This window comes from Leiobunum rupestre, chromosome 8, assembly GCF_980474605.1.
Source record: "Leiobunum rupestre chromosome 8, qqLeiRupe1.1.hap1, whole genome shotgun sequence".
In the NCBI taxonomy this organism is placed as follows: domain Eukaryota; kingdom Metazoa; phylum Arthropoda; class Arachnida; order Opiliones; family Sclerosomatidae; genus Leiobunum; species Leiobunum rupestre.
This window is the reverse complement of record NC_143391.1, coordinates 16986351-17045204: the sequence shown is the minus strand read 5'-3', so window position 1 is coordinate 17045204 and position 58854 is coordinate 16986351. Positions and strand designations below refer to the sequence as shown.

At 38.6% G+C, this 58854-nt stretch overlaps 4 protein-coding genes across 6 annotated transcripts; 3 read left to right on the top strand and 1 right to left on the bottom strand.

Annotated features, from left to right (window-relative positions):
* Positions 1-30297: 30297 nt before the first annotated feature.
* Positions 30298-38136, bottom strand: LOC149932536 (uncharacterized). 2 transcript variants are annotated; one of them, XM_090155807.1, is made up of 8 exons: positions 38010-38136; positions 32384-32520; positions 32269-32316; positions 32053-32133; positions 31858-31929; positions 31742-31780; positions 31546-31648; positions 30298-31478 (listed from the first exon to the last, which is right to left on the bottom strand). In XM_090155807.1, exons 1-8 carry the CDS (start codon positions 38053-38055, stop codon positions 30541-30543), a joined length of 1464 nt encoding a protein of 487 aa, XP_090011933.1. In that variant the 5' UTR covers positions 38056-38136; the 3' UTR covers positions 30298-30540. The 2 variants fall into 2 exon arrangements, with proteins under 2 accessions (XP_090011933.1, XP_090011935.1); XM_090155809.1 differs by lacking the exon at positions 32053-32133.
* Positions 38137-38839: 703 nt separating this feature from the next.
* On the top strand, positions 38840-40491 carry LOC149932535 (succinate dehydrogenase cytochrome b560 subunit, mitochondrial-like). Its single transcript, XM_090155753.1, has 6 exons — positions 38840-38974; positions 39103-39159; positions 39243-39365; positions 39450-39511; positions 39581-39744; positions 40288-40491. Exons 1-6 carry the CDS (start codon positions 38958-38960, stop codon positions 40390-40392), a joined length of 528 nt encoding a protein of 175 aa, XP_090011879.1. The 5' UTR covers positions 38840-38957; the 3' UTR covers positions 40393-40491.
* Positions 40492-41917: 1426 nt separating this feature from the next.
* On the top strand, positions 41918-51918 carry cic (Putative transcription factor capicua). Of its 2 annotated transcripts, none has more exons than XM_090156928.1 (18): positions 41918-42074; positions 42542-42612; positions 42683-45435; positions 45507-45668; positions 45740-45885; positions 45953-46138; positions 46204-46449; positions 46507-46711; positions 46776-47418; positions 47484-47999; positions 48073-48234; positions 48301-48356; positions 48413-48565; positions 48628-48890; positions 48960-49294; positions 49374-49744; positions 49807-49965; positions 50029-51918. In XM_090156928.1, exons 3-18 carry the CDS (start codon positions 42768-42770, stop codon positions 50406-50408), a joined length of 6651 nt encoding a protein of 2216 aa, XP_090013054.1. In that variant the 5' UTR covers positions 41918-42074; positions 42542-42612; positions 42683-42767; the 3' UTR covers positions 50409-51918. The 2 variants fall into 2 exon arrangements, 1 of the variants encoding a protein (XP_090013054.1); XR_016473110.1 differs by lacking the exon at positions 41918-42074 and having other exon boundaries at positions 42474-42612; positions 50029-51155; positions 51229-51918.
* Positions 51919-52440: 522 nt separating this feature from the next.
* sgg (glycogen synthase kinase 3 beta homolog shaggy) lies at positions 52441-57668 on the top strand. The gene is made up of 8 exons (XM_090155134.1): positions 52441-52944; positions 53461-53651; positions 53836-53919; positions 53992-54102; positions 54174-54411; positions 54482-54675; positions 54737-54923; positions 54988-57668. Exons 1-8 carry the CDS (start codon positions 52851-52853, stop codon positions 55296-55298), a joined length of 1410 nt encoding a protein of 469 aa, XP_090011260.1. The 5' UTR covers positions 52441-52850; the 3' UTR covers positions 55299-57668.
* The last annotated feature ends 1186 nt before the right edge of the window (positions 57669-58854 follow it).

The window sequence follows — 58854 nt, the reverse complement described above, 5'->3', positions numbered from 1 at the left end:
CTGTTGGATAGATGTTCTACTTATGCTGATTCTAAGGCGTTAAGGTTTAGCCCAGAGAAATCAAAAGTTTTGATGTTTGGTACGTCAAAGGAAGCTAGCCCGGTCCCCTTTACGTTGAAAACGCCTCTTTGGAAGTGGTGGAAGAGTAAAGCTATCTTGGTGTCCTGTTCTGTTCCAATCCTAACTATATGGAAAATCATGAGCGCAACCTTGTAGCTAAAGCTACTGGTCTACGGTGGGCGGTCAAGAATATGGCGGATGGATCATAGAACAAATACAGTGTATTTAGGACTTTGTGGAAAGCTGTGGCGGTACCCACCATCACGTATGCAAACGATGTTCTACCGTATCCCCGGGTCTCAATCACAGCCTTTGAATATGCTCAGAGAGAAGTTGGCCGTGCTGTACTTTCGGCGGGCCCTTTCGCAGCTAAGGCTGCAATTAAAGGTGAAATGGGTTGGAGCAGCATGGAGGAACGTGAAGCTACGAATAAGCTGAAATACCTAGGGCGGCTGTTACTTATGCCGGCGTCCATGCTTCCTGGCATAGTTTTTAGATCGCTGAGGCTTCAAGGAGTTGAGACCAGGCTACTTAAGCGTATGACACAGCTTGTTCGTGTCTATGGCAAGCAAGAATAGTCTGAAGCTCTACCAAGTGAAACAGAAGCCACAAACCGAATCGTGTTATGATGGTTCTTGGTGTAGTGGCCTCCTGTTCAACGCTAGAACGGGCTGCCTTCTGATGGGAGAGAGGCAACATCGGTTGTTTGGTTTTGAACCGGCCTGCAAGCTGTGTGGGAATGCCTATGAAGACATCGCCCATGTACTCTTTCATTGTCCGGTTGGTGAAACCGGAAATCTCCTTAGAGGAAGCAATTGGATTGTCAGGAAATTTTCATCACTTGTATATAGTTAAACACATTCTGGTTACCTGGAGGGCTAATAAAGATAAGTGGCGTCGTGAAAATATTTAGGAATTTAAATGTTTATTCGTTATATATATAATTTTATTGTTGCATTCTGTAACTTATATTTGATACTTTCCAGTACTATATATTATATATTTGGTTTAATGTTGTGTATTGTTTTTAAACCGTGCTCCCTTTAATTTGGTGACGCCGCCCCGATTTCAAGGGGTTGTACTTTGTATGGGTTTACCAATAAATCTTAAATCTTATATCTATAAATGTACGTCCAACTTCAATTTTTAACGTGATCGAAGCTGGCCGTACCTAGGTAACGATTTGAAATTGTTATGGTATTTTCTGCGGGCAAAATTTATCATAAATTAACACACCCTTTATTCCAAAAAATGGTATACGAAATAGAAGCAAAGCGCGCCCTGGCAAAATGGAAAAACCTAGGCCTTTGAAAAAAGCACCGGGGCGACGCCCTGCCCCGCCCTGGCCCGACTACACCACGGCGATTTTGTTCAAACTTGGGGGTTAAGTAGGCCTTTATGAATTATGAAAATTCCCGAAAGGAAAAGTTTAAACGGGCATTAGTTTCGCCATGGCAACCGAAAATGTTTTTGACAACACAAATTGGAAAATTCCTTACCGAAAATAACATTGGATTTAAACAAATTTAAAATGCAAAAAACTAGAACAAATTGATCAAAATTGACTAAAAAAAAATAAAATTGATCAAAATTTACGAAAAAAAATAAAATTGATCAAAATTTAATAAAATTTTTTCAATTTGATGAAAATGGGTAAAATGCAAATTATTTGATAGAAAATTAATAAAAATGGATTTTATTGATAAAAAAATCTTAAATGTGATAAAAATCAATTGGGTTTATCAAGTTGATAGAATGAGATAAATTTGACCAAAGTTTGAAATAGTGATTAATTTTGATAAAAATTAATAAAAATATTGATTAACTTTGATAAAATTTAATAAAATTAATAAAAATTGATATATTTAATATAATATGGTATACATTTTGATAAAATCGATATATTAGAACACTATTTGATCAATTTTTGTCAATTTGATCAAAATGGATAAAAATAGATATAATAATAAATAGAATTCAATTGCAAAAATATTGTGCAAATAACATTAGATAGTTGAGTGTAATGGTATATTTATTCACTTTGTTCTATAAATCTATTAATGTTTCGTAAGTTCCGCGCCACACTTAACCAATATCGGTTGTTTCGGTACCGAAGTCACTGAGGAGACGCTGAATAACGTGCATCCTGATTTACGTGGAAAATGACAGCGACTTGAATAACGTGAAAACTGAATAACGTGGAAACTGAATAGCGTGGAAACTGAATAATGTGGAAACTGAATAACGTGAAAACTGAATAACGTGGAAACTGAATAGCGTGGAAACTGAATAACGTGCATCCTGATTTACGTGGAAAATGACAGCGACTTGAATAACGTGAAAACTGAATAACGTGGAAACTGAATAGCGTGGAAACTGAATAACGTGGAAACTGAATAACGTGGAAACTGAATATCGTGGAAACTGAGGAGACGCTGAATAACGTGGAAACTGAATAACGTGCATCCTGATTTACGTGGAAAATGACAGCGACTTGAATAACGTGAAAACTGAATAACGTGGAAACTGAATAGCGTGGAAACTGAATAACGTGGAAACTGAATAACGTGGAAACTGAATATCGTGGAAACTGAGGAGACGCTGAATAACGTGGAAACTGAATAACGTGCATCCTGATTTACGTGGAAAATGACAGCGACTTGAATAACGTGGAAACTGAATAACGTGGAAACTGAATAAAGTTTAAACTGAATAGCGTGGAAACTGAATAGCGTGGAAACTGAATAGCGTGGAAACTGAATCACGTGGAAACTGAATCACGTGGAAACTGAATAACCTGGAAACTGAATAGCGTGGAAACTGAATAACGTGGAAACTGAATAACGTGCATCCTGATTTACGTGGAAAATGACAGCGACTTGAATAACGTGAAAACTGAATAACGTGGAAACTGAATAGCGTGGAAACTGAATAATGTGGAAACTGAATAACGGGAAAACTGAATAACGTGGAAACTGAATAGCGTGGAAACTGAATAACGTGGAAACTGAATAACGTGCATCCTGATTTACGTGGAAAATGACAGCGACTTGAATAACGTGAAAACTGAATAACGTGGAAACTGAATAGCGTGGAAACTGAATAATGTGGAAACTGAATAACGGGAAAACTGAATAACGTGGAAACTGAATAGCGTGGAAACTGAATAACGTGGAAACTGAATAACGTGCATCCTGATTTACGTGGAAAATATCAGCGACTTGAATAACGTGAAAACTGAATAACGTGCAAACTGAATAGCGTGGAAACTGAATAATGTGGAAACTGAATAACGGGAAAACTGAATAACGTGGAAACTGAATAGCGTGGAAACTGAATAACGTGGAAACTGAATAACGTGCATCCTGATTTACGTGGAAAATATCAGCGACTTGAATAACGTGAAAACTGAATAACGTGCAAACTGAATAGCGTGGAAACTGAATAATGTGGAAACTGAATAACGGGAAAACTGAATAACGTGGAAACTGAATAGCGTGGAAACTGAATAACGTGGAAAATGAATATCGTGGAAACTGAGGAGACGCTGAATAACGTGGAAACTGAATAACGTGCATCCTGATTTACGTGGAAAATGACAGGTTTAACAATTCACTATACGAGGTAAAATTTATGTAGTCGCAGATTTCTTTAATGAAGTTTAAAGAATTATAGTAAAGTTCGACTTGGAAAATCCATGACTTGAGCTATGGTCTGCAAGTGAGCAGGAGTGGTCAGCGAATGAGCGAAGAGATCTGCATGTGTTTGGAAAATCATTTTGCATCTTACCAAAACTCAATCGCAAGATAACCTCACTGTTTCACCAAATAACTATGGTCTTTCTCCATATACTAAATCACAATCATAAAAATAGTATTTTATTTTATAAATCTGATCAGGAATTTGAGAAAAGTTCGAGGTCGGAAGTTATAGCGTCGTGGCTGGACGGGAACGGTTGGCGGCGGTGGTGGCTGGACGGAAATAGCTGGCGGTCCCTGGACGGGAACGGTTGGCGGCGGTTTCGGTGGACGGAAATGGCTGGCGGTGGCTGGACGGGAACGGTTGGCGGCGGTGGCGGCTGGACGGAAATATCTGTCGGTGGCTGGACGGGAACGGTTGGCGGCGGTGGTGGCTGGACGGAAATAGCTGGCGGTGGCTGGACGGGAACGGTTGGCGGCGGTTTCGGTGGACGGAAATGGCTGGCGGTGGCTGGACGGGAACGGTTGGCGGCGGTGGCGGCTGGACGGAAATATCTGTCGGTGGCTGGACGGGAACGGTTGGCGGCGGCGGTGGCTGGACGGAAATAGCTGGCGGTGGCTGGACGGGAACGGTTGGCGGTGGTTTCGATGGACGGAAATGGCTGGTGGCGGCTGCGCTGCGGCTGCGCTGCGGCTGCGCTGCGGCTGTACGGGAGCGGCTGGCGGTGTCAGAACTCGTTGTAGAAGCGGCTTCTTAGACTCGGAGTCGGAGTCGGACTCGTTCTCCCTCCCAGATAATATTTTATTGTATAAATCTGATCAGGATTTTGAGAAAAGTTCGATCGGAAGTTATAGCGTCATGACTGGACGGGAACGGTTGGCGGAGGAGGCTGCAGGACGGAAATAGCTGGTGGTGGCTGGACGGGAACGGTTGGCGGTGGTGGCGGCTGGACGGAAATAGCTGGCGGTGGCTGGACGGGAACGGTTGGCGGCGCTTTCGATGGACGGAAATGGCTGGCGGCGGTGCAGACTGGATGGGAACAGTTGGCGGTGGTGGCGGCTGTACGGCAACGGCTGGCGGCAACTGTGACTGGACGGAACCGCTGGCGTTGGTTGCGGCTGGACGGGACCGGCGGGCGTCGTAAAGACAGGGACGTACGACGGTGACAGAACTCGTTGTAATTATTTTTTGATTTCTTGTATACTTTCGGTAATAGTGTTTATATCATAGATAAAAACTAGCCCACGTAGTTTAAAAGTATTTAAAATTAAAATTAACTTTTATATAAATAAATTTCGATTGATACATAAGAATTAAATATAATTTATACAGATCATAGAATCAGTGCTTTCCCTAGCTTTTTAAGTCCAAGTAAAATTATTTTGAAAGTTTTAATTGTCACTTAGTGTAATTTATTTATAATGAACTAATAGTCATCCAGGGAAGTTCCCGATGGGAAGGTGTGCAGTGTCGAAGAGGCATTACCTCGTTGAACCACGACGGCGAAGCGCTGGATTAAGTAGTGACGGATCGAATCCTACGACCTATAGCGTTGGTCAGTTCCAAACCGAAGGAGCCAAGAGTTTCGATGGCCACTGCTTTAAGGCTGGTTTACACTAAGGCAAAACCGCCGTGACGGCGGGCGCTAACTTTTGAAATCCTCGTTAGGCCTAATAGAAAATTTTTGCGTTCACGCCCGCCGTCACGACGGTTTTGCGCTAGTGAAAACCAACCCTTAAACATATAGTGTTACTCATGCGCCGAGTATTTGGATCTCTTCTTCGTTTCAGCCTGGGTAGCGGCCCGGAAAGGGGCTGTTGAAAAATTAAGATTCCCACAGACTTAGATGAAGTCAGTTATCTAATTATCTTAGTATTCATTAATTCTTTTAGAATATGTATTGGTAATTTATATTCCCTTTTATAACATATCCAAAAAAAGATTTTAATTTAATAAAACTACGGCACGTAAAGTCAAGAAACTCTACAACATCTAAAAAGTGCTGAATGTATGAAGTATTTTGAAGAAGCAAAACTTCAAATAGAAACGTTTGCCCGAGAAAAGGAAGTGTTAAAAAAATAAGGCCGGAGAAACCGAGAGAAAACTGTTAAATCTGAGGGGCAGGTCACTTCCTTGATTAAGGACGCACCCCTCGAAAGATTAAATCCGATTTAATCGTGATTATTTTGATTAAATTCAATGTAATCACGATTCTGTTGATTAAATCACGTTTAATCATGATTAGAATGTTTAAATCTTATTTAATCATGTTTAGAATGTTTAAATCTTATTTAATCATGTTTAGAATGTTTAAATCTTATTTAATCATGTTTAGAATGTTTAAATCTTATTTAATCATGTTTAGAATGTTTAAATCTGATTTAATCATGATTAAACGAAAAAATCTGATTTAATCACGATTAAATGAAAAATCTGATTAAATCATGAATAAATGAAAAATCTGATTTAATCATGATTAAATGGAAAAATCTGATTTAATCATGATTAAATGAAAAAATCTGATTAAAATAATTAAATCCCGATTGAAACGATTTAATAATGATTAGTATGATTAAATCGCGATTAGAAATTTGAAGGAGAATCAGAATGATTAAATTGGTGAATGGAATTATTACAATTGTGCGTGATTAGAACGAGCGGATAAGAATAATGTTACATGAAAAAAAGTCATATTACAATGTTACCTTAATTACTAAGCGGTGATAACTCGTGTAACTAAGCTGTGACAACTTGTTACAAAGCTGTGATGTTTTCGGATGTTTTAAATAAAATGCGATAAGTTATTTTTTTATCATTTCAATCAAATATATTTACGAAAGAACCATCAATAATTAATATTAAATTATCGTACTTTAGTGTTGATTTTAATTATAAAATCTTGATTCGATCTGGTTAAATGATTTAATCCGGATTAAAAATTATATCCTAATTAGAATGATGAAATCTTGTTTAAATTATGATTAGATTGATTAAACGTGATTAGATTTTCTAATCTTGATTACCCTGATTTAAACACGATTACTATGATTAAGACGCACCCAAAATGGAAGTGACCTGCCCTCATCTAAGCGTGGAAAAAGAGGCGCTACATGTGATTAACTTCAGAGTATGAAGAAAAAGAACGATGAAGGATTAAAGTGCAAGAATTGTTAAGACTGGATTTGTTTCACTTGTTTGAAACCAAGTGAAGGAAACTGTGAATAATTACCTAATGAAGTGCCGAAGAATTTCTGCAAATACTGTTTACCAGAAGAATAAATATTTCTATCTTATAAAATAAACACTAATTAAAATTTTTCATATCTAAATATTTAGATTCTGTTTTTAATTGTTTCTATGATCTGTATAAATTAAATTTATTATGTATCGCTCGAAATTTATATGGGGTTAAAGATTAATTTAAATTTTTATTACTCTTAAACCACAAGGGCAAGTTTTTATCTATTAGGGGTTGAAATTTCAAGTCTGACGTATTGAACATTCGAATTACATGTAATTAATTCTTACTAATGTGCTAAACATTACTCCTTATACGCGACAACAAGATGGTCAAGAGCAGTATTTTCTATAAGTCAGGGGAATTTATATATTATAATCGTTGGTGTAGGTCAAGAGTATATAATATTAACACTAATGGCAAAAGTATACAATATAACAACCGTTCCTGTCCTGCCGCAGCCGTAAACAGCCGTTCCCGTCCAGCCACCACCGCCGTAAACCGTTCCCGTTCAGCCACGACGCTCTAACTTCCGACCTCGAACTTTTCTCAAATTCCTGATCAGATTTATAAGAGAAATAATATTTGGGAGGGCGAATGAGTCCAACTTCGAGTCTAATAAGCCGCTTCTACCACGAGTTCTGACGCCGCCAGCCGCTCCCGTACAGCCGCAGCGCAGCCACCGCCAGCCATTTCCGTCCAGCCGGCACCGCCACCAGCCATTTCCGTCCACCGAAACCGCCGCCAACCGTTCCCGTCCAGCCACCGCCAGCTTTTTCCGTCCAGCCGCCACCGCCGCCAACCGTTCCCGTCCAGCCACCGCCTGATATTTCCGTCCAACCGCCACCGCCGCCAACCGTTCCCGTCCAGCCACCGCCTGATATTTCCGTCCAGCCGCCACCGCCGCCAACCGTTCCCGTCCAGCCACCACCTGATATTTCCGTCCAACCGCCACCACCGCCAACGGTTCCCGTCCAGCCACTTCCGAACCTGAACTTTTCTCAAATTCCTGATCAGATTTATAAAATAAAATATTATTTGGAAGGAGAACGAGTCCGACTCCGTGTCTAATAAGCCGCTTTTACAACGAGTTCTGACGCCGCCAGCCATTTCCGTCCTGCCGCCACCGCTGTAAACCGTTAGGGTTGGTTTTCACTAGCGCAAAACCGTCGTGACGGCGGGCGTGAACGCAAAAATTTTCTATTAGGCGGTTTTGCCTTAGTGTAAACCAGCCTTTAACGTCCAGCCACGACGCGATAACTTCCGACCTCGAACTATTCGCAAATTCCTGATCCGATTTATAAAATAAATTATTATTTGGGAGGGAGAACGAGTCTGACTTCGAGTCTAATAACCCATGTAGCACCAATCTTCCAATTTACAGTCGGCCAATGGTCGGACACCGGAAAAATAGTATGGCCATTTTATCCGACTAAGAGCCAACCTGGAATTTTGGGGGTTGACGTTTTTTACTTATTAACGAACATATAATTTAGTGACGTTTTAATGTTGGCCAAAACGACTCTATCACTATTTCGTCGAAAAGTAGGATGTTTTATGTTTGGTCAAACCATCTTTGTTTTGGGAACGCCGCCTATGCTTTTTTACCTCTCCGAGGGGACAAAGTCCCCTAGGAGGGGTTATACAACGACCGTGTCTGTCTGTGGGTGGGTCTGTGGGTGGGTCTGTGGGTGTGTCTGTCTGTCAGGACTGCGAACGCGTTCGCATTTTCGGCGCAAAGTGTAATCACTGCGTACGCAGTTTCTCAAAGGGTTGGCAAAACCACCGTGTGACGGTGAGCGTTAACGGATGCATTTGCGGTTTGGTTTGGATGGTGTTTTTTCGCTCACCGTCGTGACGGTTTGGTGTATTACGGTTTTTGTAATGTTTATGCGTAGGTTGTGAGTGTTGAATTTGTTGTGTTTGTGTTCTGATGGATGTGCATGTTGAGTCTGTTGTGTTTATATGGGCGTTTTCTCTCCAACGTCTTCTTAATGACTTTGGGACGGACCGAGTGCTGAGTGTAATGCTACCTCTCAACGTCCAATGGCAGGGTTTCCACCAGTTGTACACGGTATTCGTCTTAGTATCAATTTGCGATCGCATCGGGCGGGATTTGAACCCGAGACCTCCTGATTGACAGGCGGACGTTCTACCACAGAACCACCGACACTTGTTACGCCTTATTGAAAATTAGACCTTCAGCTTTATCGGAAGCGTATTTAATAGAGTACGAAATTTTGGTTTAATTGAAATAGAATTGAAATTGAAATTATTGCATCGAAGAAATTCTAATTTAGCGTTTCTCTATTGATTAAAAACAAATGCGCCACCCAGGTTTCGAACCCAGACCATTCGGCTTGGCAGTCGAGCGCTCTACCACAGAACCACCGATAGCTGCTTAGATTCACTGAAATTAAGACAGGCATCGTAAAAATAATAGGTAATAAAGTCTTTTTTTATTAATGAATTTATGAAGGCCTAATCTGGTATTTTTTAAAGGTTAAATCTTGTTTTAGCGCAGTCAGCCGAGATTAGAGGGTTAAAGGGTAGACCCTGTGGGTGGTCCACTTTCTTAACGACCTATATATAGTTCTGTTAATTCAAAGGAGATAATTTAACGTTAATTGCTTTAAAAGCTGGCGGTTAGTCAAGTGGCTCTCTGTGCTTTGTTGATGGTAAGGTTTTTGCTTCTTGTAAATACATTTGGTGTGGATATTTGGATATCTACGATTTCTTGGGTGTGCGAGTCATTATATGATATTGGAAATTGGACGGCATTGGTCTTTTTCATGTGGTATGCGTCACAACGTAAACAGGAAGTGAACGAGTCGTCCACTACCAGATATCTACGGTATCTTCATCAAGGGCGAGTGTTGAAATAAAATGAGCGTTAAAGATGCGGCAAGTATTTCGTAAGCGAGTAATTCCAAAAAGCCTCTGTAGATATTTATTTCATTAAAATTTGCTTCGTATTATATTTAACTGATAAACTTGTTCTGTAAAAGGGTTTAATTCAATTGTGCATTGTTATAGTACGTCTAACTTACTGTTGTAACTACTTAACTTATGATATTCTGAATAAATTAAAATTGGTCGTTTCGTCCCAATTATTTTAATTATAATAAAAATTTTATACCGGGCGGGATAGAAATGGGTTAATATGTTTAACAAATAACTCTAAATTGCGGAGATATATCTTTAAAGGTTATCTCGAGAAATTAATACCACTAGGGACAATTCTTCCGAGGAGAGGTATATTTTGGCTTGCCAACTTGTTTTAGGTTGGCTATGCCGACACTTAGGATTTTGAAATCAAATATTACGAAAATTAGGAAGTTTATAGGTTGGCAAATCCGTCTGTACTTTTTCACGTTGCCTACCCTATTTTTAATATGAATGCCGACTCTGCCATGCCGTCAAAATGGATGGCATGAAGTCGGTAACACGTCGCAAAGAATACAGATTTCAATTTGCGTCGGCATAAAAAAATATTTTATGTTAATATTTCAAATTAAATATAAAGTACGGTCGGCCCATGATCGGCCCACATTATTTTTTACTGTTGAAATGTCCTAGTGCATTTTTTTGGCAGGAAGTCGACTGGCCTCTAAATCGCGACTCCGTACTGTATCTATTGAAATTTACTAAGCATCTTTAAATAACAGTTGGTTGAATCTACTTTTAGAGGTCGAAATATGAACTATCTTTTGTATACTAGCCGACCAATTGCCAACTGATGTACGACGTTATATTTCCCTTACGTCGCACAAAACTAGGAAATATTCCGCTATAATAAAACAAAAACGTAAATATTTTTTAATTAACTTCTGGTATGACGTCTACTACTACGTTCAAATAGTCAGTCGAAAAATCTATTATTTGATAATAAGTCCCCTCTGGCATAGGTCACATGGGTATAGATGAATTTATTTGAAACAAGTATAGTTCACAAAGATCCCAAATTTCATTAACTTCTGATATAGAAGTTTGAATTATGGGATATTTACCACGATAGATTTAAGTGTTGGTCTATCGGTAATTTGAATTCCCCATTAGTATAACACACATGTCTATCGGTTTAAATGACAAAACAAAATTAAATCTAGTAGAGTCGAAAATACAGATTTCAATCATGCGTCGACGTCGGCCCGACCTTATTTTGCTTCGATTCTTCAATAGTTTTAGAGTTGGCAAGTACTAAGTTTTAAAGTCGAAGAACCGTCAAGGAATATCTGTTGGGCCACCGATATTTTAGGCAGTGTGTCGGAATTTATAGTCCGGTGTACCTAGTAACAGAGACCATACCACCGGAGGCCTATCATCATAGTGCCCTACGCCAGCGTCCCCCTAGCCCGGACAGGGGACAAATCCAGCATGGGTAGCAGAACCCTACTACTGATGGTCTCACCTTTGACGCAAGCCACTCAACCCAGCAGAAGGTGCAGCAATGGGTGGACCAATCCCCACTTCGCACACAGCAGTGGGATTTAGAATGGGTGCTATAGCAACTCCAGTCGACACCCTACCTATGAAGGTAAGGAGCCAAACCCTTTGGAGATATCTCCTAAAGGGGAACGACGAGCACACAGCAGCCCGCATAACCTGGCACAGCTGGCACCGGAGATCGCGGTGTTGTTGCAAAAGGCCGGGAAACAGGACCGCCGTGCCCGCATACGGAGGCCCACCGCCCCACAGCAGGCTACCCAATCCGCCGGGGTGGCCAGTTTGCACGGACCCTCTCCGTTAGCCTGAGCCGAAGCTCAGTATCCAGCCCAAAGCTGACCGAAGTCGGAGGTGGAGATAGGACCATTTGATCAAAGCTAACATCTCCCAGTGCGCCACCGCCCTTATGGGTTACAAGAGCCGGACCCCGACTCCCCGGTAAAGCCACCAGTTTTTGCACACTCTGACCCATTGAGGGCCAGAACAGCCAATACAGGTAGAGAACCCTACCGATGACGGTCTCACCTTCAGCGCAAGCCGCTCAACCCAGCAGAAGTTTCAATTCCAGCCAACACCCTACCCACGTATGTAGAGAGCCGTATACCCTTCAGAAAGAGCTCCTAAAGGGGAATGACAGGTACACAGAGGCCCACGTTACCTGGCACAGTTGGCACCGGAAACCCGTTGTTGCCCCAAGAGGCTGGGAAACAGGACCTCTGCGCCTCATACGGAGACCCCACCGCCCCAAACCAGGCTACCCAATCCTTCGAGGCGGCCAGTTTGCCTGTACCCTCTCCGTTAGCCTGAGCCGAAACTCAGTTTCCAGCCCTTTCCTGACCGAAGTCGGAGGATGAGATAGGACCATTTGAACGGAGCTAACATCTCCTAGTGCACCACCGCCCTTATGGGTTACAAAAGCCGGACCCTGACTCCCCGGTAAAGCCACCAGTTATCGCACAATCTGACTCATTAAGGGACCGCTGCCGCCGGCATCAGACTATTGTATTTATACACCCCGTGCACTGCCTAAGCATTACAGGGGCTTATCATCATATGTACTGGCCGAGCCACCGATCTGTATACGAAGTTAGGAGTCACTTCCTAAAAGACATACACAATTAAGCAATGTAAGAAAGTAAGCCCTCTCATTCCCTACATACCCAGTGTGTGACTTAATCCAAGTAAACGTGACCGGCGTGATCATCCGTTTCAACATCTTACGCATTTTATGGCATAAGCCATGATTATTTTTATGATTGCTTATTGCGTTAATAGCAAAAATACAATCCGTAAATCCGTTGCAACATCAAATACTTTCATGTATTGCTAAGAACTCCAGATAAAATGCATCTACCTTTTCATTAATGCAACTGACCACGTTATAGACCTCTACACCGTTCTTTTACACAACAAAAGCCACTCTGGCACCCCTACTGGACAATGTTTATAATTCCCTTGACCGCTGGGTGGTCCTCCCGTGGGTCACCTGGGTAGAGGTAGTTACCACCTTGTAACTCCATCTCACAATGCTTGCTGTCTTCTCTGAAACAGAAGGACCTGAATACAGCAGCTTCCTGACAGTCCGGTAAGCACAAGTTATACGTAGGTCAGCAATTCTCTGCCGGCAGCCGTTCCCGTCCAGCCACGACTAAAGTTTTTGTCTGCTAGTGAAAGGAAGTGGCTTACGACTACCCCAGTAGCATTGTGTTTCCGTTTTTTAGTCGGTTAACAGTCGAAACAGTCGGATAGGAGTCGAAGTCGGCATTGAGTCGGTTAGAAGTTCGACTATTACCCGACAGCCGGGGAACAGTCGGGTTGCGACTCAAAAAAGTCAATTCGGAAATAAACAAGTCGCGTGATTTTGATTTTACTTTTGGGACCCCGTAGCTCCTAGCAGTTAGAAGTCAAGAGAAGAGCGTTGCCAGACGTCCTATAATTTAATTTTTTATTTAAAAAGTTTTTTTAACATACGTCAATGGGTTTATTTAAAACTGAATTTCCATCAAACAACAGTGGGATATCCTATGTAAAATTGAAATTACAGTCAAATACAATTTGTTCTATAATTTGGAGTGTGAAATTTAGAAGTTTTAGTCCTTGAGTCTATAATAGAGGTGTGCAAATACCATTTTTTGGGGGATCGAATCGAATATCAAATATTTTTTTTAAAGCACGGCAAATACCAAATCGAATATTTATAACGTCAAATAATTTTTTCTAATATTTTTAGGGCAAAAATTTAGGCCAGTTAACTGATCAAATACCAAATAGTAATTCGAATATCAAATTATTCGACGTATTTGGTTTACAAATAGCCAAATAGTTTGCATATTTAAAGTCAACCGCATAGGGGGGGGCTAGTTTCTGAGAAACAGAGTTGCAGACATTCCAAATTTGTCTACGTTAGGACAAGTGAAATACAAGTTTTCACTAAATTTCACGATGGTAGGGTGCATAAGTCAATCTCTCGTGGAATTACCCATAATATAGAGTTGATCAATACCTATCTAACGAAGTATCAATTGAAATTTCTTTATACACCGTTGATGAGATATTTCCCTTTCGCGGCACGTTTTAAAACCGTCAGTGCGGCGTGAAGTGATCACCAATACCACAAACATCATCTTAGAAAATAACAGCCTCTAAAAAAGCCGAGAAAAGAGAGGAAGAAATATCTAATGTTACACTGAAGAAATCAGCGAGTGAAATTATGGGTACGATTCGACCACCTTGTTTATATGGAGAACGACGCCTTCAAAATTCAGTTAGTGGCGACTTCTAGCAACGCCAAAAGGAATCTTTTCCACGCTATTCAGTTTCCACGATATTCAGTTTCCACGTTATTCAGTTTCCACGTTATTCAGTTTCCACGCTATTCAGTTTCCACGCTATTCAGTTTCCACGTTATTCAGTTTCCACGCTTTTCAGTTTCCACGCTATTCAGTTTCCACGCTATTCAGTTTCCACGTTATTCAGTTTCCACGCTTTTCATTTTCCACGCTATTCAGTTTCCACGCTATTCAGTTTCCACGTTATTCAGTTTCCACGCTTTTCAGTTTCCACGCTATTCAGTTTCCACGTTATTCAGTTTCCACGCTTTTCAGTTTCCACGCTATTCAGTTTCCACGCTATTCAGTTTCCACGTTATTCAGTTTCCACGCTTTTCATTTTCCACGCTATTCAGTTTCCACGCTATTCAGTTTCCACGTTATTCAGTTTCCACGCTTTTCAGTTTCCACGCTATTCAGTTTCCACGCTATTCAGTTTCCACGTTATTCAGTTTCCACGCTTTTCAGTTTCCACGCTATTCAGTTTCCACGTTATTCAGTTTCCACGCTTTTCAGTTTCCACGCTATTCAGTTTCCACGCTATTCAGTTTCCACGCTATTCAGTTTCCACGTTATTCAGTTTCCACGTTATTCAGTTTCCACGCTATTCAGTTTCCACGTTATTCAGTTTCCACGCTATTCAGTTTCCACGTTATTCAGGTTTTACTAACTTTTCCACGTAAATCCGGATGCACGTTATTCAGTTTCCACGTTATTCAGTCGGTCCGAAACTGAATAGCGTGGAAACTGAATAACGTTTAAACTGAATAACGTTGAAATGTTTCCCCTTGTCGTTGCTAAAAGTCACCACTGACTGAATTTTAAAGGCGTCGTTTTCCATTTAAACAAGTTGGGAAAAATCGTACAAATTGTTTCACTTGCTGAATTATTTAGTGAAAAATGTATTATTGCTTCTTCTCTTTTTTCGAAATTATTTTTATTTGATAATTATAGGGCCTATTTATGCATTGCACCGAAAAGACTTACGATTTTGTATAAATAAAAGGGTGGCAGATTTTTTGGCGGCAAAAGTATAAAGACGGCCCGGACTATAGTTTTAAAACAAAAATAAATAAATTTTATAAAATAGTAAGATTTTATATAACGAAAATTTCTAAAAAAAAAAGGTTAATTAACAAATAAATATAAATTAAATATTATTATTATATTAATTGTCTAAGAACGAGTGACACTATCATTAGAAAAATAAATTTTAGACTAGAAATGAAGTTTATGAGTGAACTGGTGGAACAATATTTATCAAAGGAAATTGCGTTATAGCCAATTAGGTTTCAAAATTCACTATACGAGGTAAAATTTATGTATTCGCAGATTTTTTTAATGAAATTTAAAGAATTATAGTAAATTTGGACTTGGAAAATCCATGACTTGAGATATGGTCTGCAAGTGAGCGGGAGTGGTCAGCGAATGAGCGAAGAGATCTGCATGTGTTTGGAAAATCATTTTGCATCTTACCAAAACTCAATCGCAAGATAACCTCACTGTTTCACCAAATAACTATGGTCTTTCTCCATATACTAAATCACAATCATTAAAATAATATTTTATTTTATAATTCTGATCAGGAATTTGAGAAAAGTTCGAGGTCGGAAGTTATAGCGTCGTGGCTGGACGGGAACGGTTGGCGGCGGTAGCGGCTGGACGGAAATATCTGTCGGTGGCTGGACGGGAACGGTTGGCGGCGGTGGCGGCTGGATGGAAATAGCTGGCGGTGGCTGGGCGGGAACGGTTGGCGGCGGTGGCGGCTGGATGGAAATAGCTGGCGGTGGCTGGACGGGAACGGTTGGCGGTGGTGGCGGCTGGACGGAAATATCTGGCGGTGGCTGGACGGGAACGGTTGGCGGCGGTGGCAGCTGGACGGAAATATCTGTCGGTGGCTGGACGGGAACGGTTGGCGGCGGTGGCGGCTGGACGGAAATATCTGTCGGTGGCTGGACGGGAACGGTTGGCGGCGGTGGCGGCTGGACGGAAATATCTGTCGGTGGCTGGACGGGAACGGTTGGCGGCGGTGGTGGCTGGACGGAAATAGCTGGCGGTGGCTGGACGGGAACGGTTGGCGGTGGTTTCGATGGACGGAAATGGCTGGTGGCGGCTGCGCTGCGGCTGTACGGGAGCGGATGGCGGTGTCAGAACTCGTTGTAGAAGCGGCTTATTAGACTCGGAGTCGGAGTCGGACTCGTTCTCCCTCCCAGATAATATTTTATTGTATAAATCTGATCAGGATTTTGAGAAAAGTTCGATCGGAAGTTATAGCGTCATGACTGGACGGGAACGGTTGGCGGAGGAGGCTGCAGGACGGAAATAGCTGGTGGTGGCTGGACGGGAACGGTTGGCGGCGGTGGTGGCTGGACGGAAATAGCTGGCGGTGGCTGGACGGGAACGGTTGGCGGCGGTTTCGGTGGACGGAAATGGCTGGTGGTGGCTGCGCTGCGGCTGTACGGGAGCGGATGGCGGTGTCAGAACTCGTTGTAGAAGCGGCTTATTAGACTCGGAGTCGGAGTCGTACTCGTTCTCCCTCCCAGATAATATTTTATTGTATAAATATGATCAGGATTTTGAGAAAAGTTCGATCGGAAGTTATAGCGTCATGACTGGACGGGAACGGTTGGCGGAGGAGGCTGCAGGACGGAAATATCTGTCGGTGGCTGGACGGGAACGGTTGGCGGCGGTTTCGGTGGACGGAAATGGCTGGCGGCGGTGCCGGTTGGACGGGAACAGTTGGCGGTGGTGGCGGCTGGACGGCAACGGCTGGCGGCAGCTGTGACTGGACCGCTACTCGTTGTAGAAGCGGCTTATTAGACTCGGAGTCGGACTCGTTCTCCCTCCCAGATAATATTTTATTTTATAAATCTGATCAGGAATTTGAGAAAAGTTCGACTTCGTCTGTCATCGGGGGCTTTTTCAATTCAAAAAGATGCCTTTTGGAATGAAAAACGCAACGAGCATCTGGTGGATACCGTTTTAGCTCCTTACAAATGGAAATTTGATTTGGGATTTTACGACGATTTCGTCGTATATTCCGAATCGTTTGAGGATCATTTGATTCACATTCGAAAGGTCCTAGAGCGTATAGCCGAAGCGGGATTAACAGTTAACCCGGACAATGTGCAACTCTGCACTGACGAGGTGTCGCTTCTGGGCTATAGGGTCGGACCGGGGTTCTGCAAGCCAAATCCTGATAAATTTAGGGCTATAGAGGAATTCCCTCAGCCCAAGAATGTAACGGAGTTGCAGCGATTCCTAGGAATGATCGGGTATTATCGGTAGTTCATCCCGAATATGGCGGGGGAAAAAAATTTCAAAAAAATTCAAATTTTCAAAACCAAAAATATATATTAAAATTGACAAATGAAATTAATTTTATGATATTTTGATGAATTTTGGTCAATTTGGTCAAAATAAGTAAAAATTGATCAGAATCGGTAAAAATGGAGAAAAGCGAAATATAAAGATAAAAAAAGTTGAATTTGCCAACTAACCGCCAAATCGACGATAATAAATGCATTTTATCAAAATTAATAAAATGGAATTAATTTGTTTGAATTTGATCAAAATTAATCATTTTAATTAAAATTTATCAAAATTGGTAAAATTTGATTAAACTTGATTAATTGCTTAAAATCGGGTATAACTTGATAAAACCGATATATTTTATCAAATTTTGGATAAAATTTTATTAATTTGATCAATATGATTAAAAATTGATCAGAATCGATAAAATGGAGAAAGGCGAAAGGTTACGTTTAAAAAAATGTAATATTGAAAATTTTATCACCAAATTCATTTAAAAAAATTAGTTTTATCATAATAATAATTTAATCAAAATTGACCAAATTTATTGATAAAACTGATATAATTTAACAAATATTGAATAAAATTTGGTTAATTCGATCAAAAAGTATCAAATTCGAATAGAGTTAATGAATAAAAATGGAGAAAGGCGAAAGATAACGTTAAAAAATATATAAATAATAAATAAAATTTATTTAGGTTTATCAAAATTGATAAAAGGAATTAATTTGATCAAAATTGATAAAAAGGAATTACTAAAATTCATTCAAACTTGATTAATTGTCAAACCGATATATTTTAACAAAACTACAAAATCTGATGTTTGTATATTGGTTTGTTGTTCTTTATGCACGTCTAAGATAGTTGTCCGATTCGCCCGAAATTTGGCCTGCGGTATTGTGGCGCCTCCCGTCAGGTTTTAAAGGTGTCTTGAATATGCCAACCTTCGTAGTTTTAGGCCGTCAGGTTTTAAAGGTGCTTGAGTTTGCCAACTTTCGTAGTTTTTGGCTGTCAGCTTTTAAAGGTGCTTGAATTTGCCAACTTTCGTAGTTTTAGGCCGTCAGGTTTTAAAGGTGCTTGAGTTTGCCAACTTTCGTAGTTTTTGGCCGTCAGGTTTTAAAGGTGTCTTGAGTTTGCTTACCTTCGAAGTTTTTGACCACGGGACCAATAACTCGTGACCGCAAGACCGAAACACGGGATTTTACCTATATCTCGCTCTGCGCCAAATCAGGATAGAGGCGTTTTGATTGTTACTGGGTTTGTTATAGTAGTACACTGGTTTTTTTTTAAAGAGATACAATGGGTTTAAATAGGTGTACATGTACGGGGTTTTATGAGTTATACTATTAAGGCAGTTGAGGGCTGTGTTCGAAAAGTGACGTAAACGTAAGCCTGTAAAGGAGGGAGACAAAATGCGGTAAACAGGGGGCCCAGCAGTTAAGGGCCTTGAGGGATTGATTGGGGCCCGTAGATCATTTTAAATTTGGTCAATTCGATCAAAACTTGTACAATATATTTAGATTAAACTGGGTAAATGTAATAATATTTAGATTAAACTGGGTAAATGTAATAATATTTAGATTAAATTGGGTAACTGTGTTTAAATTGAACTGTAATTGGTTAATCTTGATTAAATTCCACGAAAATTGGGTACATTTGTTAATAGTACTTACAATGTTTGCGAAATGTTATTAAATTGGATGAAAAGAGAAAACGTGATTAGATCTAACAACGTTTAAAAATATTTTACACGACTAGTCAAAAACATTTTCGGTTGCCATGGCAAAACTAATGCCCATTGCAACTTTGGTGAAATTTCATATTACCATAAGGTCTCCATACCCACCTAGTTCCAACAAAATCGGTGATTATCACCTCGGGTAGTCTCCTAGTAAGGAGGCAGGTTAAAAACACGGTGCAGTTGGCGCTCCCGGATTTAAACGGGTGTTTTCTCATTAAATGCGATGCGAATTTAAAGGGGCTTAGACGCTGTGTTGGAGCAGTAAGGCGGGAAAGGATGACCCCTATAGCCTTTGTAAGCGGGGGACTCGTATCGGCGGAGCGCAACTACTCGACCACGGAATTGGAATGTCTTGCTGTGGTATTCGCCCTCAAGAAATTTCGAATGTACGTCGAGGGTACGGACTTTGTGATCGAAACCGATCACCAAGCGTTGAAGTGGTTACCAGTGTTTCTTTGAGGCATCTCTCCGGGGGGGGCGAAGCCCCCCCGGAAAAAGTCCATCGCCCCCCCGGAGCTTCCCCTTTTTCCGACGCCACTGCCAGACGTGCATGGAGTGCTACGCTCGCCACTGGATACCGGCACCCCCGGATATCTGGGAACCCCCCCCCCCCGAAGAAAATTTTCTGAAAGAAACACTGGTGGTTACGACACCTTAAGGAGCCGGTGGCCGACTTGCCCGCTGGGCTTTGGGGCTACAGCTGTATAATTTCGAGGTGCAATACCACCCAGGGAAATTGAACGTTGTAGCGGATGCTTTATCCAGGGCCCTCTCGATTCCGAGAATGGTCAGGGAGAAGCGGTGGTGACGTTGGCGGTTTCAGAGGAAAACTCTTCTGACTCCGCGGAGATGCTTGGGGTAGTGGGACGCCACACTCCCCATGTCTTCCAGGGGTGTACCGTGGGGAAGGTAGCTCAGAGGGTGTATCCTTCGGTAGCTGTCCCTATGGTGCAGGGGGCTCCCGTTGCCAAGTCAGTCGAGCCGATTCCGGTCGCCGAGCTTAGCGCCGCCCCCGCCCCAGTCTTACCTCCACGAGTGTCAGGATCCGGCATCACGATGGATCTGGACACTTTGTTATTGGGGGGATAACGACGTCTGTCCCCTCGATAGCGGCGACGAGCACTTTCTCGACGCCTTGACCTCACACCCGACGCCTAATTTTTGGGTGGGGGTGTGTAAAGCCCGCATTTGCATTCGCAAATGTAGGCATTTCCATATCACTTTTTGGTCTGAAGGGTGAAGGATTATCAAAGAAATTACCATGAAGGGTGGTCGTACGGGGCGCGCCCCCACAGCAATGAAAAAATAAATAAAACTGTTTAAAACATTTTTGTGCTGAAATAACCAGTTTTTCAAAATTACTGGCTCTCCGATGAATTGTACGTTTGAAGTTTGTAAATTCAAATTAATGGATTCCAGTATATCTACAGTGTCAGATATGCTAAATGTTTTTTTAAAGAACTTCAATGTTAATCTTACTGAAGCTAACCGTTTAAGTATATATCTGTTATTCAAGTAAATTTTACATAATGAACTGTTAATTTTACACTCTTGATGTGTGTAATAAATTCAGCTGCAAATATTCCTGAACATTTTTAAAATATCCTTCTGTACATTTTACAATACCAACCCATTTTTATAGAATACAGACCATTTATGTACTTATGTTCCTGTATAAAATAAAGGATACGTGTAATTTGTACAGGATTATTTTGTACAAGTTGTACACACACGTTTCATGTAAATATCTTCTGTTAAATTAAAGGATAACAGTAATTATCCCAGGATTATTCTGCGCAAGTGATATACAGACGGTTCATGTAAAATTATCCTGTTAAAACTAGGGTTTTTTCTCTCAGTGAAGAATATACTTTTGTAAGAATAAGACAATGCTAATTAGAAACATTTGGGCGTGGACAATGGACACCCGTACGGGGATAGCAAATATAAAAGGTCTTAAAGTAAAATTGTTAGGGGATAATGATAATGCTTTCTGCATGTGGGAAAACTTAAAAGTCAAGATGGTAGGAAAATATTCTGGGAAAACCTAAAAGTCAAGATGGTAGGAAAATATTCTGGGAAAACCTAAAAGTCAAGATGGTAGGAAAATATTCTGGGAAAACTTAAAAGTCAAGATGGTAGGAAAATATACGAAAAGTTAAATCAAAGTTCCGCCAGATGTTTTAAGAAATCAATGATGACGTTAAGAATATCGAAAAATTAAAACTATTTCAATAAATTAAGAATTACAAAATTAGGTGTCGCATGGGCAATCGAATCATCGTGCCTACAGCATTAAGAGAACAAATTCTAAGGGAATTACACAGTACCCGTCAAAACGTTATTTCAATAAAGGAACTAGCTCGTCTAGGACCCTGGAATTGACGTAGACTTAGATGAGACATCGAAATCCGGTGAAATATGTTGTCCAAATCCTCCAATATTGGATAAACAGAACTCCGGGATACAAGTAAATGAACCTTGCCGACGAGTACATTTAGATTTTGCGGGTCTAATCGAGAACCACTATCTTCTAGTTACTATGGACGCAACTTCTAAATGGCTCGAAGTTGACATCATGAAGAATACCTCATCCGCCACCGTAATTAATTGCTTACATCAACATATCACACGTTTCTGTGTCATGGACACTTTGATGAACGATAACGCCACGTGCTTTACCAGTGCTGAATTTCGCTCTTTTAGGAAACAAAATGGAATAATACACAAGACCATCGCACCTTATCACCCAGAGCAAAATGGCCAAGCCGAAAGATCAGTTCGAACGCTAATCAGTTTAAGAACACGACGCCAGCTGAAACTATACCAAATCTATTTACCTATACCTATACCTACCTAATTATTTATTTTGTGCCCTGGGCCCGGGCCTGTCGGGCAACTCTTGCATTCCATTTTTCTTTAAAACGGGAAGTTGATGTTAGGGTTTGCTATTTTGAATTTGGTATTAAAGTATATTTCATTAATTACCATAATTGTAACATGATGGAGCCACCTTCTCTATGATTGTTTTTGTTTGTTTTCTGCGGAAGATCAAGGCCGACGACTGCTAACTTACTTATTGTAATATGATTTTGTTTCAGGGGGGGGGGGCACGCCATTGGAAAAAAGTAAAAAATAAAAATATTTGTACGTACGACCATACGTTTCGGGGGGGCACGTGCCCCCGGTGCCCCCCCCCCCTGGTTACGCCACTGATATGATTTATAGTTGGGTCATTCCATACGATTTCGACCACTCATGTCACCATGGGTCAATCGATTTTTTTAAAATTTTAAACACAGATAGATCTGTCTAAAACACGGTGATATCCAAGGTTTTAGCTGAAAATATTGAGAAGTTTTAGAATAAACACAGTTTAACCGAAACCCCACATTTTTTGGTATATCGTACCTCGATTTCAGTACGCCTTCGCTATAAGTTTAATAACTTTTTATAAATATATTTTATTTTAACAAAATAACACAATCTTACACATTTTGGCAAGGCCAATTCAATGGTGGAGTTTATATAGTCCTAACTAGAATTGATAACAGGTTATTGGATGTCAAAATGTACATTGTTATTTTTGGGGGGTCTCATTCGAGGGGTTAAAGGGTCATGTGGGCGATTGAAAACACGAAATATAAATACACTATTAGATAGCTCTATAAATGAGCTTTAAAATAAGCTCTTAAAAAGGGGTATTTTCCTTGTTTTTATTTGATAAATCAATAACCATTTTCTTGAAATTCAACACGTTTGAAATTTTTTATTTTTGATATCATACAAAAAATGGTTTAAATCTTTTAGAAATTATTACTACGTATTTAACGACGTGTGATAAATTATGCTCGAATATTTTCGAAATCATAATCTTTAAGAATAAAGGATCTAGCCCTGGAAGAAGTCGCTGTAGGCGTTGATATTAGTCGCAAAATCAAGTTAAGAGGTACATGGCATTTCTCGTCCCGCTTAGGCCATGACAGACTGTTAACTTATGTATATATTTTTCAACCCTTAATTTTGAGTAGTAAATTGATAAAATATTTAATTGAAAATAATTGCGTGTTAAATAGAGGCATTAAACTTTTTAGTATCGCCTGTAATGTTTGTTGTAACTGAAAACTAAACCTAATCTATAAATAACTAGAAAAAACCTTATACCCTATAGTATTGATGTTTTCTAATCCACCATTTTGGTTAGCTTGGAAAATACATTAAGAAACACATGGTACAATAAATGCTTCCAAATTTTATTTTTACCTTTTGTAATACCAAGCTCCCAAAAGTATCAACACTTGCAAAAGATTCATTTTATATCATCTATAATGTGTGATAGGTTCAATTTAACCTTCTTAGGGGCAGCCTTGGCTGTGACTAGTTCATTTTTCACTGAATCGTAGGCGGAATTCACAATTTAAAGAAAAAACAAGTTGGCAAGCCAAAATATACCTCTCCTCGGAGGAGTTTTTAATTTTCAATGAAGCGTAACTGTATCCGTGGTTCTGCGGTAGAACGCTCACCTGTCGTACAGGAGGGCTCGGGTTCGAATCTCAGCCTAAGAAAATATTATACTACACCCAATGGAAAAAGAGGGCAGTTTTTGGAAAAACCTTTTCCCTGATTCTAAGAAACTGCGTACGCGTTCGCAGCTCAGACAGACAGACCCACAGACAGACACAGTGGTTGTATAACCCCTCCTAGGGTACGAAGTCCCCTCGGAGAGGTAAAAATAATTAATTAATTTTAAATTCAATATAATTCACAAAAGCGTAAAATGTTGTTGAAAAAAAATTTACAAAAGTGTAAAATGTTGTAGGAAAAAAATTGACGTCAATAACTTTATAACAGCGTAAAGGACTACCACTTAGCTGAGGTGTTAGAGTAAATCTCTCCACGCAGCAGACCCGGGTTCGATTCCCGGCCGGCGCCAATAAATCGCAAATAGACACAAAAACGAGTACCGTGAACAATTGGTGGAAACCCTGCCAATGGAAGTTGAGAGGTTGTTAAACACTCAGCATTCGGTCCGTCCCAAAAGTCAACAAGAAAAAGTTGGAGAGAAAATGCACGTACACACAATCAACATAACACAACCAACACTAACACAACCAACACTAACACAACCAACCCTAACACAACCAACACTAACATAACACACTCAACACCCACAACCGTCATAACACAAACTAAACATTCACACCCTACGCATAAACATTAAAATAACGTAATATCCAATCACACTGCACCCACACTGTCGCGACGGTGAGCGTAAAACCATCAAAACCAAAGCCAACCGCATTGTCATCCGTTAACGCTCACCGTCAAACGGTGGTTTTGCCATCCGTTAGACTTCGCTCCCTAATTCCTAGCAACTGCGAACGCAAAGAGCCCTAGCAACTGCGAACGCGGTGATTTCAACACAAAGCGTACGCAGTGATTACACTTTGCCCCGAAAATGCGCACGCGTTCGCAGGACACACACACACACCCACAGACACGGTCATTGTATAACCCCTCCAGGGTACAAAGTACCCTCGGAGAGGTAATAATAATTTATATGCATAGTCAGGAGTGGTTCTTTGAAATATTTTCAATTACTAACCCTAAAACAATATTACTTTTAACTACGTATACAATCACAAAACTAAATTTGTGTTAAAATAATACTCAACGGCTCATGTTCTCACCTTTTTATATCTGCTTATGGAAGAGATGATTTTATATAATGGTTTTTGGGGCACCAGTTTAAAATTATTAACAATAAGGTCAACTTTAAAATAATTAAATACGTAGTAATAATTTCTAAAAGATTTAAACCATTTTTTGTATGATATCAAAAATAAAAAATTTCAAACGTGTTGAATTTCAAGAAAATGGTTATTGATTTATCAAATAAAAACAAGGAAAATACCCCTTTTTAAGAGCTTATTTTAAAGCTCATTTATAGAGCTATCTAATAGTGTATTTATATTTCGTGTTTTCAATCGCCCACATGACCCTTTAACCCCTCGAATGAGACCCCCCCAAAAATAACAATGTACATTTTGACATCCAATAACCTGTTATCAATTCTAGTTAGGGCTATATAAACTCCACCATTGAATTGGCCTTGCCAAAATGTGTAAGATTGTGTTATTTTGTTAAAATAAAATATATTTATAAAACGTTATTAAACTTATAGCGAAGGGGTACTGAAATCGAGGTACGATATACCAAAAAATGTGGGGTTTCGGTTAAACTGTGTTTATTCTAAAACTTCTCAATATTTTCAGCTAAAACCTTGGATATCACCGTTTTTTAAACAGATCTATCTGTGTTTAAAATTTAAAAAAAATCGATTGACCCATGGTGACATGAGTGGTCGAAATTGTATGGAATGACCCAGTTATGGTTAATTAAATGTTTATTTCGTTTACGACGGTGTTTGGTTGTTTAGAGGGAATATAACCTCAGGTATTTGGAACACCAACGTCGGCAGCTTTGACCAGCACCTGCAAGTTACTGTTTTTATAGTGCTTGTTGAATTAATGGAAATTATCCACCCGTACATATTAAGGCTTAGCAAAAGCACGACGTTCTGTTTACAGGTGAAAAATATCCATTATTTAAAACCAGCACTATATAAACAGTAACTTGCAGGTCCTGGCTCTTGGAAATATTCCTTCTTGGCAAATTCCTTGAAGATGTTTTATTGAAGCGTCTATTCCTAGTATTAACGCGTACTTTTTAAAGCCTGAACCGTGAGTCCCCTTAGATTCTTGGTCCATGGTCATAGAGACTAGCGAGTGACAGCCGCAAATGTGGCTCCATCCCTAGTTCTATTTCTGAACTATAAACATTCAAAGTTAGCAGAATTGTAGAAACTACCTCTAACGAATCTAGAGATAGTCTTATTACAAAAATGCGTCTGCTATGATAAGAATTTAAAATATATTGCATATTCAACAAATTTCGATGAAAATATTTACGAGGAGACTACCCGAGGTGATAATCACTAGGTGGGTATGTAGACCTTATGGTAACATGAAATTTCACCAAGGGAAAAATTGCAATGGGCATTAGTTTTGCCATGGCAACCGAAAATGTTTTTGACAACACAGTATGGTATGTGAAAAATTTTAAAAAAAAATTCAAATTTCTAAACCAAAAAAATAGATAAAATGATTTTTATGATATTTTGATGAATTTTGGTCAATTTGATCCAAATATGTAAAAATTGATCAGATTGTTATTTTCAATGGGAAAATATACATACTGTGTTGTCAAAAACATTTTCGGTTGCCAGGGCAAAACTAATACCCATTGCAATTTTTCCCTTGGTGAAATTTCATGTTACCATAAGGTCTACGTACCCACCTAGTTTCAACAAAATCGGTGATAATCACCTCGGGTAGCCTCCTCGTTAGTGGGATCGACTTATTTAAAAGCTAGTAGTGTCGACTCTGTAAATGTAAATAGCACTATAGGCGTCAAGCTGAGAAAAAAATAGCACAACCTGCTTTAATTCCTGTTGAATTTAAATGTTCTGGAACAAAGTGTGGCAACAAAAAAAGAGAGCAAACTGATAAAATTGTCCACTTATCCAGAATTTATCTGGTAAAAATGGCCTCAGGCAGTAATTTTGGGGAAAAAATTTCCCTGAATATTCGCCAGAACAGATAGTAGTGAAATTTCGTACTATTAATAATAATAATAATAATAATAATCAGCTAGGCTAATACCCAAGGCACCACCTTCGGCCTAAGTCATCAAGCGACGTTTGAAGCCTTTAATTCAGGTGGCCGGGTTATTGTAACTCTCTTTACCCTACTCCGAAATCTTAGAACTGTCACGTGTTACGGACTTTTTTAAATTATTAATATTGTCACAATCAATCATATTAATCAAATATAAATAGTTTGCACCTAAGTGAGGGGCCTGTGGTCTCCATGGAAACCGGCCATTTTGTTGGTAATCTCATCGAAGCGACAAAACGTACGAAAATTAGATTTATGCTTAAAAAAATTTAAAATTAATATTGTTATGAGCCTTAAAGAAAACCATATAAGATTATTTTAAACCCGGGTTATTTTAATAAAATAGCAATTGACGACAGGAATATCTACGAAAAGAAGTTGGTCAAGTTTATCAAATTAGTCCTTTTACAATTATAAAATTTATAATTAAAATTAATTGAACTACTCGAACAATTTTTAACAAGGCAATTAACCAATTTTAACGTGAAACTAAATTCCTAATAATTTTAATATAATGCAAAATCCGCAAACAGACGATTAAAACTCTTAACCCTCGCGATTTACTAAGAAATCTACACCAGCGGCATTAACGGCTCATTCTTGCTCAAATTACATATTTATTCTTCGTGCATATATCTATACTTGGAACTGCGTCGAGACGTACGGATAGCAAACTATGTATTCGCGACCGAAAACTATCGCTACGCCCTCTTTGGTTCGCCATTGAAACCTCTAGGTTATTATTATTTTTCCTCATCGTTATTCGTAAATTTCACTTCATAAATAATGATACTTGCATTTTAATATAATTTTTGCAACGTTTGCTTATATTTTCATAAGTTTATTAAAAAATAAACGTTCTTATGTCTTTTTAGTTTATCTGTAGAAGACGCTAGCTCATAGGCGCAACCCCGAAGAAGCTATCGGCGTTACGCCACCTAGACTGGCCGCGAATAGAAATTGAAAAATGTTATAAAATAATTAATACGACCTATTTCCGATAAAATTTTAATTAACGTATACAGGGTGTTTCAAAAGCTTATGCAAAAATTTTAAGGAGTTGTAGGGATAGGAGAAAAAGGACTTTGAAAACCAATCGAGGTAACCAGCGTGACAAAGTCCCTGCTGCTTGGTTTTGCGCTTGTAGCAGCCTACTTCCAGGGGCTAGTAGGCCACACTTTGAAGCTCTCTGGCGCTCTTTTCACTCATCATAGGAAAATGGGGGGAAATCCGGCATACTTCTCAACTCACTCCCTTAAAAATTTTGCATAAACTTTTGAAACACCCTGTATATTTCGTTTAAATTAGTCTGTTCAAGAAAATATAATGTAGAACTCCGTACCCTAGATTCGAATTCAGAGAGCTTTCTGATTGATGGTTTTGTAATGAAGCAATTACCCACTTCCATCCTTAAAACGACGCTGTCTATAGTTGGTTACCATAGTAACTATGAAGCTAATGTTTTCGGAGGTACGGCAGAAAGTGGGTAAACGCAAGAATCCATACTTCTACTTGGAATGCTTATCCTGCCGTATCGCGTATAGTAAAATCACTCTGACGGCTTTGGCCCCGCCTACGAGAGCAAAATCCCCTCTGCGCACGCTCCCCTCTCACGTTGTTGTTTGTTAAATTAACATATTGACGTCAAAAAAACCGTCAGTCACATCGAGACGAAAATCTGCCGCGATAAGCATTCCAAGTAGAGGTATGGATTCCTGGTAAAGTTATTTCTAATCTAATATTATATTTGGCTGGTTTGTTGACAACGGCCAACCTCGATCGGCAATTGGGTTCCCAAAACTAAAACTAGCGCTTAAAAGTTCTTGAAACTGGAGGTCAAAGGATCGAAAAGGTGTTTAATTGTTGGGGGCTCTCTTTGCCATCGGACACGCGGCCATAATGAGGGCCAAAGTTCCTTATTTCCTGCCTCGAGAAAGCTACATTTTCTCATTTGGCGAAAGGGAAGTTTCAGGGCGTAACTGGAACCGACAAAGTATAAAGTTAAATTATCGGCTTCTCAAACCCAACTGGATACGTAATAATTTCGATACCCGCGCTAGGCGGAGTCGCCAAAAAAGAGCAGTCGGCTTTTGTGACGAAACTAGGATTACGGCAATACGCGGCTGCTTGGTAATAATTCGGAGCTGGCGAGGGGTAGAGGAGGCTCCCTTTTCCGGCAGATTTGTTTTTCCGGAAAATAGTGATCGATGACGGTGTAGCGACCAAGAAACGTATAACTTCGAAGGGAGAGAGCCACCTTATTTCTAATCTATCACTCTTCTTTTTCCATTATTTTCCCCTTTTACGCATCTCGCTACAGCATCGTCACGCGTTCTACGAATTCATTTTTTCGTTCTCAATCTCCGTTATGTTTTATGCTTTGAAAACTAATATACAGGGTGTTTCAAAAGGTTATGCACAAATTTGAAGGAGTTGTAGGGGGTGAGTTGAGAAGCAGGGGCGTATTAACCATTAGGCAAAGTAGGCGCCTAGGGCGCCATTTTTCTAGGGGCGCCAAAACTCTGTTAAAGTCCCACGGTCCGTGTACTTGGCTTGCCCCTACTCAAAATAACGCCGAAAAGATTTGGGGAAACTAAAATATATTTACTTATTTTTTAAAAACCGATACGCCCCTCCTTAGCTGACCAATGCCAAGGGGCGCCAAATTTTTATGTGCCTAAAGGCGCCGAAAGGGTTAATCCGCCCCTGTTGAGAAGTATGCCTTTTTTTCATTTTCCTACGATGAGTTAAAAGAGCGCCAGAGAACCTTAAAGTGTGGTCTACTAGCCCCTGGAAGTAGGCTGCAACAAGTGCAAAACCAAGCAGCGGGGAAATGCAAACATTAAGGTTTGGGTTCGTATGATAGGTAAAAAAGGACTTTGTAAACAAATCGAGGTACCCAGCGTAAAAAAGTAAATTTAAACAGTATTTAAAGTCCCTGTTGCTTGGTTTTGAGCTCGTTGTAGCCTACTTCCAGGGGTTAGTAGGCCACACTTTGAAGCTCTCTGGCGCTCTTTTCACTCATTGTAAGAAAATGAAAAAAAACATGCATACTTCTCAACTAACCCCTACAACTCCTTCAAATTTTGCATCAACTTTTGAAACACCCTGTACGTAACGGACGCCGTGTTCCGATACAAACCGAGAAAGCCAATTTCTTTTCGTATTTGTTACAAAATATAATTTAGTATTCAATTAAATCGGAATCTTTATAGGCACTAAAACTCTACGATGGTCTTTTTTAGTTGATTTATTAATTTAGTTACCAATAATTACGTTTATTTTGTTGATAGGAATACATTTTTATCGTAAAGCGCGGACTTTATATTTGGTAATTATAATTTATTTGACCCCTCAATTGTTACGGTTTATTAAGTGACACCTGAGGAAATTGTATCCGGCACGCTTCTTCGGTGTCCAATCGCGTACCCAATTGTTCTCGATTTTCGCCATTGGTGTGGCCTCCGATAGGGATACTCATTCTTTGGTATCTTTAATCGGGGACGGGGCTGGTCTTGGTTCAACCGAGGGTTGCTGACTTTGTGGGGGCGTGGCTACCCTAGCCGGGGGCGTGGCTACTCTCACCATGGGTGTGGCTACAGTGGCTGGGGGCGTGGCTACTCTCGCTGGTGGCGTGGTTGGTTGAGGTGCCGCCCTGGCCGGGGGCGTGGCCGTACCATTTTCTTCCTCCTCCTCCGACTCCTCTTCTTCTTCGTACTCTTCTTCGTCTTGGTTCCCTGGGACTGTGTCGTACACTGAAGAGGTTACCCACTGAGGCCGGACCTCTCCGGACACTCCGCCCACCGTTCGGCTGGGAGTGACGGCTGGCGTTTCTTGGCCACCGACGTGGTTGACGTTGACCACGGTTGGTTGGGTTACCACCAGTACTTCTTCTTCCTCTTCCTCCTCCTCCTCTTCGTATTCTTCGTCGGAATACTCTTCTTCGTACTCTTCTTCGTTTTGGACAGCTGGAACTCGGGGCGTTTCTTTACGCTCGATTTCGACGGGAGGCGCGATGGGTGCGGGGGCGTGGTCACGGGTAGCTTGAGTAGGCGCTGGAGGGGCGGGCCGAGGCGGAGCTTGATCGGATTCCGTGGAACCAGCTGCGGCGGCGTCCGCTAAGAGATCCACCAATTCTTTTTCGGTTTTGGAAACGGGTAGAATGATGGGTCCTTGACTAGCGGCGGTGCCTAAATCGGAAGCCTTTTCTCGGGTAACTTCGGGAATCTCGGTCGAAACGCGGCTAATTATTTCAGTTTTAATCGGTTCTTCCTGAGGGACGATGACGCGTTCCTCTGGTTTCTGGAGCTCCGAGATCACCGGGATCTCTTCAGCTTCTTGCTCCGTGGCGCTCGATTCTTCCACTTCCGCATCGTCCGCGGCTGCTTCCGCCGCCCTTCTTGGAGAGTTGGACGCTATAATGACAATGACGTACTTATTAAAAACAAAGTTGTTTCAAAGGCTCAAAAATGTACGACTTACGTCTGGTGACTGGTGGATTTTCCTTCAGCGCTTTCCTCGTCAAATAGCCCCGAATTCCTGCCTGGATTTTAACCACGGCATTGTCAACGATTTCTGGATCCCTCTGTCGCCAAAAAAAGTTTAAAAAAAGTAATTTCAGGAAGACGACCAAAATGTTTATTATTTTTCAGAAGTGAAATTTTCTACCGAAAAGTACCTCATTTCTGGAATCCTCCTCTTCAATTTCTAGCTCCTCCTGTAATTAAAAAATAAATATCAAGAATTTTCGAAAATTTAATCATTTACTTTGGAAAAAGAGTAAAAATAGAGAACCTGTTTGTCAAGCGGGAGTTCGGGGGGCGTCTCTCGTGGCGAATTGGGCGCCGGTTGGGCGCTCGGAGAAGGCTGCGAGAGAGGAAAAAGAATCGAGGTAAGGAGCGAAATCAACTTCAAACTGTCTATTTTAATTGATATTTCTCAAACTAGGAATCGAAAAAGAGTGGGCTCGAAAAGGAATTGAATTTATACCGGTCGTTGGGGTTTAATTTCCAAAGTCTGTTTGTCCTCGGCCTCGTTTACCGACTGACTGGCTTCTGGGATTGACTCCTCCTGACACGTCCGAATTAAACGAGACAACAAGAATCCGGGACAAATTTGGGAAAATGTCACGGAAAAAGGGAATGTTTAGGACTACTATCGATTTTCTTTTCTACACGGTGTGAACAAAAACAAACTAGAGCCCACCTTTGAAGATTGAACCTCCGTAACAGACGCTTGTAATGGTGGTTCTGTCTACGGGATTGTCATAAACAAAAATGATGTATATACGAGTCAATTAAGAGTGGACACGATGGCCTACCTTCACGGGTTGGGGCGCGTCTTCGCTCTTCCGGGGGCCGCTGTCGCTCAACCTTCGAGGAGACGCGAGTAACCTGCTGGGTGGGAATGGATCATCGTTGTCCCTTCGTTTGCCATGGTTCGAACTTTCATCTGGAGCTAATAAGGAAGACAAACGGCAGTAATGCCGAGGTTAAAAAACGCTCCGCATCACGTTTCAGCGAAATTAAGCGTTCGTTACGACTTTGTTTGATGGCGAAGTTACAAAGTCGCGACAATTGACTACGTATAGGGATCGAATGTTTCTACTTTGCCTCGTAAAAGCTGGCAATAACGTCTCACCTTCGTTGGTGGCGTACGAGCCCTTTTGGTAGAAAGAAGCTACGCAGCCCATTTACGATTTATCAAAGAGTGTCTCTGGTACCTGAGCTTCGAACCCCGGAGAGGGTGTTGTTAATAGGCACCCTTCCTATAAGTTACGAGGGCACTTTTTGCCCCCGAAATGGATGGCTAGGGTTATTCGCGTAAAAAGATCGAAGCCACTAATCCAACAGAGTACGTAGGTACGCGTAGACACACGGTGGTCGGTGCCTCGCTATAAATTCGCGCCCTTTTTATCTCGAACAAGAAGGCTGGCCGAAAAGAATTATCATCCTCACCGTTCCCTGGCGCGCTCTCACCGAGAAGTTAACGACTTTGGCTCTCGCGACAAAAAAACCACGAACTGGGCAATAACCTTCAACCACTTCGTCGCGTTGGGAGGCGGGTGTTGGAGGCTCGATATCCAGTAGTGTTTCCGCGCCTTAACGAATCTGGCGCCTTTCTTTCGTCAAAGGGCGGAAACGGAAACGAGATAGGCTTGTCTCCTTGGCAACCTATCTCTTCCGGTCAGCGATACAAGCGGAACGGCTAGTGTCATCCGCCCGTAAAAAAGAAACCTTTTGCTAAATTTTTGGCCGACTTTTCGCTTCCTTTGATCCAAAATAAATAAAAAATAATCGTCAAAGTGTTTCGGCGGACTTTCTTTTAGTTCAAGGTACTACTCTGGGCACCAACGTTATGATACTATCATTTACACTACAGTCTCATCCTCGCTCTCAGAGAGAGTGCGAAGAGAAAAAAAAATATATATATATATATTTATATATCTTAGCGGGGTGACGCTTAGTGATACAAAATAGTTTGCCCGGCCAACCAAGAATCTTCCCTCGAGTATGAACGAGAAGAAATATAAAAAAGCAAGTGAAAAAAATAAGATGGCAAAAGCGAAAAGCTTATACCGTCAGAAAGTATCTTTCATTATCCTTGATATCGTTCCCGAGACATTCCGAAGGAAGTCAGCCCTTTCAACCCCCACCCACTCACTCGTCCCTCAAACTTTGTTTACAAAATAAATTAAACTCCCACACTCTCCCCCCCCCCCCCTCCGTGCCTGCACTGTGACGTCATCTTTAATTACATTCCTCCGAATCTAAAAATCTTCGATTTCGTTTCGTAGCGCGTAGACGAACTTAATAAAAATGAATGTTGCGAATCTGGATTAGTCGTTGTCATTGACGTAATAATTGACAATAGATGCGCTAGAGGGCCGATTCGCGGAAGCGAGAGTGAGGGAGGGGGGCTAAGGAACGGGGAAAGCGTGAGTCAACGAAGCAGGTACCCGTAAAACCCAGATGAAAGGGCTGAGAGTTTAAAAATAGTTTCGGAATTCTTCGGTGCTTCTCCAAAGCGGCGATAAAAACAAGTTTCCTCGCGAAGCAAAAAGAAACGCTGAAAACGGCACGCGCTCCAGCTTGTTGGGCTTTTGGGTTTCAGCTTTTGCCCAGTTTCTTCTGCCAACGTAGGCGCCGCTTCTGTCTTTTGAATATTACTAGATATTATTCTACAGTAACGGGAACAAGCTCGCCATCTCGTGGTAAAGATTAACAACTCAAAAAAAATGGCGCCCGTCGCCTTTAATTATCGCTGCATTTCGCTGGTAATTTAAGACAGTCGGGGATTTGGGTCTCTTTATATTTCTCACGAGTAAATAGGAGGAAATAACATGGTACCCTTGAAGCTGATGTTTGATGTATCATATATCGCCAAACGTTCATAATATACTCTTAGGAGATAAGTATCTTCACACGCCGTAATAAAATATGACGTTAGGCAACTTAGGCAGTTTCCAATTGGACCTAATTTCCCGCCCAACCGCGGAGGCGTACTACACATTTACCGCGTGGATCACTCCGCCTGAGAATATAAAATGCGAGGGGCAGGTCACTTCCTTGATTAACGACGCACCACTCGAAATATTAAATCCGATTTAATCGTGATTATTTTTATTAAATTCAATTTAATCACGATTATGTTGATTAAATCATGTTTAATCAAGAATGTATTTATTTATACTCAGGGAGAATGAATATGTCGAGACTATCGACGGACACGTTGAGGCCCTAACCCCGTCACGCTAAGGGGGGTGGGAGGGGAAAAGGAGGCGGTCTTATTTTTGCGTCCTCGCAGCAGCGTTAATCGCGTCGAAGAACGTAATTTTTAAGAACCAATGAGATTGCAGTATTATTTGATTTTATTAAAGCGGAGGAGCATACTGGGGGCCCCAACGGGTGGAATTGGAGAAACGCTAAAAATTATCTCGACATATTCATTCTCCATGAGTATAAATAAATACATTCTTGGTTTAATCAATTAATAGAATGTTTAAATCTGATTTAATTATTAAATTATTAAATCCTGAGTTAAACGATTAAATCGTGATTATTATGAATAAATCGCGATTAGAAATTAGAACGAGAATAGGAATGATTAAATTGGTGATTGGAATGATTATAATTGTGCGTGATTAGAACGAGCTGATTAGAATAATTTAATATGTGATTCGAATTATTATTTCGTATTTACCGCGCTCGATAAAATCTCGATTCGACCGATTATATTGATTAAATTGTGATTAAAATGATTAAATTGTGATTAAAATGATTAAATTGTGATTAAAATGATTAAATTGTTATTAAATCATGATTAAATTGTTATTAAATCATGATTAAAATGATTAAATTGTAATTAAAATGATTAAATTGTAATTAAAATGATTAAATTGTAATTAAAATGATTAAATTGTAATTAAAATGATTAAATTGTAATTAAAATGATGAAATCTTATTAAAATGATTAAATCCTGATTAAAATGTTTAAATCTGATAAGAATAATTAAATCTCGTTTAAATTGTGATTAGAGTGATTAAATCGTGATTAGATTTTCCAATCTCTATTAGATTTTTTAATCTTGATTACCCTGATTTAATCAAGATTACCCTGATTGAATCATTTTACTATGATTAAGACGCACCCAAAATGGAAGTGACCTGCCCCTTTGTAAAATATAAATATTAAATTTGGTAGGAGTATTTACCGATTTATAATCCATATTTTCCTGCTGTAATTATAAACCTCTAAACATAACCAAGAATGTATTTATTTATTCTCAGGGAGAATGAATATGTCGAGACGATCGACGGACACGTTGAGGCCCTAACACCGTCACGCTAAGGGGGGGGGGAGGGAAAAAGGAGGCGGTCTTATTTTTTGCGTCCTCGCAGCAGCGTTAATCGCGTCGGAAAACGTAATTTTTAAGAACCAATGAGATTGCAGTATTATTTGATTTTATTAAAGCGGAGGAGCATATCGGGGGGCCCAACGGGTGGAATTGGAGAAACGCTAAAAATAATCTCAACATATTCATTCTCCCTGAGAATAAATAAATACATTCTTGACATAACGTTATGTAGAAATGAAATTCTTATAAAGTCTCTAGCAACCCTGCGTTTTAGTGGAAAACCTAAGAGGTTTTGTAGAACTACCTATATTAAATAATAATAACTGATAATAGTGACCGACGAGGGCTTTCCATGTTATTATTAATTATCTGTGGATAAACTTTCCTCTGTCGTCTGTATTTTCCTTTTGTAGTCAAAAATTAGATAATTTATTGCCGACTACTCAGTTTCAATAACCTCACCGCCATCTATCGATTATAAAAATAACTATAATCATGGTACTTTTCGCAACGAAGGAAAGCCTAAGCTGACGTCATAGGTCACCGAGATCACGTTGTGGTATGACGTCAACGTACCATCTTCGTCCGCTTTGTTGCTTATCCGCGCGTGCGTCCGATAGGAACAGAACTGACTTTTTATTGGGTTTCAGTCGTAATCGTAACACGATATTCGTGGTCTACAAACGCGGCTGTCCCCCAACGCCGCTATGGCTCAAAACACGTTGATGTCCCGCACCATCGCACGTGATACGGCTAAATATATCGTCCGAAGACAGACTAAAAAATCCGATAAACAGTTAATATCGTTTTCGCAACATTTTTCTTAGGCCCCATTTCGTCTAGACCAAAATAGTATTGCGTCTATGGGGATTTTGGAAAACATCCTTTTTTCGGAGTAAATTAAATTAGAACGTTCAAAAAAGAGGAGTGTTGATAAAGTTGTCGGCGGAAGCTCTTTCCGGAAACAAAGGACGTCAGGAAGTGAATAATGAGCCGCTAAAACCGGACGTTACCGTCGTCTAACCCAGGACGGTACGCCGATTTAAAACTCCAAAAGTTAACATTTTTAAGTAAATGCACTGACAATTTCCGGAAACATTTAGGTGGTATCGATGTTATTAAAGCGTTTGAGTTCTTAATTATTCCAAATGGCCCCGAACTGAAATATACGAATGCGGGTATTTAGTTAAGGGCGGTATCCGTTATTAGGGTGGTCGGAAAGGTCCTTAGAAAGTCCCTTTTTAGACTCGCCATCGACCCTGAAAACATCCTCTCGTCTGATGAGCGTTCTACTTTAAAAAAAAAACAGCTCGCACCGCGCCGCGAACGAGAAAAAACCCGAGGGAAAACCTGCGTCGAACTAACAGTCTCTATTTATTTTTATAAAGCGTAACTAAGTGTGTTTATCCATTGGAAGCTTCAATTATTGCTTATTTTGCTTAGAAACTGTAAGAGCAGCTACATCTTTCTTGGGGGGGGGGGGGGGAGATCAGAATGGCCTGGTATAAGAGCTTTGGAAAAATGGGTTAAATGAAGGAAGAAAAATGTCCAGAGCAAGGATGATTCTATAAATATATCTTACAAAAAAAAACTGAGACTCCCGCGACAATACCGTGTGCCTTCGTGGCCAAAACGAAAGACGCTAAATTTTGTACTTATAGCCTCCACATACACTCGTCTTAAAAACGTGCGTTTTAAATGTTTGGTTTTTTTGTTTTTTTTTAAGCAGGGTTTTTAAGAATTTATTATATAAGTTTAGTTAAATTAAGGAAGGTTTTTACCGAAGCAACTCAAACATTCAGTGACCCAATGTAAATGCAAAACCGCTTTAAAAATTTCCATTGCTCTTGGTACAAATATTTTTCAAGTCGACGCGCGCCGTAGAGGCGTTTTCCCGGATTTCCCCCTAATGAAAACCAGCCTTGCACATAATGTAAAGTTTTTAGTCGACTAGCGTGGAAAATTATTAAAAACGGAAATTATTCACATATAAAGTAATTAAAAATTTACTCTTTTACGGTTCCAAGCTGGGCGTATCTTGGCGAGTTAAGAATTGTTTTGAAGGACAAATTAAGAAAGCGGTACTCACAGTTTGTTTTTTTCCATTGAAACCAACTGGTGAGGATGTTACCCATGGCGGGAGGATGCGAAACTTAGCAATCCCAAACTCTGGAGAACCGAATTGAGTCTGCTGATTTCTAAATATAGAGCCTCTCTGCGGCGCAAACCGTCAACGTAGGAAAGAGAACGAGGGGGAAATCTCGCGGGAAGACTATTAATAAAATGCCCTTTTACATCGGGACGGCTAATTTTTGACGCAAAAAGCGCTCTTGATAATTCCCAGTTTGCTGAAATTTATCGCGGCTGTAGTATATCTACATGTATGGTAGGTATTTAATGTTAACTAAAAGTGAAGTATCTCTAAACATAATTAGTTCATATTTAAAAGTAGCGTTAATTACGATATGAGAGATTCTGAAATAAGCTTCGGCTTTAATATATTTCAAAATATTATACTAATTAAATTACATTTTAACTAATTTATTTTCAATGATAATTTCTTAAACGTCGTAAGTTCCTAACAATTTAGTGCCATCTTTTTTCGAGATAGTCAAAACCGCCTTTGCACTTAGTTATCTTTAATATTTATTTTATTGTTAAATAAATAACTGAAGTAAGATAGTGGTGTCATATTTAAGATTTTGGTGGTATCGTTTTGTCAATTGAAATTCGAAGAATTGTAGTGTTTAGATGAAACTAAGAATAATATCTCGATTCCGTTTCCCATAAGCGATATTCAAAATATCTAAAATATCATCGTTTGAATTTATTTCGTGATGCACTATCGCCATCTAGCGTGTATTTCTAAAAGTAACGTTTGCTTTTAAATGTATGATAGATGTCGCAAGCGCATCATAATCGACCTTTTCTATTAAAGTCACCTTTCCATAGTGTGTCGACATTTTTAATTCTCAATTAATTCAACACTTAATTGTAACATAGCTATTTTAAAAGAATCAATAAGATTAAATACAAAATGATTTGCTCGGCGAGGTAATATTTGAATAATTATCCTCTATTTTTGAACGCAACATATACACGAAAGCTAGGCCTTTGAATTTTATTATTGTAATTTATTAAAATTAACTTGATAAATTATGAACTTTTGCTCTACTTTTCAGGCTGTTTGGCCGTGTTATTCGAGCTCAAAATGCCATTTCTTACTCAAAACTACTGGGGTAGGTTGAATCGTTGATAAGGCGACAACGGCACTCGTTAACTTCAATACACCGTTTTAATTTGTAATAATAATTAATTAAAGATCTCAACACGCAACAACTATGGCAACAGCAACTGGCTCCCAAGCTGAAATTAAGGGCGAAAACTTTTTCAATAAAAATGAAAGACTGAAAAGGCCTCTTTCACCTCACCTAACAATTTATAAGTTAATATTAGAAATTGAAATTAAACTTAGAATTGAATTGAAATAAACTTAGATTTGAATTGATATAAAATATTATACTCATAGGTTTGAAATTACATCAGTGATGTCCGTTACTCATAGAGCAACTGGGTTAATCCTTAGCGGTGGTATGCTTTACTGTAACTTTTAAATCTTGAAGAGCTCAAATGCTATTATTGTTTTATTTTTGTTTGCAGGTCTTTATAGCTTTGCCTTAGGGGCTTTACTAATGCCTGGAACATTTCCACAGTGCGTGGCAACTTTACAAGCAATGCATATAAACCCAGCTTTAATTTTTACATTAAAACTGGCATTCGCTTGGTCGTTTTTCTACCATTTAGCTAATGGAGTCAGACATTTGGTAAGACTATAATGCAAACAGGGATGGTACTTTTGCTTTTTTTAATTAAAAATCGAATCAATTCATGTTTTATTTTAAATTGGACTGTTTTTATTGATTTTTAAATAATTAATGGCCCTTTTCTAGTCTAATTAATGGATTAATTTAATTACAATAGTTGAAAGAAAGTGTGGTTTTGCAGTCTATATGCTAGTTGTAATTTATGAATTTTAAAGGTAAAAACTTCTCTGATCTGCAAATCGGTTCGAAATATGTCATACCCCTAGTACCACTAGGTATAATAAAACTATATATGCAAATCTAACAAAGTTTTTCCTTTAAAATTCATAAATTGATTACAATAGTTAATATTTTTGTTTTCTCAGATTAGTTTTAGAACCTATTTTTGCCAATCTTTATTGCTCCCATAAAATACATTGATTTAGATTAATAATTATAATTTAAAAAAAAGATTTAAATGAATGATATATTAAAATCCGCCAACCCTGAATGAAATGCGAAGTATTTTCCGGTAATATTTATTTCTTCTGTTTATTTTGATAGGTTTGGGATTTGGGTCATGGTTTCGAAATCAAAAAGTTGTATATTTCTGGCTACATGGTTCTTGGTAGTTCTGCCCTCTTAAGTTTGGCTACTGCACTTATGTAATTTGGTTTCATCTTGGCCAATATAAATTAAAAATATCCCAGAATAATTGAAACTTTCTTGAGTTTTGTACATAGAAAAATAAAGTATTCCTGACCATAGCATTAATTTGCGTAACTTTAAATAATAATGACGTTTTTGGAGGATTTTACAAAGGTTTAATTCTCCTAAGATACAGCTATACATCTTGGTTTCATGTTTTTGAATGGTTTGGCGAAAATTGGTTTCATCCAATGGGATACGAACACCACGGATATGCCGCCCAAAAGAGATAATCCTAAAATTATCAACAGAGAAATTCTTAGAATGAATAATCTATCGATGAGATAGTATTCAGGCAAAGTAGACTCTATAGGGGTTGATGTAGTTTTTGGAATGTTGAGTAAAATGATTGAGAGTAGAGATGCAAAGAGAACTCCTATCACACCCAGAATTCTAAAAATACGCTTATGGTAATTTATTATCTGAAGAGAAGCAATATTTTTTATTAGTTACCTGTACCTTAACTTTTTAGATTTAAAAGATAAATAACATAAGAATATTGCCGAAGCCCATACAAAAACTATTACAAAAAGTCCAAAACCAACATTGGGCAGCATTATCGTACAATGTCCTTCGAGAACAATATAAACAAAGCCAGCGTTAACACAAAAATGTCACTGTAGCAGTGCAGGTCCCGGCTGAACGATCGCATTTTCTACCACCCTTGGTTTTCACCCCCTTTCCTTCCCTCACCCCCTAGAAACCAAATAAAGCTAATATTTTTCAATAGAATCAACGCCTCTTGGATCATAATTATAAAAGTCAACCTACAACGATTTACTCATTTATTTCCAATCTCAATTTCATATACACAAATATTTTGATTTATTTCGATGAGTATAGAATCTGATTTAAATGTTTATTTATCTTTATCTAACGTTTTCACGCATTTTTTTGCGGAGTTGGCATAATTTTTGCGCTTTTGTACAGGTTAGATAAGATTGAAGAAGAAAATTCCTGGGGAACATTTCCTAACGCTTCGATTTGGTCGCTTATGACGAATTTCAATTCATCCTCTCCTATTTGAACGGAATCTGGCATATTATGTTGAGATCGTTCTTTGGTTTTCTCGTTGTCTTTGAAAAGAGACTGAAGAACATCCTTAGCTACTTGATCTGCTTCGTCGTCCATTCAATTTCATTAAATTACGTTAGTTTAATGTAAGGTTATATCTAAAGGCTCCAGGATGTAACTTTTATTTACGATTTGTTTTAATGGTTGCACAATGGGATACAATACCGTGGCAATACTATTCGATTTAACAAAGAACATAAAGAAAGGAGAATTTCATCTAACCCCTACGCAAGCGGCAGACTACACAGATTCCCCCCCCCCCCTCGCTTCAAAGGGGCTTTTCGCGTACTACGTAACACACGACATGTTCGAGCCAACAGGCCCCTGGATCGTAAAAAAATGAGCCTGGGATATACGTCACTCACATCCTAACCAATCAGAGTACAATCCCGTCCCTCTGCGAGTGAGTCAGATGAAGGCTTGTAGTACTGTGTTGGGAAGGATAGAGTCATCCCATTCAGAAGAATTTTGCAAAATTTTCAGTGAGTAAGGAATCGTCGATTTATCGTAAAAACTTTTATTTATCAAAATTCGCCTTGGGTTCAACCAGAGATTAAATATTTATTATTGTGAGTATATTTTTTCTCGTCCCAAAACATGAAAATTGCAATCTAAAGCATCGGTTTTAGAAGAATTCCGGGAATTTAATTTAAACAAGGTCTTCTCCGTAATTTGGTAGTAGTTTGTAGTTGATCTAGGCCTGACATCCCTAGGCTATGTTACGCCAGAAAAATCGAAAGAAAAAAATTACAAATAAAAGCCTTGAAAGAACCACTCTTGTAAAGAGCGTGACTTTCTTAGAATTGTTATACCTTTATTTTTAAATCATTTAATTCCAATTAAATGTGGTCGAAGCCGTTTCTGGGATGCAGGCAAGCATAAGTGATAACTTTACTACCTAAAAGCAAATAGTGGTAAATAAAGTGGAAAAGTTTAAAAAATTATAAAATCTTGTTGCAGTATTTTGTCTTTTGTGTATATTTATGTGAGAAAAATCACGTCAATAAGAAAATAAGTATGAAAATCACTCTTTTAGGATATGTTTTGCAAAAGTGGCGAAAACAAACTTCGAATTGAAGTTACGCATTGATGTCTGATAAACTTAAGGTATTCGTTATTCATTTCATTTATATAAAAGCTATATTTTTCATAATATCTATTGTTGTTTTTCCTTCAGATTGAAACCATGTAAATAAATTAACTTTGATTGCAAGCATGGAAACAAATCTTTCAATTATAACCTAAATAGTAATATAATAGAAATGGCAAGTGCCATATCATATCACTTGAGTGTTTCAGTTGTGGATTCCGGGATTCCATTGGAACTGACATCGGGCGCAACAAGAGATTCTATAGAATACAGAGACTCCATGATGAATGCCAGAACACCGGAACCACAAGACCCTTCCCCAGATCATTCAAAATTATCATCAAGAATTGTGCCAAAGAAAAGGAAGTTTAATCTTAGTGTAGTAGAATCAAATACAGCGGCTCCCAGTCAAACAGAGTGCCCTGTAACCACAAATTATTCACCCAATATATTAATCTTGGGAATAGACTTTAAAGATTGGAAAGGTCACAGAGTTCTCGCCAAGTGCAATGATTTATATCTTCCTGGGATGATTAAAGATATTGTTACTACGGGCGAAATCCACGTTATGCTGGATCAAAATCATCAAATTATCGTTTATTCAAGCTCAATTGATGAACACAGAACCCTTATTATAAGTGATCATTGCCCTTCACCTGGTCAAGTAACTGAGGGCACTCAAGTATGCGTTCGTGTTAACAAAGAGGAAAATGTATTTGTTCCCGGAGTTGTTATGGCTTTAAGCGCTAAGCCCGTGCAGTACAACGTGAGGATTGAAGGTGCAGGAAATGCAGGATCTGAAGTTTGGATAACTCGAGCCAATCTCAGACTTCTGTTACCTCCGTGGTGGGAAGAACTTGACACAGATCAACAGGAACTTTATATAAGTGATAAACCACCTCCAACCATCCACTTTAGGCCAGTAGAAAATTACCCAGTAGAAGAGACTGTGGTAACGGATGTCTCAGTGGTTTCAAATTGCCATATCCAGCCCCAGGAACATCAACCTATTTTAGTGACTCCTTTGCAAGAGTATCTTCCAGTTTCCGAACAGCCTGGTTCAGTCTTCACTCGTATTATTCCATCAGACAACTATCATCACCATTCTGATCAGCTGGAAAACACAGCTTTGCATGGACCTTCTGAACTGCTTTGTTTAGCTAGTCCTAGTGGTTTACAAAGAAATGCGACTATTTCATTTCCTCAATATCTGCCTGTTTCTTCCACAAATACTACTGCTACGGGAATGATACATTCCACCCCTCTTAGAACTGAATTGCTTTCACCGATTAAAAAAATTCACACTGTTGATGATGATTCATCAGAAGATGATCTAAAGAAAGAAGATATTAAATTTGACGCAGACTATTCAAGCAACCCTGTTTCTATGCAAAGACTTTCATCCTTGTCTCATGGCACCCTTACCCCCATCTCTTCAGCCAGAAAAACCTCCGGACCAAGTCGTGCCAGTACCTCTTCTGACCACGCTTCTTGTATCTCTTCCACATCAAGATCTCCCGCTCTTGCGTCGAGTACTCAAAAGTACAAGAAAGGCGATATTGTAGCCACCCAAACAGGCATTAGGAAGAAGTTCAATGGAAAACAGTGGAGGAGACTCTGTTCTAAAGAAGGTTGTACTAAAGAGTCTCAGAGACGCGGTTACTGCTCCAGGCATCTATCAATGAAGGGAAAAGGTTTCAGACCTCCTTCTCTCACTTTCCCGGGTCGCAGAAAAGGCACTTTTAAGCAGTCTGGCTCGGGAAGAGGAGAACTTGAATGGGAAGACTCTTCGAGAGAAAGTGAAACCAGCCCACTTCTCAGTGAAAGGCGTTTACAAAGCAAATTTAATTTAGAAGAAACTGAAGCTGCAAACATGTTAGTTTCATTAGGAAACTCAAGGTCAACCACACCAGCGTTTTCGCCAAACACGACTCCAGTTCCCATTTCACCGTGTCCCAAATCTCAAACACAAAGTCCACTGTTGGGAGCTACATCAAGAGCCAATTTTTTTACTCCCATTGTTCAACAACCTACTATGCAGCCCTTAACAACTTTGCCAATTCCACACGTTTTACAATGGAGCTCTGAATCTCGTCTTTCTCTAGCCAAGTCAAGTGCCATGTCTGTTTCTACTTCCCCAACCATATACAATCAAACTCAGACTCTAAAGAATGGAATGGAACATTCTCCACCTCCTGCGATACAACAACAGCATACTCAACCTTTGGAAGAGAGAGTTTCAGTTTTACATCTTAATGGATCCAGTCAGTCTGAACCAATTTCCGTCATTAGATCTCCATCTGGAGCTCGTAGATCTCATACTCCACCAGCTTCAAGATTTCAGTCGTTTGAAAGTAATGTAGATTATTCAAATGAATCGGAAACTGGACAGTTTAGTTATGCGCATTCAGTTACTACTACTACACTTGAAAATCATCCTAGTATTAACTATAACAATGTGAGGAGTGAACATCAAAACACGTGGGAATATTCACCCATGGCAATCAGAAATGAAACTAGCGTTGTTAGAAGAACACCTAGTGTTTCTAATCCTTTGCCATCATCTGAAGAAACATTTCAGAACCTGGAAGTTGGTACACCTAGTGTGCTAGTTCATTCAAGTAAAATAAATAATTTGCCTATAGAAACAGTGGCAATTGAAGAACCAATGGAAATTAGCATTTGCGAATCTCCACCCACTCGAGAGAATCACCCAACTCCGGCACATTTGTTGCCAGTTATATCAGTTTTAACTAATGGTGATAGCTTTGAAAGAGAAAATTCACAAGTGGAAATAACTGTTAATGATAATGTATTAGATGGTGATAAAGCATCTAATGGTAATAACTCTTTTTTTTGTATCTTTAATCAAACTTCTCTATAGCTGTTTTCTCCCAAAATTTTCATACAGGCTGGGGAGATGCACGCCCGATTCCAGTTTTTCCATGGCATTCACTTGTACCTTACTTAACTACCAACCATCTCTCACCGCCAAACAGCGCTCCTCCTACAGTTAATACCAGTAATGGTCCCAGGGTTTATTTTTCAGACCAAGTCATTTCTGAAACACCCAGTATGTAAAACTATTTTTGTTAGCTATAAATCTTTTATTTAAAAAATTTCAATGAACTTGGCAATTTTCAGTGGTTGAAGGGGAAGAAGCGGAGGATGACGATGTGTTTGCACCAGTTGGAAACAGTGATGTTCCGGTAGTTGACCCTGCGGCCGCAAAGAGACGATCTCAGTCCTTAGGTTCTCTTTCTAGGGATGAAGCTAAAGGAATGAAAAAAGTAATATGATTTCTGGATCTCTGAAAATTATCTTTATTGTTTTCAAACTTATATTTTTAATCAATAGGGCAAAGATAAAGATCACATTAGGAGACCAATGAATGCCTTTATGATTTTCAGTAAAAGACACAGGGCATTAGTGCATCAGAGACATCCCAATCAAGATAACAGAACAGTCAGCAAAATATTGGGAGAGTGGTGGTATTCATTGGGTCTAAAAGAGAAGCAAAAATACCATGAATTAGCTTTTCAGGTATTGCATTTGACACTTTTCCCATTGCAATATAGATATGAGATGCTACTTGGTTTTTTGTGTAGGTGAAAGAGGCCCATTTTAAAGCACACCCTGATTGGAAATGGTGTAGTCGTGATAGAAAGAAATCCAATTCGGGACTTCCTGGAAAAGATTCTTCAAAACAGACTGGTTCAAACGAAGATATGGTTGTAGCTAGTTCTCAAGAAGATATTCCAGAAGGCAGTATTTCTAGCCTGGATAGCAAAAGATTGAAAGTTATTTCAGATGAGAGTAATTTGAACGAGACAAAAAAGAGCCTTGACCCTGAGGTTGGCAGTGAGCTATTTATTATAAATGAACTACGTTTTGATGAGTTTGTATTTCAGAGGAGACCTCGTTCTCGTTCATTATCCCAGTTGCCAGATTCATCTTGGAATGGAATTGCGAATAAACCTGAGCCTGCTTCTCTAACTAAACCAGAGAGTGGAAAACCCACAGAGATACCTCTTCCAAGAACTGTTGCAAAACACTCATTAGGAGAGTCTGAATTGTCTAGTGATGATGAGCAGATGGTTATATGTGAAGATGAAAGTACGCTCGATAAAATGAGCTGAACATTATTTCCCTTTCTTTAAATTTACCATTTATTTAATAGCTCCAGATAATACAGAATCCTCTGAAGTATTGGATTTAAAATGTAAAGAACAAGTGTCTGCTAGTGACAGTGAAGAAATATCTGATGAAGAGTCTTTCATTGAAAATAGAGCATTTCCTCAACAAAGATTTTCACCCATAATGAAACTCTCTTCAGATATTACCCACAGACCCAAACCAATTAAAGCTAATCCAGTGACTTCCAGCGCATCATTTGCTCCTGGGCAAAGCTACGATAGCTCTAAATCACCTTTTCAACCAAATCAAGGTGTTTTTAAACTAGTCCATTCTACACCAAAAGTTACTCCTAATAACGAGCAAGAAAGGAATGAGAGTATTAAAACTATGGAAGTAACAAATGAAGTTAATCAACAAATTAAAAAGGTGAAAACTTCAAATGGAGAAAATAATAGCAAGATGAAAACTGGTAATAAAATTGGACGTAAAGGAGTGCCGCTACCAGTCCTCTCAATTCCATCAACTCCAGTAACAGCAGTCTTGTCCATCTCCCCAGCCCCAAAGGGTGCCTCGACTCCCATTTCTTTGTCCAGTATTACGCCAGGGTCACTTCCATCGAAATCAGGTTCCAGTCCCATTCAAATTAATCCAAAGTCAAAAATTTTTCAAGTAGAGAGCTCTGAAAAGTAAAAGTTTACTGGGTTTTTTTTTATGGAACGCCCAAATTATTAATAATATTTTTACAATCTAGGCCACAAACACGTATGTTTCAAACAAACCCGCAAACAGTTTTGATTCCATCATTCACAAAACAGTCTCCCGTAACTACTGCAACATCGCCAAGGATATCATTGTCAATTAGTCCGGCTGTAAATGTGATGACATTTAAAAATATGACACCAACGAGCAAAGCTCAGTCACCCAATAGCAACTCATTGATTCAGAGCAAGCAGAATCAACTAACGACTACGCTTATGACAAATGTTCCAATGCTTTTAAAGAATGGTTCACCTATTGAAGTTAGCTCCTTGGAAAAATTTATCAACAGTGGATCAGTCATAAACTCCCCAACTTGCGGGAATCGAATTCAACTGACTCCTCAAACTATGACGAGACCTACTCATGTCCAATACCTTGTTCCTTCATTGGCCGTTCAACCTGCCAACCGGACTCTCAAAGGAATACCTGGTGTTTTACAAATGGCAGGTAGCATTCAATTGGGAACCCCTTCGTCTACCACCAACTCTGTTTTGCAAAGCAGTACTAGGTATTTTTGAATATTTGGTCAATAGTTTCGTTATTGAACTAGGTAATAATTTTGACCATTTACTCCCATTCAGCACGAATGCTATTCAAGGAGTTATTGTTAACAAAATAGGAAGTGCCAATTCTCTCTTGCCATCGAGAATTCAACTGGCTCATTTACCTCAAACAACAACTACGACCACCATTGCCTCTCCACACTCTCCCTCTCAAAGATTTCTATTACCAGCAACTTCTAGGTAATGTGCAAACTTTGGTTAAGTTAATATAGTGGTTTGTGGACTGAAGTATGAGACTTTTTGTAGGCCTGTTACTAAAGGATTGGAAAATTCCCTGTACGTGCAGCTTGTGCCTCGGAAAGGTAAGTAATCAGAGCTTAAAAATTAATGACAAAATTGTTCATTATTTTTTATGCAGATGGAAACAGCACCGTTTCCCCCATTCATTCAGGAACGTCAGCCCTTCTTCTTAAGGCAGCTCCTGTTGCCCAAATTGTCAGTTCCGCTTCTGGTTCGGATGTTTTAGCTGGACAGCAAACTGTATACAGTCAGGCTAACCAATTCTTTACGGGTAAGATGTTGTTGAAGTTATTCTTTTAAGGCCCTTTATTCAAAATGAAAGTTGACTATTAGGTGTCATGAATGTTCGTTCAGGAACTTTGTCAGCCACTTCTTTATCCCTGAGTACTGAAAATAAAGGTTATCAAACTACTCAACATAAACGTGTCAAAGCTTCGGTAGTGAACATTCCTGTTGGAGTATCAGAAACACCTCCAACTTTGACACCCAAAGTAATCCCGACGATTTCAATCACAAGTGACTGTGACAAACAAGAAAGTAAAACTGAACAAACGGTTGTTAGTAACATTGATGAAAATGCGAGGGCATCTTCTTTGGTATGTTCCCTTATCATTGACACTCCTCCTTTTCATTTCAAATTATTTATTTCTTACTGTTATTTCCAGCCTGAAACTCCAATGGAGACAGAGACTGGTGCAAATACTGGTAAACAATTTGTTTTAGCACCAACTCCAGCTCAACTAGGAAAAGCTCCAGGGCAGCTCAATCATCGAAGGCAGTCTGGAGGTTCTTCAGGAGATGCTATATCTCCATCTACTGTTAATCCATCCTTTGAAGAAAGGGAAAATAGTGAAGAAAGTCAATCTGAAAACCAGGAGGAGAATGTGGAAAATCAGCAATCTGAGTTTCCATTGCCTGATCCTAGCCAGCTTAGTCTAAAAGATGCACCTAGCCCCAAGAAGCCCATTCTCAAACGAAATCTTGAGGATGGAATGAATAAGTAATTACAACAGTTCCAGTTATTATTGTACACAATTTTTTTTATTCTTGGCATTGAAATTTTCTTTAACAAATTATAGAGTATTAGAAGAAGTTAACTTTGAGGCTCAATTTGCCAAGCTTCCCGAATTTAATCCGGAACAGTCTCCATCCGCAACAACCGCTAGTTCCCTACCCAATTCTCCTAGAGCTTTTGTTCAAAGTTATCGTAAGCGTATACCATCCACAGCTCAAGAAGAAGAAAACGAGTCAAACACTCAAACTCCACAGCAGCAATCAAACCCTCCATCTGTAACACCATCGTCTCAATTACGCTTCAAGTCTAGATTATCAACAAGCTCGGAAATGGGAACACCCAAAACCCCAAAGAGTGCAAAATCCGAAGGAAATAAGTTTTTTGGGCCAAATTTCAGCTTGGAATCGTTAAATGACAATGTATCCTTTCGCATGGGTAACTGAGATTATTTTGTTTTTCAAAAGCCTTTCCATTATTTAATATCTCCTTTTACTTAGACTTTTCAGATAGTGATATTAACAGTCCTAGATCACCCCGCACACCAAAAACTCCAAGTGATGGTGGTGATAAAGTTCATTCATCCCAGAGAAGGATATTGGATCAGAGACGCCATTTGGTTATGCAACTGTTCGCTGATGAAGGCTTGTTCCCCACTGGTATATTAAATGAAGTAATTGGCTTTATATTTAGTCACTGACTGACAGAAAAATTTTTATTAGCTCAAGCCACTGCCACATTTCAACAAGCTCACCAAGAAATTTTCCCAAATAAAAACACTTTACAACTGAAAATACGGGAAGTGCGACAAAAGTTGATGGCCCAAAGCAGTAGCAATATTGCTTCCAACAGTGTCTCCTCTTCCCCCTCTTCATCCGTAAATAGCAATAGCGCTTTAACAGCTAGTAGTCCTCACCATTCATCGGAAAATAATCAGCCTGAGGAACCAGGATCTATGGATCCTCCTCCATTGCCTTTGAGAAGCTGGAAACATCCGCCAACCTCTTCTTGTAGTCTACCTCCTCCTAGTGGCTCTCCTAGAGCTAATCTGCCTTTCAACCAGCCTCTGCAAATTTCTGAAAACGTTCAAACTTCGGAATAAATTTATATCCTCCTGGCTTAAGAGGAATTTGTGATTTGAGTAATCCAGCATTTACTTCAGAAAAAATAAGTTTAAAAAAAACAATTTATACAGCCCTTCCTTTTTAAGATAAAAACTGAAGTAATCCTAAAACCAACAAATAAGAGCAGTTTCAATCGTGATACGCGGTTTTTAAATTTAACATGTACAGTTTTGAGTTGTTGCAGGCAACTAATGCTCAGGACTGAACATACAATTTGTAACTTAACCCCCATGATAAGTTAATGCGGGGACATTTTACGCGACATCATAGTATTCTATACTATTTCATTATGTAGCGACTAAGAAGTCATTTTTAATATCACTGTTTGTGGAAAATTGTTTTACTTATAGGCTTATTTGGAAATTTTATACTGATATTAGAAAATTTGCTTTTGTGCCATTTAATTTAGCATTTGAAAGTAATTTCTTTACAGTGATGTTATAACCATTCTCTAATTGTTTTTACGTTTAACAATTGAACTAATTTCATTTATTTAGAAGTTAAGAAATCTTAGTTTTTTATCTTGACTAGAAAATTTATAGATATAAATGTCACTATTATTTATCTATTTTAGCTAATATCTCTATTCCTTGTGTCGCTGTTTAAAATAAAAGGTATACTCTTGATCAACCTGCTGCGGATGCAATTACTAAAAACTACCAGAGAGCATGTTATTGTTTTTTTTTCTCGTTTTTGAAATGGTCACTGCAATGAACCATTGAGTGGTAGTTATGGAAAAAAAAAACTCCTTTTTAATCCTGTGATCTTACCCAGAAATCTTTCATTTCTAAAATTTAGGTTAGGCCATTAATCTATCAAAGTGAAACTGCATTCTTTTAAGTTAACTTTCAACTTGATGACAAATTCTAGCGTACTGTATTTCCATTTAAGTATAAAATCTTTTTGATTTTATAATTTTCATTTTATTTCTTATTATTGGCAGTAAGTTAAGGTTCAAAAATTAAAGAAAATACATTTAACATGATTTTTATTTAAGTTGATACCAACAGCCATGTAAAATACTGTTAATAAGCTAAAGAATATTCTTAAATTTTTAGATCTTGTAAAATATATTATTAACAATCAAATTCTATGGTTTCACTTTGATTAAATTGTTCAGCAATCACTGGTAATAATTCTCCATTTATCTAATTGAGGATTTGTAAAATAAAGTTCATAAAACGGACATTATTATCTGTATAGTGATGTGATATTTTTGTACAGAAATGTGTTTTTGTTGAAGAGTAATCTATACTAGGCTATCAGCGGCAAACTGGACTTTGTAAATATAATAATTACAGTGTTGACTGATTAAAGCGTCAGTCATTATTCAATCAATTGTAATGTGTGCACCGGTTATGTAATTTGTTTAGAACAGGATGGCATTATTTTTCAAGCCATCATGTAAACATAGGCCATTAAAAATGTTAAATGTTCTATTGGCCCATGGTGTAAAGTAAAACACGTAGCTCATTCTTTCTCATGAAGTGTATATGTCAAAATAAAAAAATTATTAAAGTTGATTAGTTTTTGATTGAAATTTCAAATAATGGTATACAGATCCATGGATTAAAAATCCTGTAAAGTTATTTAAACCATCGTAGATTCTTACAATCATGTTCATTTGCAAAAATGTGTTTAGCAAGAATTCCTCAAGGCCTTAAATTTTGTAAATTTCGCAAGTTATAACCTTAGCAAGGCGATTGGATGAAAAGAACCTCTCGCGGTTCGGCCGGGGATGACGTAGGTCAATGATTTCCGAATAGTTCTCCATTGGGGGACCATGCGTTAAATACTTTTCACAAATCTGATCAAGACATTAAGTTTTATTTTTTTAGAGGTATTAGGCAAAACATTGAAAACTAAATTTAAAAAAAAATGTAAATAAACTTTAAAATATTACAAATTAAATGCGATAATAAAAACCATAATAAATAGTATTTTATCCTTTTTAGATAGCCCCTAAAAATTATGGGGATCAGAAAATCGCGGACGAACTTGGAGTTTCACACATTTTCTTCTTCGCAAATCTCCATCTACGGGTTTTTTCGTTTGTTAAAATTAATGAGTTAAGTGATTCCTGCAGGTTTTACGAAAGCTTTCTTAATTATGAAGCGGGAGGATCCCTATACCTTCTACTATTTAAAGTTTAGATCGCTTTGAATATCAGTTAAGAATATTCTTTTAAGGAAGGGTACTTGTAAAAATCCCGAGGCCTACGTTAGGCCTCGCTAGTCGCTTAAGCCTGGGCCTTGGCTTCGTTAAGTTACGGCTGAGTTTGCTGTAACATTAGACTGCACGAGGAATTTTGTATAATGTGACAAAGTCTTGGTTTTGTAGGTTCTCGATTTTAAAGTACTGTCGAACTAAAACTAGGTTAGATATTTTGCTAACTTATTACTGTGGTTTCGTAAAATACCATGAGTGGAAGACCAAGAACTACATCTCTTACAGCAGCTTTTACCGAAGGTCCAAGAGTTATGTCAGGGGCTTTTACCGCAGTTAAAGTCACCAGTGAGTTTATTGCTTTGTATTATTTGTGTTTTAAGTCATTCTACTGTTTTTGCCATTATATCTAAACAAATATAATTAAAAAAAAACAAATGTAGGACATATTATACTCTTATTAACTTCAATCTCTACAATTTCCGTTGACCTTTAAACTCAGTTTAAAGTGGTAGGCATTGCTTATGTTTGAAATCTTCTCTAAATAAGTCATTCCCTTAAGTTTGTTGGCTTTACCATATCTCTGTTCAATAGGCCCAAGGTTTTGAAAAAAATCCTTTCCCCTTTTCTAATCATATTAAGTAGATAAAAGCTATACATTGGGTTTTAAACACTTTCAGAAAAGATTGCCATTAAACTAAAATTGGTCTACAATTTAAAGTTTTTTTATCTTCTAATTGGTCTATAATTTAAAGTTTGTTTTATCTTCTTTTATGACCATAGCATTTTGCAAAAACATTAGCTTACATTATTGCAAAAAAAAAATTTTTTTTGCATAATTTCATGTGATGTGGTTTCTAATAGGTAAAGATGGAGGAAAAGTAACTACAGTGGTAGCAACCCCTGGACAAGGTCCTGACAGACCACAGGAGGTTTCTTACACAGATAATAAGGTCATAGGCAATGGGTCATTTGGAGTGGTGTATCAGGCGAGGCTGGTGGAGTCTGGTGAACTGGTTGCCATTAAAAAGGTTCTCCAGGATAAACGATTCAAGGTAAAAGGAAAATCATCTCTATCTCTATACCTTACTTTGTAAATAAAAGCCTTTCTAATACTTATTTCTATTCTCATGAAAAACAAAGATTTATATCACATACATTTTGTTGCTCCATCTAAATTTATTTTTCTATTTTATTTCTAATTGAAGATATATTTACTGAAATATTTCTTTCATTTAGAATCGAGAACTGCAAATAATGAGACGCCTAGATCACTGCAACATTGTAAAATTGAAATATTTTTTCTACAATAATGGAGATAAAGTAATTTACTTAGGAATGTCCAGAAAGTAAGTCCAATAATAGGTTAAAAATTTGGTTCCTTTGGTTTTTCAGAAAGACGAGATTTATCTGAATTTGGTCCTGGAATATATACCTGAAACTGTATACAGGGTTGCTAGGCATTACAGCAAATCTAAACAAACTATACCCATTTCTTTTATTAAAGTAAATTTTCCTCTCCTAGACTCTTTTTAAATAAGTAACTTTCCACTAATTATGTTGTGTTTCTCAACTAGCTTTATATGTACCAACTATTCCGAAGCCTGGCCTATATTCACTCCCTGGGTATTTGCCATCGCGACATAAAACCTCAAAATCTACTATTAGATCCTGAAACTGGGGTTTTAAAGCTTTGTGACTTTGGTAGTGCAAAGCATCTGGTCAAAGGAGAGCCCAATGTGTCCTACATTTGTTCGCGTTATTACCGCGCACCGGAACTGATTTTCGGTGCCACTGACTATACAACCATGATAGGTATTGCCATAAATAGCTGAGTAGACCAAATTTTAACAACTATTCTTACCCGTTTTATTCTGTTTTTCAGATGTATGGTCTGCTGGTTGTGTTTTGGCGGAACTCTTATTGGGTCAGCCAATTTTCCCCGGAGACAGTGGAGTTGACCAGTTAGTGGAGATTATCAAGATTTTGGGTACACCAACCAAAGAGCAAATTAGAGAAATGAACAGGAACTATACTGAGTTTAAGTTCCCTCAAATTAAAGCTCATCCTTGGCAAAAAGTAATAGTAATACAGAGTTATCGGTTTAGTACAATTTTGTTAAAATTCATTTTTAAAATAGGTTTTCAGAGCGCGTACTCCCGCTGAGGCGATTGATTTAGTCTCCAGACTTTTGGAATACACTCCATCAGCTCGCATAACACCCCTTCAGGCATGCGCCCACACTTTTTTCGATGAGCTAAGGGAACCAGGGACTAGGCTACCGAGTGGCCGGGAACTACCATTGCTCTTCAACTTTACAGATAATGGTAACTTAAAATTTAAGAAATTATTCTTAAAAATATCCTAATACATGGTTTTCTCTCGCGCTAGAGCTCAAAATCCAGCCTTCCCTAAACTCTATTCTAGTGCCGCCTCACGTGCGTAATAGCAACTCATCTAACCCATCCGGAGTTGCAGTAGCGGCATCAAATGCGGTTGGAGACACGATAGGAGGGGGGTCAGTGGGTAGTGGCGGCGCCACTGGTAATAGCTCAGGGGCTACATCGGGAGCAGCTTCGGAATCAGCCGCGAGCGCTCCCTTAGGCGGGACTGGAGGAGGAGCACCCCTGGCTGGGACAGGGGGAGAAGTAAGCTTGCCAACTGCATCTTCCTCGACTGTGCCACCCGCAGCTACGGCATGAACATTACCTTTATTAACACTTCAAATCCCCCAAAAAATATTATTAAGAAATAAATGCAGGTAGCGCACGCTATATATATATATAAAATATACAACAAAAAATATATATAGGTGACAAAAAAGAAAGCAATTTTTTCCCTTTAACGTTAATTATCTGGTAACTCTAAAGAAAACCGGAATTTTTAGTCTCCTGAACAGTTTTGGGTAATAAGACCCGCAAGTTTGAAAAAATACGCTCTCAGTGTTTAAATTGATAGGGAAAGAAATTGAATTTATTATAATTTCCAACCAGTTGTTTTATCGCGCGTTGATGGTTTAATTTTTTTAGCGTATTTGCGAGTGTTAAGTTGCTTAAAAGAAAGAAGAAAAAAAAACTCCCCATTTGTAGATAATTGTTTTATTTGTTTGTAGACACGTTCTCCAAAGCTGTACATAGACGTATTTCGTTTTTTACGGTTAATTTGTCATTTATTCAAACTGCTTAAATTTTTTTTGGCTTCTCGTGGTCATAGCATTATACATATAAATATATATATAAAATATTATAATTATAGGGAAATAAAGCTTTTTAAGTTTAACTGGAAAATGTCTACGAGAAACTGATAAAAATATTAACTAACTCTTGGCTGAAAGAAAGAATAGAAAAATTCTTATGAGCAAATTATAATTTATTGTACTTGCCAAAGGAGAAGCCAGGATTAAATTTTATTTGGGTGTTGCGTAACTGTATGACTGTAAGCTAAATCTATGGCTTGCAATACAATTCTAATAAGGCTACGAATGGAAATTTTTCTTAGTCAACTAAAGTTGATCTATACTTTGGCAAAGGAACGGTACATTTCTAAAACAGGAATGATGAAAACTGTCTCTTTAAACTATCCCCCTTGCTTCCTATGTATGTGTTTGTGTGAATAATCAAGATCGCATTGTTAAAAAAGAAAGAAAAACCCTATCAAAAACTAAGCAAAAAATTCCTTCCTCGCCTCTTCAATTTTTCTTTTCACACATTGTATATATGAAAATTTCACTGTCATCAGTAATTTTTACACGTTAAGTGTCAATTATAACGTGTAATTATTTTACTTTTTTGACATTACCGGGAGCAAATTTTTAAAAACTAAGATTTTGAAATTTTTTCCAAATTTATTTTATCCTTCAGATCAGTATTTGTTATCAGTAATTATTTAAAGTAAATTAAAATTATTTCATTGGCCAGTGCTATAGGCAACCGGTGATGGCAAAAATAGAAAAAATACTTTTGAAAAAGAAAAACTGGCTATGTAAAATCAGTCTTTTAATATGACACTTAAGTCAAAAGGAAAATCTCTTTTCTTCCCTCTTGGGCTTTTAATTTATACAAATTTTATGTAGTTTAATTTGGCATTGAGGAATATTTTCAATAAGTTAAAAAATTATAAAAAAAATTTTAATATTTAATATGGAAAATGTTTGAGCTTTTGCGATATTGCGAAGTTAATCTAATGACAAATTAGTCATGATTAATCGAAAACATCGTGTCAAGCTTGTTTAACGATCATTTTTAGGTTTCTCCTATATGAAAAGTTTTTATATTGTTTTAACGCTAGTTCTATAAGAAGGAGGGTCACATTCAAGAAAATATTATCCTTGTACAAAATAAATTAAGTCGAATGGACTGCCCTCTGAAAAATTGCATTTTGGCATATAAGTAAACTATAAAGACAAAGCAGACTTGTAGATATTTAAACAAAAGTTGCAACAGATTTAAATATCCCATATACCTTTGTTCTATTCACACGATTGTAGTTAATAAATCACCAATGTAACTGAACTTCTTTAAAAACAAAAGAATACCTTTGTTAATGTCACATTTCTATCGTAAGAATAATAAACTAGCAAATCAATTATATTAATAAAAATCTTTGGAGGACCACAAAAAGTAGCGAAATAACCAAAAATTAGGAATGATCTTTCTTGCAAAATTTTCCAAAAAAAGAAAAAAATATTTATAGGCTTTGAATTAAATTTACAAAACAAAAAGATATATTGTATTTGATCCTTAGATTTAAAAGAAAGAAATCCAGCCTTTAACAAAAAGCTTGCGATTTGTGAAATAACATTTAAAAAAATGGATGTTGCCTTATATCAATGTAAGACGAAAAAATCACTTGAGTTAAAAATGTACAGGTTTAGACTTAGATACCGAACAAAACCTTGAATCCCAAGTAACTAATTGCACCTATAAAAGAGATAATCCTTTCCTAAGTCCCATCCACGCTTAAATTAGAGCACAACCGTTTTTCGTCTGTATTATATTAGGTGTATTTAGGATTGTGTCCATAGCCAATGCCTTTGTTTTTTGGCAAAAATAAAACTTTGACATATTAGACAAGCTTTTCTTCGAATAATCGACGCCTAACCCAGACAAATCATTAGTCGCTTCTCTTTCCCTTATGTACGCCAGCCACTAAGCACGCTTCAGACTTTTAATGTATCCTTAATGTGGCAAGATAACAGTCAGGCTTAGTCATTGACTGAATACCAAAGCATGAATGCCTTTGGAGTAAAATAACCCTTATTTCGTCTTGAAATAAAAAAAACAATTAACATGGCGTTTATGGGAATTTGGAGCGAACGATTTAACCATAAATGGTTTCATTTTTCCCATCCCAAAATGAAAATTAAATACAGTCATGCACCATAGTGATGTAAACTGGTTTGATCAACCATTCTTTCGCTTTACACTATAATATTTGCCTGACTACCCAGGATACATTAGGCTGCTTTACCACTTTGTCTACCGTTTTACATTCATTTAATCACTACGTTATGTTTTTCATGACGGTGGGTAAAAATGTTTCTTTGAAGATGTTTTATGCGGAGTGGTTATGGTGTTAAGCGGTTTTTAAGAAAATCCGGTATGCTATGAGTATACAGTGATTTCAGTATCACGTGACACGACGTCACCTATGCTTTTTCCCATAGAGTAAAAATCCCGCACAAAATGGCGACCATAGCCAAAGCTACGAACTGAAACTACTCTATAGGTAGAAGTATCCATCTAGACCATAAATATGAAACATCGGAAGCAAGGTTCGTAAAAGAAAAGCACTATACGCATCAGAAGTATATATGTATCTTACTTGAAACGTCTACCTACGTAGGCTGCTGCCGATTTTTCAAAATTATTTTCGGAAGAAAAAGTAGAGCAGGCGAATTACGCTATTTAGTGCCTTTCTAAAAGTATTACACAGAAAAATTTGGGTCTATAAACCTACGCAAAGTATTATTCTTAAATTTTACATCATCAGGCTGTGATGTGTTGTATGCTTCCGCGGTTTAGAGAAAAAATATATCCCGTTGAAAACCGCCTCTGGTAAAATATATATTATATACTTCTGAAAACATTAACCTTCGCAGGCTCCACATGGGGCGTTTTCGAAAAGCTCGGATTTTCCCGCCAAATCGCGGAATCGTACACCGCATCACGACTGAAAGAAATTACTTATTCATAAACCATATTTTCCCTTTGCATTATTTTTTTCTTCGGGAACACATTTTGAAAAAGCTAAGGTACA

What these genes read in the sequence shown, in the direction of transcription:
- LOC149932536 (XM_090155807.1), bottom strand. Translation starts at nt 38,055, where the DNA reads ATGGGTAACATCCTCACCAGTTGGTTTCAATGGAAAAAAACAAACT. An exon ending in ACGCGCCCCAACCCGTGAAG is followed by an intron (nt 32,317 to 32,383) that starts GTAGGCCATCGT and finishes ACAATCCCGTAG; the next exon opens with ACAGAACCACCATTACAAGC. An exon ending in CGGAGGTTCAATCTTCAAAG is followed by an intron (nt 32,134 to 32,268) that starts GTGGGCTCTAGT and finishes CGGACGTGTCAG; the next exon opens with GAGGAGTCAATCCCAGAAGC.
- LOC149932535 (XM_090155753.1), top strand. An exon ending in TCTTACTCAAAACTACTGGG is followed by an intron (nt 39,160 to 39,242) that starts GTAGGTTGAATC and finishes AATTAATTAAAG; the next exon opens with ATCTCAACACGCAACAACTA. An exon ending in CTAATGGAGTCAGACATTTG is followed by an intron (nt 39,745 to 40,287) that starts GTAAGACTATAA and finishes TTATTTTGATAG; the next exon opens with GTTTGGGATTTGGGTCATGG.
- cic (XM_090156928.1), top strand. Translation starts at nt 42,768, where the DNA reads ATGGCAAGTGCCATATCATATCACTTGAGTGTTTCAGTTGTGGATTCC. An exon ending in AAGCTAAAGGAATGAAAAAA is followed by an intron (nt 45,886 to 45,952) that starts GTAATATGATTT and finishes TTTAATCAATAG; the next exon opens with GGCAAAGATAAAGATCACAT. An exon ending in TGAAGGCTTGTTCCCCACTG is followed by an intron (nt 49,966 to 50,028) that starts GTATATTAAATG and finishes AATTTTTATTAG; the next exon opens with CTCAAGCCACTGCCACATTT.
- sgg (XM_090155134.1), top strand. Translation starts at nt 52,851, where the DNA reads ATGAGTGGAAGACCAAGAACTACATCTCTTACAGCAGCTTTTACCGAA. An exon ending in TCCAGGATAAACGATTCAAG is followed by an intron (nt 53,652 to 53,835) that starts GTAAAAGGAAAA and finishes TCTTTCATTTAG; the next exon opens with AATCGAGAACTGCAAATAAT. An exon ending in TCTACAATAATGGAGATAAA is followed by an intron (nt 53,920 to 53,991) that starts GTAATTTACTTA and finishes TTGGTTTTTCAG; the next exon opens with AAAGACGAGATTTATCTGAA.